The 72,089-nt window shown below is 49.9% G+C and overlaps 1 long non-coding RNA gene across 1 annotated transcript; it reads left to right on the forward strand.

Annotated features, from left to right (window-relative positions):
- Window positions 1-7,707: 7,707 nt before the first annotated feature.
- Window positions 7,708-58,806, forward strand: LOC146855206 (uncharacterized). The gene is made up of 2 exons (XR_014980805.1): window positions 7,708-7,982; window positions 58,014-58,806. It is a non-coding gene; the product is annotated as an uncharacterized LOC146855206 (long non-coding RNA).
- The last annotated feature ends 13,283 nt before the right edge of the window (window positions 58,807-72,089 follow it).

The raw sequence follows: 72,089 nt of genomic DNA on the forward strand, positions 1-72,089 counted from the left end.
AAATGCTGTATTGTTTAGTTATGGCGAGTCAGTGCTTTCACATAAGCTGTAGTGTGGTGTAAACAGCCTGGAGAGTTGAAGGTTTTTTAATTGTACACTCAGCGTAGTTCTGTATGTTGGGCCAGGTGCCTACTGAACAAGCATTGGCATAGCCAATAGGTCTCGCCTTTGGGACCTTATACGTTTTTAGGCATGCAACAGTTGATGTTATTGCACCAAGGATATTGTGCTGCATAACTAAATACTTATAAGGTCCCAAGACCTATTGGCTATGCCAATGCTTGTTTTTTCTGTAGGCTGATTTTAATGTTTCACTCTTAAATTATTAGTGTTACTAGTTTGTTCCATGCCACTAACACTGTCTACTGGGTGACTGCATATGCTTTTGTATCTTAGAAACCCAGTTCCTGGACTCGCGCTGAGGTAGCCTAAACAAGGCAGTGGTCATCCGTGTATGCAAAATTAATGCACCATAGTAAATTTGTCTCCAAGGCGCACTCTGTTTGAATGTCAGCTATTTCCCCTGTGTTTTCTTTGCTACATTCTGCCCAGAAATGACACTTGGCCAGTAGAGGATAAGGGATGGAGAAAAGAATGCATCAGGGAGTTTGGTTACCCACGCAAAAGTGGAAGTAGCCTTAGCCACTATGATTGTAGCCCTCTTGCTTGTCTATCCCTTTCCGCTGTATTTTTGTGCCTCAGTCTGCCAATGAAATGCATCCAGAGTAAACAAGGAGATGGTGGACGGAGCATGAAACTTTTCAGACACTCACCCCTGGTCACACGTCTGGTTTGAATCCATCATCATTCTTTTGCTCACCTCGCCACCACAGTTCAGACCCAGCCATATGCAAATCAGTCTTGGCCCTGTTCCTTATGGGAACAGTCCAGCCCAAACTGCCAAGCCAGGTCTTCCCTGGACCGGAAACAAGCATCCTGGGACCGGTTTTGGGGTTACACCCCTCATCAACCAAGCTAGCTTGAATCCAGTGGCAAAGTGAGCAAGGGAGCCACGTCTGGACATACCCTGCCAACTTAGGGTGAACAAAGCAAACACAAGTTGATGATGGAGGGAGCACTGAAACATTTCAGACACTCACCCCCAGTCACAGATCTGGGTTGAATCCATCATCGTTCTTTAGCTCACTTCGCCACCCCAGTTCTGACCCAGCCATATGCAAATCAGTCTTGACCCCATCTCTTATGGGAACAGTCCAGCCCGAACTGCCAAGCCAGGTCTTCCCTGGACCAGAAACAAGCATACTGGGACCGGTTTCGAGGCAACACCCCTCATCAGCCAGGCTATCTTGAATCCAGTGGCAAAGTGAGCAAGGGGCCCACGTCTGGGCATAGCCTGCCAACCTAGAGCGAAGAAAGCAAACACAAGGGGATGATGGACAGAGCACTGAAGCTTTTCATCTACCTGAACCAGATGTGGGCTGCAAACCTAGCAGAACAGAAAGATATGGTTATCCATTCAAAGAAAGAAGTAGCCACTGACTATTAGCTCCTGATGGAAAGTGGGTATTAGTTGTGGTAAATATGTATCTACCACTGGCAATAAGGCTACTAACACGATCTAGCTCTCAGTATAGGAAGCTGGGCTACAAGGAGGCAGGCTTAACTTAGGAGACAGGTATGCAAAGCATTTAAAAACACCCATCAGTACATAAATACACAACACACTATAAAAAAAACCCACACCAATTTATAAAAATAGGAATTATTTTTATCTTAAAAATGACAATAAAACAACAATATAGGGAACCGTAGATATGAGTTTTTAAAGAATTACCACTTTATAGTGCTTAAAAGCTTATAGTGCCACTCTGGGACATCTGGTCGCACTTGACCGGGACATAAGCTTTTCAGCATTAGGAACCAGCTGTCCAGGCCTGGTCGCGGTTGAAGGAGGCCTGTTTGGCCTTCAAGGTTGAGTCGGTCCCTTCTGGAGCTTTTCCCCAAAAGTTATCCAAACTTCAGGAGGTGTTTCCTGACAGGCTCCTTCTGGAGTCAAAGTGTCCAAAACAGAAATCCAAGGGTCTGGAATCTCCTGGATGGTCTTTGGAAGGTTGAGACCATAATTCCCACAATGCACCTGGCCAATCCTTAAAGTCCACTGGATGCACTCCACGCAGGGACTCTCGGTGGAGATGATGCAGGTGAGCTCTGTTAACATGTGGCTTGCAGGAAGTCCAGTCTTTAATCCTTTTGAAGCAAGGTACATCCACAGGGCTGTAGATCCAGATAGTGCAGCAGTCGCAGTTGGTCAGAATGCAGGACCTGGTGGCACAAATCAAGTTTCCAGCATAGCAATCCTTCTTCTTCTCTTAGATTCAAGTAGCAGATCTGAGAGGTTCTACTCCTCTCACTTATTTATTCTGTGTTCTCTGAGGTCAAGCAGGATAGCACTCCTATCCAGTGAGGTGCAAGGCACCACCCCAGAGCTCTACCTTTAACCGGTCCTCTATATATATATATAGAACCGATCTGATACTGCAAACAGACCAGACTGAAGTTGGTCCGGAGAACACCCATATAAATAAGTATGGTTTTTCTTTTATCACAATGGTAGCAGAGTGACAAGACATTGGTCCTGAAGAATGCCACGAACCTCTAGTCATCTGGCAGAAGCATGTTGACCTAGTCAGATGGGGAACATCCTTACCCCTATCGTTACACTGTTTTTTAACTCCATCCATTGGGGATACTCCTTAAAATAATTTTCCCCATATGAGATGGTTTTAATGCACTTTGATATTATTTTTGCACTCTGACCCTCACTCACATAAAACATTGGAGTGAAAAACACCTCACGCTTCTCTCCTGAGGGAGAGTTGTAGCCCACACAGTGCACCTTGCGGGCACTGTGTGCAAGAGGGAACCCAATGATGAAGCATGTCACCCGAAGGGTGAGTGAGGATTCTCGTCTTATAAAAGCAAATGCTCTTATTTCTTAGTTCTGTTTGTGCACATCTAAATTCACATTCTAGTTAGGAAACCATCTGGTTACCTTCTGTGTGTATTATATGGTGGAGTGGTACTGTGGATGGTAATAATTCCTCCAATAGCGACCTTGTTGTGAAATAATATAAGCAACCCAATTGGAACATTCTACAGGTTCAATTACGCCCAGGTCACAGAGTTTCTGTAATTCTTCTTTCAACTCAGCTCGCAAGGCTAAAGGAACCCTCCTAACCTTGTGAGCCACTGGACACGATTCCTCAGTCAGCTTGATCTTATGGGTGTAACCCTTCAAGGTACCTAACCCTTTTTGGAAAACTTCAGGAAACTGCAACTCCCACATGTTGGTATGTTTTACGGGCATAACCGGTAAATAACTGTCCCTTAACACAACCTGAGCAGGATTATTGGGGTCAAGCAAAATGCCTAAATTCTTCTGATCGTGCCAACCCAATAAACAGGAATCATCCTTGGCTATGTACACAACCCCATCAGAAGTGTTCGATGAAACTTCAAAGTGGTAGAGATTTCACCCACTACATCAATGGTTTTGCCACCATAACCTACAGGACGTAATTTGGAATCAGTTAACTGAGTATCATTGAACTGGTTGTGCCAAACTTTCTCACTCAAAAAGGTATAAGGCCAATCAATCAATCATAGCATTTGTAAAGCGCACTACATACCTGTGAGGGTCTCAAGGCGCTAGGGGGGGATGCTGCTATTGTTCGAAGAGCCAGGTCTTGAGAAGTCTCCTGAAGGATAGACGGCCTTCGGTCTGCCGTAGGCGGATGGGGAGGGTGTTCCACGTCTTGGTGGCGAGGTGGGAGAATGATCTGCCACCGGCGGTCACTCTTCGGATGCTGGGGATGGTGGTGAGGGCATGGTCTGTGGAGCGGAGCTGGCGGGCGGGGGTGTAGAGGCTGCGTCGTCTGTTGAGGTACGCTGGTCCGGTGATGTGGAGTGCCTTGTGTGCGTGGGTGAGGAGCTTGAAGGTTATCCTCTTGTTGATGGGGAACCAGTGCAGGTCTTTCAGGTGGGGTGTGATGTGGCTGCGGCGGGGGATGTCCAGGATCAGGCGAGCGGAGGTTTTCTGTATGCGTTGGAGTTGTTTCAGGAGTTTGGCTGGGGCTCCTGCGTAGTGTGCGTTGCCGTAGTCCAGTCTGCTGCTGACGAGGGCCTGGGTGACCATCCTTCTAGTTTCGGTGGGGATCCACTTGAAGATCCTGCGAAGCATGCGGAGGGTGTTGAAGCAGGAGGAGGAGCTTTGTCATGGAGAGTGTGGAGTCGAGGATGACCCCTAGGTTTCGTGTGTGGTTGGTGGGTGTAGGGGGTGCTCCTAGTGCCGTCGGCCACCAGAAGTCGTCCCAGGCCGAGGGGGTAGAGCCGAAGATGAGGACCTCCATCTTGTCCGAGTTCAGCTTCAGTCGGCTGTTCCTCATCCAGTCGGCGACGGCCTTCATTCCTTCGTGGAGGTTGGTTTTGGCGGTGTGAGCGAGAGGATCAGCTGGGTGTCGTCGCCATAGGAGATGATGTTTAGGTCGTGCAGTTGGGCGACGTCGGCGAGAGGTGCCATGTAGATGAATAACGTCGGGCTGAGAGATGAGCCTTGGGGTACGCCGCAGATGATTTCGGTGGCTTTGGAGCGGAAGGGGGTAGGCGGACGCTCTGGGTTCTTCCGGAGAGGAAGGAGGTGGTCCAGTCCAGGGCCTTCTCTTGGATTCCGGCGTCGTGGAGGCGTGCTCTTAGTGTGCGGTGGCAGACTGTGTCGAAGGCGGCTGACAGGTCCAGGAGGATCAGGGCAGCGGTTTCTCCATTGTCGACCATGATCCTGATGTCGTCGGTGGCGGCGATGAGGGCTGTTTCGGTGCTGTGGTTGCTGCGGAACCCTGACTGGGATGGGTCCAGGATGTTGTTCTCTTCGAGGAAGCTGGTCTGTTGTTTGTTGACGGCCTTTTCGATGACCTTCGCCGGGAACGGGAGCAAGGAGATGGGTCGGAAGTTCTTGAGGTCCTTGGGGTCCGCCTTGAGTTTCTTTAGTAAGGCGTTGATCTCTGCGTGCTTCCAGCTCTCCGGGAAGGTCGCTGTCTCGAAGGAGATGTTGATGGTTTTCCGAAGGTGGGGTGCGATGGTCCTACTGGCTTTGTTGAAATTGTGGTGTGGGCAGGGGTCTTCCGGGGATCCGGAGTGGACGGTGTTCATGATCTTGATGATGTCATCGTCGTTGGTGTTGGTCCAGGCGAGAAGGCAGTTGGTGCGGGTAGTGGTCGTGGGAGCGGGGGTGTCGGCTGTTGTCGGGGTGGTGACGGCGTCAAAGCTGTTGTGGATGTCTGCGATCTTGCGGTGGAAGAAGGTGGCCAGCGAGTCGCACAGTTCTTGTGACAGTGGGATGTCGTTGGTGTTGGAGCTGGGGTTGGAGAGTTCCTTCACAATGCTGAAGAGCTCTTTGCTGTTGTGTGCGTTGTTGTCGAGGCGGTCTCTGAAGGCGGACGTTTTGGCGGATCTGATGAGTTGGTGATGTCGGCGGGTGGCGTTCCTGTGGGCTGTGTAGCTTTCCGGTGTTCTTTCGCGGGTCCATTTTTTTTCTAGTTTTCGGCAGGTTCACTTGGAGGCCTGGAGGTCTTCGGTGAACCAGCTGGCTCTCTTGCTGGTGTGGGTGTTGGGGGGTTTCTTGAGTGGGGCGAGGGTGTTGGTGCAGTCGTTAATCCATTGTTTGAGGTTGTGGGCTGCGGCGTCGGGGTCGGTTGGGTCTGTGGGTGGGCTCTGGGCGAGGGCAGCCGTTAGGTGAAGTGGATGCAGCGGCAGTCGGTCCAGTGGAGTTCGGTGGTGCGATCGAAGAAGACGTGGGTGCTCGCTGAGAAGATGGGGTCAAGCATGTGGCCGGCGGAGTGTGTGGGTGCTGTGATGAGTTGTCTGAGTCCGAGGTTGCCGAGGTTGTCAATCAGGGTGGAGGAGTTGGCATCGTTGTTGTTCTCGAGGTGGAAATTCAGGTCCCCGAGGAGGATGTAGTCCGTGGAGGCAAGGATGCGTGTGCTGACGAGGTCGGTGATGGAGTCGCTGAACTGCGGTCAGGATCCGGGGGTCTGTAGATGAGGGTGCCTTTGAGGGTGGTGTTGGGGTCAGTGTGGATCTAGAAGTGCAGGTGTTCGGCAGTGCTGAGGGTGTCGTCGGCGTGTGTCGAGATTTTGAGAGTGTTCCTGTGGACGATGGCGATGCCTTCTCCTGTTCTGTTGGTGCGGTCCTTGCGGGTGATCTTGTTGCCTTCCGGGATGGCTGTGGCGATGTCGGGTGCTGAGGAGGGGGTCAGCCAGGACTCCGTCAGGAAGGCGACATCTGGGGAGGTGGAGTCGAGTAGGTCCCAGAGTTCGATGGCGTGTTTGCGGGCAGAGCGGGTGTTGAGTAGGATACATCTGAGGAAGTTGGTTTCCATGTTGGGCGGGTTGGCGGGCCGGATGCTGGTGAAGCTTGTCCAAAGTTTTAGCAGTCTCAGAAGTACTTCCGGGAGCATCCTTATTTTTGGATTTGGTATATTTGGATTTAACTGCTAAGACATCAGAAGAGTGAGATTTACTATCTGACACAGTCAATTGACTCATGAAGGACGTAGTACTCTCAATCCTAGAAGCAATTTCTACAGTCTTCTCTAATGTAAGATTAGGTTTAGATAACAAGGCTTCTTGAACATTCTTGTTATTAGTTTCCTTGACTAGCTGATCACGAATCATTTCATCCTCAAAGACCTTATACTCACACGAAACAGCTAGAATTCTTAAGTCTCCCACGTAGGTGGCAGCTGATTCACCAGAAATGTGAACTCTTCTATAAAATTTGTGTCTTTCCATGATGACATTTTTCCTTGCCTTGAATCTCAAATCCAGTGCTCTTAAGGCCGTTTCATATTCATCAATGACGCTGTATCCTTTTTCTTCACCTTCTCTAGCCAAAATGGGGTCAGAAGGAATGTGCTTTTGGATTTTGCGCCCATCAGCACCTAAACAATGATAAAGGATAGCAAATTTTATTTTATGCGTAAAAGAATCACCATCTAGAGCATCCAAGTATTCTTCAAAAGCTTCCTTCCACTGCTCCAAATCAGACTCAGGAGTAGTAGGGCTTCGAGAAAAAGCAGGTGGAGGCACTAGTGAATTTTGCATTATGTGGAAAAAGCCTAATACACACTTCCAACAAATATGTGTAGAAAGAACAATGCAAAATGATATGATGAGCTGTGTGCATCAGAGTAGACAATTTCCAGTGCACGTGGAAGTGAAAGCACAATGTGTGTGATGAGTAACAATGAAATTAACTGTGCGTATCAGTGATAAGGAGCAGAACTACACACACTGTAATTGACAAACACAACAAGAAATGTGAAAATACAGGAACAGCTGTGTGCATCAGCGCAGATGCACAATGTACAAAATTCACGTATGTGAATATTCGTTCCACTTGCTAGATCAAAGGTTCCACGGTTGGGTGTACAAGAGTTGTATATATAATAATATAGCAAGCTATTAATTGAGGCACTAAGCGCACTGTAATGTCGAGCTGTGTGTATCAGCGGTAGAATTTGACTGAGCTGTGCTTATCAGCGGTAGAAATAAACTGACCCCGCACAGGACAGCCGAGTAATTAACAAATAAGAGCTCCGGTTGCCATGGATACCGGAAGCTCAATAGCAGAGATAAGAAGCTGACGCAGCGTAGCTACGTTGAGGATGACGTCAGCGAGGGAGTTGAAGGCATGCGCAGACAGACTCGAGACGGGACACTAGCTCGAGACGCAGTGCCGCACAAATGTACGGTACTCACGGCTTAAAAGTAGAAATCCCATGTAGAAATCCCAAGAGCAGGCTGCAAGGGCCGTGTATCCAAGGGTGGAGACTCCAGTTCAGAAAGGCGATGGCCTCCACGAAGACGGCAACCGCGGCAGGAAAAAGACAAGGTGTTGGAAAATCAGAACACCGCATGTGGGACTCGTTCTGTCCCGGTCAACTCATTGCCACTGAAAGAACACCAGTAAGTGGAGCAAGTATCCTTTTATTCAAGTAGAAGATTAGACAAGATGAGTCGAACCTCCGACTCTAAGGACAACCAACTCCCAACCGACACCCCAACATTTCGCTCCCCATGAAACCCCATAGATTCTACAAGTAGAAACTAACAATGACCCCCGACCCCGGGGACACCTAAGGGAGACCTTTGGGGTCCTGAATATGTGTAAATGGTTAGATCCTCACTCCACAGTGCTCCTAGCACCAAAGTCGATTTTGGGAGGCACTGTACTACAATGGGGGGGAATGAAATGTGGCATATCTTTATCCCCAGGGCATATTAAACATATTTTATAGGACCCTGCTTATAATTGCATAACACCCCCACCCCTGGGCACTTAGAAGGGACCCTGGGGGTACCTAATATGTAAACATAATGTAGATTATCACTTTTTAAGTGCCCCTACCACCAAAGTCAACGTTGTGCACAATTTACACTTAAAAGCAGTGCTGCAACACATAGCTGCTTTAAAATTACCTCAGGCATTCAGAAGTGCACACATGCAAGAGCCACAGAGACTGCTGGCTCTAACCTGCCATTCCCTATTATACACTAGGGACTTAAAGGTAGTGTTTTTTTTTTGGTTAAAATTTTTATTAGAAACCGTTGGTACACAGTAAAATACAGACAAGGGCCTACAACCACCAGGGCCGGCCGCTATAGAGCCCGAGGGCCCGCAGTACAACGCCACACATTCAAATGAACCAGAGGCAAAGCGCCCGGCAGTTCGTGGGCACATGTAACAGGCCGTGGCCATAGGCCAGTAGCAATCGGAATAAACAGTTTCATTTTTTAGTAAATAGAAAACCCACTCAAGGCAATGAGAGTCCGAAATAGCAGCGTGCTCTTCCCAGGACGGGGAACAACGTACAGTGTCCAAAGCAGTTCTTGTCTGGAAGTGGTAGAGGGGGGCAACGGGAGAACAAAGCATGGAGCACACCTCACACCATCCCGCAGAATGCGTGGCTAGGGGGACAAAGCAATATCGACCTCTAAGGGCAGAGGCGGGGTGCAGATACGTCCTCGATATAAATTCCATGGACCCCATACCTTAGTCCATTTCCCTGGCTTGCCTCTCGCCACATACACCGTCTTTTCCCTAAACATACACCAGTCCATATTCTCCTTCCATACCTCGATCGTGGGCGGCCTCGGGGAGCCCCACAGCTGTGCAATGTTACGCTTAGCCACCATGTACCCCAAGGTCACCCACTGCGTCTGTGCCGCATTACAATCATTTGGTTCCCAGACATTCAACAAACACCTCCTAGCCTCTGGCAACAGAGCAACGTGCGTGACCTCCTCCATTACGGTGTGGATACCGTTCCAAAATCGCACAACCTCCGAACATTCCCATAAGATATGGAGAAAGGAACCCGACAGGCCACATCCACGCTTACACCGTCCATCCATCGAGTAACCCATACGCAGCAAACCGGGCCCTGTGACATACACTCTATGAAGGATCTTCAGCTGTACGAATCGTAAGCGGGCCGGGATCACCACCTCTTTCGGGGAGGCCACCGCCGATGCCCAGTCCTCATCGTCCAGTTCCAAGCCATCGCCCGTCCATGCCTCCCGCAGACGGAGCAGCAAGTCCGCGCAATCATTAATGAGTTTCTTATAAATCAGAGAAATAGTGCTGTCGGGCACGTAGCCATCCAACACTCTATCCTCCAGTGGGGAATACTCGGGGATAGCAGCAACGTCTGGAAAAACCGAATACAGCGCATGGTAGACTTGAGCATACCGGAAGTACTCTCTATTGTTTAAGTTATATTCAGTTTTAAGCATTTCAAACGTTTTGAAAGACCCCTTCGCCCAAAGATCACCCACCTTACATATACCAATCATATCCCATTTCTCAAAGCCTTTCGATCTCCACAAACAGCCCAACCGCCCAGAGGCATAAAACGGCGCCGCCCGAGTCAAGCGATCCCTCCACCCCATCGCAGCATTCGCCGCGTGCCACACACGTACCGCAACCTGCGTGGGTCCTGTCAACCGCGTGTCCGGGGTCACCGAGTACAGCGCCCTATTATAGTCCCCACCCGGGAGCAGAAATGTATCCATCTCGAAGGCCGGATTCAAGGCAGGACCGTATATCCCGTGGTTCACCGCCGCCAACTGAGACGCCCAATAGTATCGTTTAATATCGGGGAGGGCGACCCCCCCATCGTACCAAGGGAGCGTCAACTTGGCGAGAGCAATCCGCGGCCGCCCGTCCCAAAACAATTGGCGCTGAAGACCCTCCACCTCCCGGAAATAACGGGCCGGCACGACTAGAGTATTTTGCAAAGCGTACAAGAAGCGAGGTAGCGACATCATTTTAAACAATGCCGCCCGTCCGAGTGGCGAGAGCGGAAGTCGTCGCCACCTCGCGACGTCGGCCTTCAATCGCTGGAGGGGAGGGAGAAGGTTTCGCTCATAGCGGACCGCGGGATCCAGTGAGATAAAGATTCCCAAATATTTGAACCCCAGGGTAGCAATCTGGATAGGGCAATCCCGTGGCAGGAGGGGGGCCTCACCCGAGAGGACGTAAACACACGATTTGGCCCAGTTGATGACCAGGCCGGAGTTGCGACCAAAGGAATTCAGGACGTCCACCAATACAATTAGCGACTGTCGGGGAGAGGTGAGATACAGAAGGATGTCATCCGTGTAAAGGGAGACACGGTCCTCGAACTCCGGCGTCCATCTAATGCCTCGCAACGACGGCTCCCAACGCAACCAGGCGGCGAGAGGCTCCAGAGAAAGTGCAAAGAGAAGGGGTGATAACGGACATCCCTGCCGCGTACCTCTCCCCAGTGCGAAGGGAGCCGATACCCTACCATTCACCACCACCTGAGCCAGAGGGTCAGCATATAGTAATTTTACCCAACCAATAAACTCAGGGCCGAACCCAAATTTCGCCAACACGGCCCAAATATATGGCCACTCCAAAGTGTCGAACGCCATTGTAGCATCTAAAGATGCCAGGATGGCCGGCTCACGTATAAATTCCGCTCTAGCAAGCACGCCGTGCAACCGCCTCAAATTTAGAGCGGTATTCCGATGAGGTATGAAACCGGACTGATCCTGATGAATCAAGTCGCCCACGACCCGAACCAGTCGATTAGCCAATACCTTGGCCAGAATTTTGGGTTCTGCGTTCAACAGCGAAATGGGCCTATAGGAGGCGCAGCGATCTCGCGGCTTCCCCTCTTTGTGTATCACAACTATGTTGGCGAGGCGTTGGTCAGGGGGGAAGAAGCCCACCGCACGTGCCGCGAAAAACATGTCCCGAAGATGCGGTGCTATCTTATCGGGACGCAACTTATATAGTTCGATGGGAAGACCATTAGGACCCACAGCTTTACCCGATGCGATCGAGCGAGTGGCCAGAGCGATCTCATCTGACGACAACTTCGCCTCCATCAATACTGCATCAGCCTCCGATAGAGTTGGCAATGCAATGTCTCTAAGCAACAGATGAGAATCCTCCTCTGAACGCACAGAAACCGGAGAGTAGACCCCGCGGAAATGAGCCGCGAAGCAGTCAACGATCTCCACCGGGTCAGTCACACGCACTCCATCCATTCTCTCCACAACGGGCACCACCCTGCTCGCTCTCTCCTTCTTATCCAACCAAGCAATCAACTTTCCGGCCTTATCCCCCACATCATACAGTCGTCCTTGCTGCTCTCTACTCATCCCTTTAGCGGCTTCCGTGACTAGTGCTCTATAATCTGATTGTTTGAGGCTGAGAACATGCACTTTCTCATCAGTAACTCCCCGCTCCAAGTCCTCCTCCATTTCAGCTATTTCAGTTTCCAGGCGAACCACCTCTGCCCTCTCGCACCTCTTAGCATGGGAGATAAGGGACAAGGCCTGCCCCCTGATCACCACCTTATAAGCCTCCCATAGGGAGACGGCCGACGGCACCGACCCCACATTATCATTAAAGTAGTGATCAGTGGACTTGACCAGCTCCGCGCGGATCTTAGGGTTACGTAGCTACCAGGGGCTAATGGGTGCCACTCTCCCCTCTGCCCCAGGGACAACCTTCAGTTGCAACCATATAGGGGAATGATCAGAAATACCTCGGGCTAAATGACGCACCTCTCCAACCATCCCAGCTTGGGTCGCTGGCATAAGCATGTAATCAAGTCTCGAGAGACTCCCATGGGCCCCCGAGTGAAAGGTATATTGCGTCTGACCCGGGTGCATCAATCTCCAGCAGTCTACAAGTCCCAAGGTGTCCAAAAAGCCACCCAACCAGGCCTGAGCCCTAGGGAGATCCCTGGGGGGGTGACGGTCCTCCAACCCGGAGACAACGGCATTAAAGTCACCTCTCAACACCAGAACCCCCCCCCTGGAGTCCCAGGACCAAACGCCCCAAATCATCAAATGTAGCCGTCTGTAATCCCGGAGGCACATACACAGCGACGAGCGAGATAGTCCTACCCTCCCATCTCTCCACCAGTGCCACATAGCGCCCCCTATCATCATGAAGCACCTCATCAACTTCCAATGGGAGAGAGGCCCTAACCAAAATGCCCACTCCCCTAGAGCCAGAAGTGAAACCAGAGTGAGCGGCAAGGCGATAGCCCCTCCTATTTAGGGCATGGAAGGAGTTCCCAATCACGTGTGTCTCCTGCAGGAAAACAATGTCGGGCGAGATCCGCTTCAAAAACTGCAGCACCACCCCGCGCTTGATCCTGTCCCCAAGTCCATTCACATTCCACGAAAGGATTCTCAATCCCCTACCCCCATCCCACTCCCGTGCATGACACCCACATCCCGGAAAGCACAACCCGGATAAGTCAGCAGAGAACTTCACATTGCCTTGCGAAACAAACAAACAATCCCCAACAACCCCCCTCCCCCACAATCCCCAAACCACAACTCCCCCCTCCCTGCACCCCTGCTTGAGCCCAAACAGCCCCCCCAACTCGCAGTGTGCCTGTCGCCCTAACATATACCACAAAAAGAACCCCAGAAGGAGGAAAGGACCCCAATAAGCTCCCCACAACCCCCGGGCATTTGAAGGGCATATTGTGCCTATCTAGGGTCCAGTTGAGCCAAGGTACAAAACGTCACCAGTTCAGTCCATCACCAGGAACCAAGTTCTAGACCTGCTTCACCAAATCCCGTCCGCTCTCCGCCATCCGACTGTCTCGATCTTGTCCCCGTGGCAGGGCATCCAACCAGTCTCCAGCCGCCTCCGGCCGGTCGAAAAAGTGGGAACGACCCTGGAACTCAACCCGCAGCCTCGCCGGGAACAACATCGCATATTTCAGCTCCATGTCCCTCAAGCGCCGTTTGACACCCAAAAATCCCAGCCGTTGTTTCTGGACCGCTTGCGTGAAGTCCGGGTAAAAGCTGACATTGGAGTTCTCAAACTTCAGCGGTCCGGCAACCCTCGACGCCTGAAGGATAGCATCACTATCCAGAAAGTTAAAGAGTCGGGCGATTATAGGCCACGGGGGAGCACCCACCTTGGGCGCACCACCCGGAACCCTGTGGGCCCGCTCCACCGCAAAGAACTTGCTCAGTCCCTTGGGCGCGAGATGATTGGTCACCAGATCCTCAACAAAAAGATCCGCAGCAGATTCCTCCGATCTTTCCGGCACTCCAATGATACGGACATTGTTCCGTCTAGCCCTGCTTCCAGAGTCCTCAAGTCGACGGTCCGTCAGATCACTGGCTAGCCGCAACCTACGGACCTCTGTCTGCAGGGCGGCCACGTCCACAGTTAGACTCGACGCCGCTTGACTCAAGGAGTCGACCCGCTCGATAGTTTTGGACAGGTCTGCCCTGACCAAATTCACATCGATCAGGACCGCGTCCAGTTTATGAGCCAGGGTATCAAACTGCTGACCCACGGCAGTCTTCATTTCCTCAATGGCGCCCATGACGTCCAGCAGGGTCAATTCCGACGATGGGCTGGAGACCCCCTTAGACCTCTCAGACGATTTATGCGAGCCACCAGGGGATCCCTTTGCCTGCGCATATCGATCCATGTTATTGACCTGGGTATAGGCACCCCTCCGGGTTGACTTGGGTTTCGATTTGTCTCCGTCTAGTCTCGCCGCCATCATCCGGAGGCCACCAAGGCCGGTACCCGTCCGCACCAGAAGGGACCAAGTAGCTAATGCAATTGAGCACAGCCGTCGCCGACAGTTAGCCCATGTATAATCCGAGAGTCAGGCCAGACACTTCGCCCCTCTGAAACACCAGAGTCTCTCGGCCGATAGTAGAGAGCAAGCTTGAAAACGAAAGTGAAAGTGCGGGGTCCGTGGCAGGGCAAGCCCAGCCAGCCGCTGTTGTTCACTTCGTACCCAGGCACTTCACCAGCTCGAGATCGGGACCAAGGCAAGAGCAGGCCGCAAACTTCGGAGTGCAGCCATTCCGGGTCCCGGCGTCCGATTTGAAATTGGAAAACGGGTGGCACCTCAGCGCAAGTTCATCTGCAAAAGCCCGTCAAGTAAACCAGGATTAAGTCAGGATAGACGTGGGAGGTTGCGGAGGCCCTCGAGAGCCGTAAGCCTACGCGGCCATCTTGGTTGCGCGCTAGGCTCCTCCCCCCTAAAGGTAGTGTTAATCCCTCTACCCTATTATCTACTAGGGACTTATAGAGTAGGTCATGCCAATTATAGATGTACCTTACACATAGTGTACCCTCATGCATGTGTGTTCTCACTGTGGTTTCAACATAGCACTGGCCCTGGTTAGACAGAGCCCAGGGACAGTCAGTCAGTTACCACCAGTAAGCAAACAAGCACTGGCATAGCCAAAAGGTCTCACCTTTGGGACCTTAAATGTGTTCAGCCAGAGCTATTGACTTTGCCAATGTCTTTAAACTACGTTGTAGAGCATTGTGGCTGATTTGCAGCAAGTTGAAAAGTTATAATAAAAAAGTGTTATAAGCATTTTGGTTGCCTTATATATAACCAAGAGGACATTATGTACAACTGAACGACCCAATTTAAAAAAGAATGAACATAAAAATGTCTTTTAGTTTTTTTGTCCTTACAATGCTGGCAACTTCTTCCTGACTGTTCTAATGCTGGTTTGTTATAGCTTTTTTTTTGTTATGAGGGGGGACATAAACAACGGGAGGGTGGATGTTGGGAAAGAGTACCTTTATTTCAACACGAGCAGCGGCCAGACACCAGGGGAGAATCAATAGATGCCAGATTCCAAGGGCAGACAGAGGTGGTGCTGAGGTGTTAGTGTGCTGTTGCAGAGGTGATGCACTGGTGGTTCAATTGCATTTACCGGCTACTGTAAACATCAAGGAGCACTGTTACACCGATTTCGGCATAAAAAACAAATGTCTCATTTCTGTGCTAAAGTCTATATCACAGGTGTTCAACCTTTTCTTCAGTAAGAGCTACTTATGTTCAATGAAAATCAACCAGAGCCCCTAATAGTATATAACAGCCACCCTGAGCAAAGTTAGCACCAGTGATCACCTCAGCACATCAGGCTGGATTGGCAAGTTTGGAATGCCTTTACTTGGGTAATACCTAACAGTCATAGCTGAAATACCCCTTGGCACCAAAGCAATCATATTAGTATCACATCTCCCCAACCCTTTACACACAGTTTCATCTCGTATACACACTTTTTTCATTTTTGATATACACATATTAGTTCAGACAAGCAAAAGCTTTTAATTTAGTAGGCTGTACTGCATACAGGAGAGCTACCTGCAGGAAGCTGGAGGGTTACCAGTAGCTGACCAACTACTCATTAGAGAATCCTGATCTATATGGTTTATTACCATAATCAGGTTCACTGACAGAAGATTCTGCAGCTGCTGCTCTTTTCACATAATTATGGATTTGCCGCACTTGCAACATAATCCATCATCTGCTGCATAATCTTCAAATTTTAACAAAAAAAAGTTTCCAGCTCAAATGGATCAAAGGTTACTAAAAACTTTGCAATGTGTTTGGTAGGGTAACGCCATCTGCAAAGGTTAACTGGTCATCTTTCAGTTGCTTATTTCTGTATTTGGTAGTTAAACTGGTACTAATGAGGTGAACCATGTGTTAAAATTATACAATTATGAAATAATATTATCCAAAAATGCACCGCATTATTTGCCCTTTTTTCCGCATAGATTAGTCAATACTGCTGCATAATATGGTGCTCCCCTGCCGCATAATTCCAGTGGCCACAACAATAATCCTTACTCAAAAAATGGTATTGATACACACCTTTGCAGAAATGTTGAGCAAGGTTCGCTTTCCAAAGCTGACTTTTTAAACAATTCCTCAACTGAAATAAGCAGCAGTCTACTGTGACCTTTGTGTACAGAGATGCAATGAGTACAGTGGGCGTAGGTTGTCGAGTGTAGTGTTTAAAGTCGTCCCAAGAAAGTGTGCATAGTGTTTGCAGTGTGCACTGTATTTAAAGTGTGTATGCGGTGTCTAAAAGTACATTGTAAACAGTGAGCAAAAGTGTGCAGGATGTCGACAGCTGTGACTGCACACTGTTTTTAGTGTATGGATGGGTAACAGTGTGTACAATGGATACAGAATGTGTAGTGTGTGCACTGCATGGGAATATTAGGTATGTAATGATTTAATATGGGGGGTAATCTTTTATAGGTATTGATATTATGCGGGTTGGACTCGTAAATCGTTGCCCGACTACAGCTCGTACATGCCTGCAGCTGCAACGAGCCATTGCTTCCATACAAGTGAGATTATGAGCATCTGGCAGGTGTTTTTTAACCACTTCATTTTGATTTGCTAATACAGGAATAGTGTTTTGGCATGAGCTGGAATCTATCATATCACACGCCTTCAAGGGAAGAAAAAAACCAGAAGTATGATTATACATTCAAAGAGAAATGGCAAAAGAATTTCCATTAATTTTGAAATCTAGAAATGGGCCATGCAGTCTATTTTGTGAAATGTGTGTCTCAGATTTCAGCCTTACCCATGGTGGTGGGAATGATATATTAAAGCATGGTAATACACGAAAACACGAAAATAGTGAACTGTAACAGACTCTGACTAGAAAAATTACCTATTGGGTTGGAGGCCGGGCAGCACAGGATATTGATGACAATGTGATAAAAGGTGAAGTTTTGTTTGTTGGATTGCTAATAGAACATAACATACCCCTAGCAGTCTCTTTTCACGCTGGTTCACTTTTCAGAATAATGTTTCTTGATTCAAAAACCAAAGCCAGTCACTTTATTAATGGAGCCTGTACTGTATTGACGAGGAAAAACGGCTCTGGAGAAGAACGCATGGCTTGGCCTAGCAACTGATAGAAGTGATGATGAAAATGTTAAATATCTTCCTATAGTAGTGCACCATGAAGATCCAAATACAGGGCACATAGTTACATCATTGCTTGATATGCCTTCTATTGTTGCAGGAGACACCCATACCGTGTTTGACACATGTAAACACGTTATCTGAGAACAAAAATCTTAGTTGGAACAACTGTGCAACATACTCCTCTGATAACACTAGTTGCATAAATGGGAAGCACACCAGTCTGCTCCATAAAATCAGGAGTAAACAAAAGGATGTTCTTGTCATTTATGCAATGTGAGTGCACAAAAAGCTTCAAAAGCATTGTCCCTCAAAGATGAGAACATGCTTCTAGGCATACATTACCACTTCCAAAAAAAGAATAAAGCGCAAAGGTGTGTTCAGAGAGTATATGAATTTTACTGAGACAGAAGTCAAGTCAAGGAAGTGATTAAACATGTCAGTATTAGGTGGCTAAGGTTGGGAAAGTCTAGAGAGAGAAGGCTAACGCAATGGGACTCACTAAAACCCTACTGTCTCTCAAATTTTGATGAGGATGCTGAAGGAAATAAGAAAAAGGGACAATCTGGTGATCAAGCACAGTGACTTGTAAAGCTTCAAAAAACCACTGACAAAACTTTGTTTCATATTTGTCCAGGCTGTGCTTCCAACTTTTGATTATTGCAATACATTACTTTAAAATGAGGCCCCAATGATACATGCTCTCCACTCTTCAGCAAAGCATCTCCCCAACAATTTTATGGTCACCTTTATAAAACCTCTAGTTATGGCTACAGTTGTAGATGTGCTACAAATTGATGTTTAAAATCCAGACAATCATTTGCCCTAAATGAAATGAAATGAAATATTATATTGGCCTAATGACCAAACAGGTGGCCAGGAATGAGGATCTTCTTGGTACAGTGGAGAACAACAGATTTCAGAATGGAGGTAAGTATTTTCACGTAAATGCTGTGAAACACATGATTAAGTCAATACCTGCATAAAAGGATGACATCCTCACGTCTCTCACATCCTTGAACCCTGACAGCAGACTACAAGCTACGGAAGGAGCACATTAAAATTCTAGTATCTCAATGTCCAGATGTTATTAAAGCGGAAGAGTTAGAAAGTCTTCATCAACAATTTAATCAATATCAGTGCATGGCAGACAATGATGTACCAAAAGGTAAAAGAATTGAGGTTTGGGAGAGTCTTATCTGTAGGAAGCTGGCTCTGTATATGCTGTGCCAAAGTAAGGTGTAATAGTCTGCTCAAAGTCCAGGTGATCCCCAGAGGTATAGAAGAAGCTAAATTAGATAATCAGTGACAGATCTCTTAGTGGTAGTGTGGCCGAGCAGTTGGGCTTATCAGGAGGGTGTGTTAAGCATTTATTGTATTCACTCAATCAATGACTGATTACACACACTCAGACAGAATCCAGACCAATTAGGTAAGCATAAAAAGGGGATACTTATTTTTTATTTCCAGACCCAAGCAGGACTTGGTACAGGTAGGTAAAATAGACTTTCAATTGTAAATCCTTACAGGGTAATGCAATTGGGAATGCATTTGTAATCGTTGCAGGTTTGTAAATGCTTACTCTTGCGTTACTTTTGGATTACATTGACTACTCTGGGTGATATGCCTAGATATCACACTGTGGATCCTACAATACAAAGGTAAGTAAGACTTTTTAATGTTTACGGTACAGTTACTTTTCTTTCATACAAAACACGGGTCAACAGACATTTTTAGGAAAAGAAAACTTGCATCATTGGTTCCTCTGGGAAAAACAGTGTTAATGGTACGTAAACAACTTCCAAGTATGACTTTTGGGGGTTAGGACCAAGGGGCCCCCAGGTCCAGTTAGGCACTCAAATGGCACCACCAGCAGCACCAGGGCGGCCAGGTGCAGAGTGCAGGGGCTCAATGCTAGCCAATGGGGCTAGAGGGCACTTCAGTTGGGTTCTGCTCATGGGCAGACCACTCGGTCTTGGGAGCTAAGCTCCTAGGGTTAAGGTCAGGGCAAAGGGGGTCCCAGGTTGGCACCAAGTCCACACCACCAGCGGCGCAGGGGCGGCCGGGTGTACGTTGCTTGGGAGTTCTCAGGCACCCAATGCAATCCTAGGGAGGTTGCTGGCTTTGGACTTTGGCTGCAGGCTTGGTCCAGAAGTGTTCCGGGAGGAACCAACAGCTGGGCAGGTAAGTTGGAGGGCTTGGAGACATTGGTGCAACTCAGGTTCTCTTCTCCAGGGTGCAGGGCGGCCGGATGCAGGGGTGCCTTTTGAGGTCGGATTTCACCTTACCCGGCCACTCTCAGATGGTGCTGTCTCCGTGCAGAGGCAGCAGGCGACGTTGGGGAGTCCTGGAGGGGCCAACCCATGGTGGATTCAGACCTCACTGCATCTGGTGGGCCACTTGGACTCGGGCCGTGGGCAACGGGTGCAGTGGTGGTTCCAGGTGTCGAGTTTCTATGTCCACAGCAGGCTCAGAGTCTGTCTTTGGAGTTTTCTTCTGAACAGAGCTGCTGTTCGCAGGAGATCCGGTTGTTGTGGAAGGCAGTCAGTCCTCCCAGGGTTGCTGGAGGTCACTGGCTGCAGGACAAGTCGACTTTTGGTGCAGGCTTTCTGGAAACCACAGACGGGCCAGTAGGGTTGGGGCCAAGTCAGTTCTTCTCTACAGTCTTCTCTGCTGTGCGACGTCTTCCATCCTTCTTCGTAGGTTGCAGCTATCTAGAGAGGCAAGGTTCAGGGTCCCCCAAATACTAAATTTAGTGGTGTTACAGGGGTGTGTGGGTCGGTACCAATAGGTCCCTTCCTTGGGGTGAGGACACCCACTATTATGCCACCCTCCAGTGGGAGGGGGGCATGAACCTCTCTCTAATTGTGTGCTTCACATCTTCTTCCCCACCTGAGGGGTGGGATTGGCAATGGGGCACACCTCTCCTCCTAGCTTGGTTTTCCCACCAATTCTCCCACCCAAAGTGGGAGTCAGAACTGGTGGGAGCCAGTTGCTGGGGGCAGCAAAAGGCAGGGACAACTTACAAAGGAGGCAGGCCTTTGAAGCTTCCCCCTTCATGGACCCAGCTCATCCTGGGGAAGGAGGCATGACACCTCTGCCCAGGATGGGCTTTGTTTAAGGACCTAGAGAGCGGAGGCCCTCTACCCAGGGGTCCAGAAACCTGTGTGGTGGAGGCAAATGGTAGGTAGCCATTCAGGAACCACGCCAGGGCTTGTCGTTTTTCAGGGGGCATCTCTAAGATGCCCTTTGAGTACATTTTATATTAAATCCCACACTAGCATCAGTGTGGATTTACTGTGCTGAGAAGTTTGCTACCAAACCTCCCAGGTTTCAGTAAAGCCAAGCTGTGGAGTTCATAATGACCAACTCCCAGACCATATACTCCCTATGGCTTCACTGCACTTACAATGTCTAAATATGGACTTAGACACTGTAGGAGTACAGTGCTCATGCAACTGTACCCTCACCTGGTGGCTAGTGCACCCTGCTAGAGGGGTGACTTGCCTAAGCCCCAGGCAGTGGGTTACAGGCATGGCACACATCTACTCTTCACTTTTCTCTGCACCAAAACACGCAGCTTGCAATGGCAGTGTGTGGGTGTTAAGCTGCAGGGTCCCTAAGTGTTGCACAATAGGTGCTGCAGCCCTTGGAGGCCTTCTCTGGTCACAGTGCCCTAAGTACACATGGTACCTTTTACAAGGGGCTTACCTGTGGCCAGAGATGTGCCAATTGTGGGTACAAAGGTAACGTTTTGGTAAAGAACATAGGCCCTGGGAACCTGATTGCCAGGGACCCAGGGCACATCAAGTCAAAAAGCTTCAGAAACCTGGATAAAATTGGGGGGTGGTTACTGCAACAGAAACCTACTTTTCTACACTATCCAAATAAAAACATTGTGTTACTAAACTGCCTTTATTTCCAAGGCTTACAAAACTGGCAACATTAATTTTACTATTACTGCTTAGCTATGCCTATTGTAACGGTCTTTTTAGTACAGTTAGAAAAATCTCTTCAGATTCAAGGCACAACCTAGGCAAGGACATTGAATGGAGTCATGCATTGACCTTTGTTTACACTGAATGACAGGAACAAGAAACACCTTAGATGGAATCTTAGCCTTAGAAATAAATGTTTTCAAGTCACAAAAAGCTGCCTGTTATCAGCGGCAGCCAACAAAACCTTTCTTCCAGCCAGCAAAAAAAGCCACTTACACAGCCATCGCTAGCAGGTCTTAGAACTCTTTCAAAGTAGTTTCTGTCAATAGAAGTGTATGTTAGGTAAGATGTTGTCCGGGCGATATGATACACACATAAATATTGCTCTGCGCAGTTCTTTAAGAGTTTGAAGCAAATTGTTGCTTAAATATATGCATTTCTGAAACCTTAGTAACATTTTATTACAGTAAAAAATATTTTCTGTCCTTCATCTTGACAGAAGACACAGTCATACGTGTAGTACACCTACTCTTTATTATATACATTCTTCTCCATTAAATTTGTACTCTACATATGGTAGAGCTTGGCTCTGCCCATGCTGTCCTGTGTCTATCCTGCAGTGGAATTCCCTTTGTTACCTTTGCTACCTGTCTTTCCCCATCCCCATACAGGTACTGGTGTCCTCTGTCCTGGCTGTGGACCTAAGAGGACTCTGTCCTGCAGGGTCTTAATGTCCCTGGACTATGACACTTGCTATCTGTTCATATTCCTTAATGTAACTCACATTGAAACCGGTGACATAAATAACACATCTGCTTTGTAAGAACCACATTGTTTCAGCTGCAATTTGTAATCCCTTTCTCATCTTAACCACCCTCTCATCTTTGTTACTAGCCCACCTCCCAGGAGTACACATAGACTAGTATCTGCTCTAATGTACTTTCCCAGCCTCATAGTAATCACCAGCTCATCTTCCAGGTGTACAGATTTGTACTTTTGTGGTACACACCCAATATGCTGACTTGCTATACATTTATGCCATTAATACTATGACTAACTTCCTGGAAGGGAGCATGCTACATTCTACTTACGTGTGTGTGACCTATTCCTATGAAGCAGAAGTTATTTTTAGAAGATGGTAAAAACATATCTCTCCCAGTTACTCCTACGACCTGTTACAGGTTATTCAGGCCATTGCAACCACGCATGTTTCTCCTTGTTATCGAAGTTGAAATGTTGGCATGTATTAGTCAGACATGGGCTTAACAAATGCCCCTGCGCTACGGGGGACCCGAGCACCAGGGGCCTTTTTAGCACACGGTACACTCACAGAGACAGGGTCCGGCTCTGGGACCTACTTTTAAAGTAATGCTCGTCGCTGTTTGCTTATAAGTTACATGGTGCATTCTGCACGGCACGCACTGCACAGCTGCGTGGTCTTCACGATGGGGCATAGGGTGGTGCAGAGCTGCACTAGTGGGACTGAATTGTCATGTCGAGTCAGGCGGGGTTGCTTGCGGACCGCTTAGAAGCTCAAGCCACTGTCATAAAATAATAAGTCTTACAGTCTTCACGCGATATATTGGCGAATGCGAGCCTGAGTCCCTGCGAGGGCATTGCTGGATTTATTGATGGTTCTTTATTAGAGGTACTGGTCACTCTCCGGTTGCTGCAAAGTAGAGGGGGGGTGGGGGGGGGGGGGGGGGGCGACGCATACCTAAATAAAAACATGTCAAATGACGACTTCGACAGCAGCCATTATTAAAGATTATAGTCAGCAATACCATTACACCCCGGTGGGAACTATGAAAGCGAACAAACGCCAAGTCCAACTTGTTTCCAATTATCGCATGCTTCCTCTGGAGGTGCAGTGCGGTGTTCTGTTAATATGGCGATGTTCATTTTTCATTGTGCTGAAAATGCCCAATTTTGCTGTGCATTCAGTAAATTACGCATGCCCCATTTCTTTATCCTCTGGGGGTGCAGTGCGGTGTTCTGTTAATATGGCGATGTTCATTTTTCATTGTGCTGAAAATGCCCAATTTTGCTTTGCATTCAGTAAATTACGCAGGCCCCCATTTCTTTTTCCTGTAACGTCCGTGTAAATATTAGGCAATATTTCAAGTGATTATGTTCTGCAGAGATGATGTTCGTCAACCACTCGCTTGTTTTATTTTCAATGTGGGTGATATGTGAGAGTCTTTTTCAGACACTTTGTAAGGAAATGTTGTATTTGTTACATGCAACAGCCATAAAAACGTTTCTTAAAGATCAAATCAGGACCTCACATATGAGAAATTTGAGAGTGTCACAGAGGTTATTTGCAGTTAATATTAGTGAGTTGCTGCTGTGTTACAATATTGAAAACACACATTCCTATCCCTGAATATTACATGTAAACATAATTAGAGTTTGGAACAGCGTGCCTGTGCACTGTCTCTGACATGGCCAAATTGGGCATGAAAGTGCTGAAACTGAGTCATAAATTTGAAAATGTTCCTAACAGGCCCCCCCCCCCCCCACCCCTCAAAAAAATATGCTTGGCCCAGGGCCCCCGAAATCCTTAAGATGTCCCTGGGGCAATCTGTGAATATGATGATAGTCCTAGTTACCATGTGTGCTGGCACGTCCAGGCCCATCATGGAAAATACTTTTCCATTTCTCTTTGTATTACTAGCGTGCTCACATCCCATTCCCTAAATGTGAAATATACCTTAGTGAAAGAGTATCATGCTGCAGAAATAAACACTACATCTACAGATATATTTCATGATGGACACATTCTAATTGCCCGAAATTCACAGAATTCGGAGCTGGTTAACCATCAAAGCGTTTTTCAAATGCGTGCGATGGGGAGTGGGCAGTCTGGCATTTAGTTTAATGTGAACTGCACTACTTTAATATGTAAAAGAAATTAGTAGTAGTCAGAAGTACTACACATGATTGCACCAACTTCCTCTTTCGTAGACTGCCTAATGTCAAAATAGCGAATATTCGCACGTCATATCATCAAGAATGGTACAAGATGAGCAGCGTAAAAAAGCCTACATTTTAATCAAATGCATGTATTTTTTTCAGCATAGTTGTCATTTCATGGGAGGTAATAATTCCTGTCTCCTAGGTTATTTACCACAAAACCTGTGAAAAATACGTTGTATAAACTTGGGCACTCCTGCAGGGGGTAACAAAATGAAACACAACACCGCCTGCCTACCTTAAATTTGAAATACACTCTGCATTTTTTTCAACAGTTGGCATTAATGATGACAATCACTTGAGTGGAGCTGCTGGGAGCTGCCAGTGATTTGGGGTTTTCAGAGCTACCTCACTTATGGTACACTCCTAATAGCTACTACTTCTCGAGATAGCGAGGGTCAGCCTGAATCACGCTATGCGCTTCTGTCTGCCACTCGCAAATATTGTAACTTTTGTTTCAAATCTGTTTATTGAAATTATGACAAACAGAGAATCAACCAGGTTGAAAATATGCAGTCTTGGAAAGGCACATAGAGTTGCATTCAAGCTCAAGTATCAACAGTACAGTATATCAATAATAGCATGTAGCACGTATCCAAAACCATGCCTCGTAAATCCAATAGTGCTAATGGAGGATTTGCCGAGCGAGAGGCAGGAGCAAAGTGAAGTGCTCAATCGCACTGGGGTTGTGTAAAGAGCCGTTCTCATCGTCTAGCTTATGAAGCGAGTGTCTGTGTGTGTATAAGCCCATGTATCTGCACCATGTCAGAGCCATGTGCCGTAGCCAAGCCTGGTATCAACAGGAGTCTACTACCAACTTTAGTGTAACAAGAGGGGACAATCAAAATCTCTGTGTAAAGGGGAAGGAGGAAAGGGAAAGAGCGATGCATATGCCTAAGTGTGTGGGGGAGTGCGAGATCTTGTAAGGGTGAGGAGGGAGCCCACCTCTTCCGCTAGGGCAATGACCCTGGGGTTGTCAGCCCCTAATGTCGGGTTCAACAGAATCATCAAATAGCTGTACAGCTCGCAGTCTGGAGTGTTCAATCTTAGAAAAATATTGTATGAGTGCCTGCCAATTAGGGATGAACCTAGCATCTGTGTGGTTGATACGGGCTGAAAGTAGTTCAAGGGCTAAAGTGTGCCATAGGCGAAGAAACCATAGAGCTGTCGGGGGAGGTTGCGACTTCTTCCAAAATTAGGCTATTGTCTGTCGAGCAGCCCCCACCATGTGTAAAATCAGACACCAGTTTACATGTGTTATAGCAGCTAATGTCAGGGGCCTAATGCCTAAGAGTGTCACTGCCGGAGAGGCGGGGATGGGGAACCCCACAACGCTCTTAATGTGGCTAAGGATCTCCTTCCAGAAGATCGTGAGACCTGGGCAGGACCACCAGATATGTAGGAAATCACCTGTAGCGCCCTGACATCTCCAGCACGTCGGGGGAAATTTTGGTAGCAATCGGTGTAAGCAGGCTAGGGTATAGTACCACCGCGTCATGAGTTTATATGCTGACTTGCGTTGTGGAATACTATGATACACCTTCAGGATGTCTCACCATAGTCGATCCCAGTCCTCCGGAAGTATTTCCTCCCCTAAGTCCAAGTTCCATCAAGTTTGGTATGTGTGGGTTGTGGGTTGTTGTGCGTGTTGTAAAACGGCAACAGAATGGGATATCAGGCCCTTTGATCCCTCGTAGCTGCGAACAAAGGTTTCAAAGGCAGAAAGCTTTCTGGTTGCACCTTAGGTATATTCCTGTGATAGCAGCCAGTGTCGGATTTGGTAGCATTGCATCCGTGCCCCTTCTGTGTGATGAAAAGCAGTTTTGCATTGATCGAAAGTAAGGAGTTTGTCGCCATGGAACAGGTCTTGTATAATTCGACATTCGTCCTCCGACCATTAAATAAATGCCCGCGGTTGGAGCGTGGGAGGGAATATGGAATTACGGATTATAGGTGTATTCGGTGAAGGAAACGTAGTCAAGCCTCGAGGGACTGCTCGCTTATCCCATATATCTAGGACCGTCTTAGTGGGGGTGGCTATGTATGCTCTACGGGGACGTGACCCCGAAGAAGCCAAGCCAGGTCCCACGAAGGTCTGCAAGAGAACGCATGATCCATGTGGAACCAATGCTTCTCGCTCTCTCGAACACCCTTTCCCATATATATCAAAGGTGACAGGCCCAGTAAATCTCTAGGAGGTTAGGGCATGACAGTCCTCCCCGATCTCGCGGAAGCATCAGAATCTTATTAGAAAAGCATGGACGTGATTTCCCCCATATAAAATCAGTAAAGTCTTGTTGTAGAGACAGAATGTCAGTTTGCGGTATAGGGGTGGGGAGGTATTGGAATAGATAAAGTATCTTTGGGAGGAGCGTCATTTTTATTATGTTGATACGACCTATCCATGCAAGAGGAATGTCTCTCCATCTGAGCAATTCCTCCCGAATTGCTCTATTATAACGGGGCCAGTTGGCTGAAGTCCAGGTTAGGAATGAAGGAGTCAAGTCTAGCCCTAAGTATCTTATTGACTTATCAGACCAGTTCAGCGGTATGAAATTCTCCACTTACAAAACCTCTGCAGCCGGAAGAGTAAGATTAAGGGCATGTGACTTAGCAAGGTTAATACGGAAACCTGATGCACTCTCAAATGCGCGGCTAATGCTGGGAGCGAAGTAGAAGGGGAGGAGAGCGAGAGGAGAAGATCATCCGCAAAGAGAGAAATTTTATGAATGGATCCCCCCATAGGAACGCCCTGGATGGCAGGATTGTGTCAAACAGCGATGGCCAGAGGTTCCACCACCAGGGCAAATAGCAACAGGGATAATGGGCATCCCTGCCGAGTGCCTCGATAGATCGGAATGGGGGCAGAGAGCTGCCCATTAAGGCAGATGCGTATGGTGGGGTGAGCATAAGAGGACATCAGCCTAGAAATCATCGCTGGACCCAATCCTATTTTCCGTAGGACCGCCCGTAGAAAGCCCCAATCTGACTGCCTCAGGAGAACAGGAAATGTCAGCATAGAGATCCCTATAAAAATTCGACAGAGTCAGGCATTTATCAGGCTCCGAGATAGCCCATGAACCATCTGGGCGCTGAAGTTTGGCGATATGTGCCCTTGCTGTCTTAGCCTGTAGACGTCATGCTAGGCATGCCTCAACCTTATTACCCCGTGTAAAATTTCTGCTTAAGAGTAAGCAGGTGTCTCTCTGCTTTGTTAGTGCGATGTACTCGCCGCTGACCCTGTAAGTCTGCGAGCAAACGTTTATTACGAATGGACGGTTGTAGGTGATCTTTTCTCTCGAGAGTTTTGATGTCCGCGGAAGGGAATGTCTCTAGTAGACGGGATTCCCGCAGCCTGGCTTTCGAGATAGAGGAGATGACTCCCCGTATAGTAGCCTTAAAGGTGTCCCACCTCACCACTTCAGAGGTTTCGATAAGGTCATTTATTACAAAAAAGTCTTCTATCTCTTTCCGGATATCCGCTACATCAACCGGATCCCGGAGGGCCTGGGGTCGTAATCTCCATCTAGGGTGGGCGTCAGTGTGGGGTTTGGTGGAATGTAGAGATACAGAGATATGTGCATGGTCTGAGAGAGAGATATCTGATATCTCAGCCTCAGTTAAAGTGTGCATTAACGGTAAGGAAAGGAATAAATAATTAATGCGAGAATATAAGCGATGTGCATGAGAGAAGAAGGAGTAATCCATAGAGTCAGAGTGTAAATACCGCCATGCATCTACTAATCCGAAGTCTGTAACAATGTTTTTAAGAGTAGCGGACATGGCCCCAGTGTTTTGATATGCTTGTGCTGTGCGGTCCCATTCCAGATTCCAAACCAGATTAAAGTCCCTCCCCCGAGAATGATTGGTGTTGTAAGTGAGTGTAAGAGTTTGTTAAGGTGTAAACATAAAAAGGCATCCTGATTTTGGTTAGGGGCGTACATGTTTACCAAATTCAGAAGCGTTCTACCCCAAGGAATTTGGATTTTCAAAAACCTCCCGTCCTTGTCTGTTGTAGCTTTAGGGGGCATCGCCGTCCGCTTGGCTTTCAGGAAGATGCCCCCCCCCCAGTTTTGGATGGAGAGCAAGCCCAGAATTGAGTGGGCTATTTGGGGTGAAACATTAAGCGAGTGTCGGAAGAGAGTAAGTGAGTCTCCTGAAGGAAAATAACATCAGGGTCCTGACGCAGTAAGTAGCGCCACACTTGGTGTCTTTTATTGGGAGAATTGAAACCCTTAACGTTTAGTGAGAGAAATTTAATGACGTTAGCCATGTGGGGTCTAATAGGTAACATTGCCCACATTAAGCATGTGGCCAGTATAGAGGTGATGTCCCTTCCCCTCCGTGGGATTCAGTATAGATCAATACAGTCGTAGGTCCCACCAGTACTAGTGCGCAGACAAGGGCGGTGACAGCTTTCCTCCCAAACCTGAGATCACATCGCCCGAGCCCTATCCCTCAACAGCAGAGCATCTAGGAAAAGGGAAGGGAGGGACAAAAAGAAAAGAAAGACAACAAATATAACAATAGGCGGCCAACAGGGCCGGACGATGTCAGGGTCTACTAAGAACAGCCCAATGTCCTCAAGACAGGCAATTCGGAAGTAGTTACTCTCCATAAGGATCCTGATGCAAGGGGGGCGGCAGGCACAGAAGAAGTTTGTGGGTCTCCGCTTCCAGCAGCCAGTGGCGATAATAAGGAAGCATTGTGTTGATCCCTTCTCGGGTCAGCACTGCATCAGCCCAGGGCCGGTTCAGCAACAGCCATAGTCAGAGGGGGCTGCCCTTGATGCATAAGTTCTTAGCATTGGGCTTATGTTCCCACAGAGATTCTGCCCATGTCAGACAGTGAAGCGGTCTCATCCGCTGCTTCGATAAATTGAGTTGGGTTGGCTCGGTGTCTTATTACAAAGTTATATAGGAAAAGGCAAGCAGCAGTGGGCTTCACGATCTAATTACTCTTCTTTTTCGGGTGATCGAGCCTGTGGAGAGGGGACAGTGAAGGAGTGAATCTGGCTTATAATCTCCTGCTTGGCCTGCGATGAGTCTCGTTCCGGGAGACGACATTGGGAGTTAGGCGGCCTAACCGTAGACCACTCTAATTGCAACAGACCTCCCGGACGCCCTCGGTGTGAGGGCCGATCTTCTTCCTCCGATTCCAGCGGGAGGTGCAGGAGCGGTTTAGCTTCTCTCAGGAAACGAAGGGTACGTCGCTTACCCTCCCAGGCAAACATCAGAGCGAAGGGATGACCCCACTGGTATTGCTGAAGATCTGGATTGAGTGGGTATTGTGAAATAGATCCTTGACCCCCTGAACCTTTTTTAGAAAGGCTTCTTTTTGGACAAAGAAGTGAACCCTTGTGAGTATATCTGGAATAAAGTCAGGTCTATTGCAGGGACCCTGGACTCTCTAGGCCTGATCAAGCATAGGGGGAGAGGCTTCTTCACCATCTCTAATGGCTTGTGGGAGATCCGCTGTGTAGGCCATAATATCCTTGCCCTCTGCTCCCAAAGGTCCTCCAGCTCCCCCAAGTTCCTCCATAGGTTCTCCTGGTCCTCTGACCTAGTGTCCATGGTGCGTTCGAGGTCCTCCTCCCTGCCGCCGATCTCTGTGACTTCCCGTCTAATATCTTGCAAGCCAGTTTTAAAGTCCTGTCTAAGGGATCCAATTTCTTCTTTAACCTGTTGGAGGAAGGATGTCATAAATGCTATCTAGCCGGGTGGCTCCATATAACCCACTCCATTCTGGAATCTCCTCACTATATCATCTACACAACAGAGATGGCATTAGATCCACCACTGATCAGTGAGGGAATCTCACCTTGAAGAACCTTTCTCAGTGTCTGATAGTATCCATATCTTTTTTCTATTATCATTTTCTCACCACTTGTTTTTTGAAAACTGGGTTCTATTCTTTCCTCTTCATATATTCTCCTTGACTCTTTCCCATTATTCCAATTGAAAGGTTTTTAAATGTGGAGAGTTTTTTGTTCTTTTAATAATGTTGTTGAGGCTAATTGCCCACATTTAGAGAAGAGACACTCATTTATGTTCATAACATTTAATCCACAGAGAAGTTATTTGGAGGTGGCATACCTGACGAAGGCAGGTTCTGCCGAAACGCGCGTAGATTTGCCACATCTTTTATTTGTGTGTTTTGCCCATCTTTTGTGTAACTAAATAACCATACCATCATGTTGTCATAACTGGAAATTAGTTTCTCCCCCGTATGAATTTATCGTATACCAGAAATATTTAAATCATTGGGCGTTATGAACAATTCAATCATGTTTATGATATGGATGTATGGATAGGTGGATGAATGTAGTGTGTACGTAGCTTTACATTTTGACTTCTCTCTCCTGGAATTATATATATAGTGAACAACATTTAGAGACATTATTTAATCAAATATATATTTGTATTTTTCTAATTAAGCGTGTTAGTTTTCTTCTCTCACAGTTACTTTTATCATATGTACTTAAATAGTTTTTGAAGTTGCCCTAGGAATGTTCACAAAAGCTTTGATCAAAACACTTCAAATAGAGGGACTAGGTCGGGGCCTGCTTTATTGTGCCTGATGTTTTTTAGCGCAACGGCCAATTGGGTCCCCCTGCCTCTGATAGCCGCTTTTTGTTTGTAGAACGTAACCTTCCTGTCAAAGATTATTCCCAAGTACTAGTATTCTGCGACCGTCTCCAGCTGCCTGCCACCCAGCAGCAATTTTGGTTGGTTTTTGGTGCGACGCTGGTTGAATACCATAACTTTACATTTTCTCAAGATTCATACTTAGCCCGTTCTTGTCTGCAAACTTGCTCGTGGAGTTTATCAAATGCTGCAGGCCGACTGGAGTTCGACTGATCAATATCAGATCATCTGCATACATTAAGTTTGAAAGTGTCAAACAGCCCAAGTTCGGAGCAGGGTGATGGCAGTTGTCAAGCTCAGTGGAGAGGTCTGACATGAAGAGGTTGAACAGGGTGGGGGCAAGGACACAGCCTTGTTTTAGACCTTTGGTGGTTGACATTCTCCTTTGCAGACTGTCGCCGGCCCTAAACTTGATTTGGACCCATGTCTTAGAGTGGAGTAAGATTAGCTGATTCAGAAGGTATGGGGCTATTTTCCACCTGGTTAGTTTTGCCCACAGTTTCCCTCTATCGATGCTATCAAAGGTAGCTTTGTAGTCAATAAAGCAGCCAAATAATGGCTTATTGATTGTTTTTGTAGCATCTATTAAAAGCGAAAGAGCGAGAATGTTTGTGGTTGTCCCCATGTTTTTTTGGAAGCCTGTTTGGTTAATTGGAATTAAGGCTTTTTCCTGCTCCCACTCGGTAAGTTCGGCCAATAGTAGCCCTGCATAATATTTGGCCTCAATGTCAGTGAGTGCAATGAGTCTGTAGATTTTTCGGGTCTTACTGCCTTTCTTATAGATAGGTGAGATAATCGATCCATTCCAAGAGTCTGGTAATCGTTCATTTTTCAAGATGCCCAATAGTTTGGGTCTTGCTGGTAAATAATTGGTGGTATAATTGGTGGTAAGCCATTAGGCCCAGGTGCTCCCTAGTTTTGACTTTTGGAGATTCTGTTCACAAACAATTTTGTTGATGGGGGGGGAGGAAGCTCTGAGCCTGGAGGTTTTAGGGGCTGCCTGCCGCGCTGGCATACCGCCAAGACTTGTTTATTTTCAGCTGTTGCCATGTTGAAATGATTTTCTAGATATTTTACCCAAGCTTCCTCCGTTATATATGAGTTAATTCCTGGAGCTGTAGGGTTCACTATCCTCTTGACTGTGTGCCAAAACCTGGCGCTGTTATTAGTTTTTGCGTCGTATAACAGTTTTACCCATATTATTTCGTCGTTTTCCCTTTTCGCTTGCCAAATAATTTTCTTTTTGCAGGCCTTTTACCCTTCTTAGTTTCAGTTGTATGTTGCCTGCAGGGCAGTTTTGACAGAGACTGCGCATTGCTCTGTTTATTTCGCCCCTTATTTGTCTTAATTCGGCATGTTGGTTTGCCGAAAGATGGATTTTTTGATTGCTTGTTGGCCCGCTAAGTACTTCCCGTTTAATTTTTTGCCCAGTTTTTATTGGGTCTATTTTCGGGCTAGATAGTTCGAAGCTGTTGATGAGATTTTCCCAAGCTGTTAAGATGTTACCGCACCGCAGTTTGTTTTCCTCCCACTGTATTTTTGATAGATAATAACAGTTGTTCTACAACTCTTTGTTCCCCTAAGTCTCCCAATACAAATGGTACCTCACTTATATGGATAGGCCTAATGCTCGCAACAGAAAACGGCACAAAACGCAATGTAGATACATCACATTTTTCCAGTGAAAACTGACTCTTTTTTTGCAGTGTGCCTAGCTGTGGATTTTGAACCCTAGCTCAGCCGGCACCTAGGGAAACCTAGCCAACATATACATTTTTGAAAACTAGACACCCAGGGGGATACAGGATGGGGTGACCTGTGTGGCTCTCACCAGGTTTAGATACCTAGAATCCCTTGCAAACCCCAAGCCTTCCGAAAAAAAAAAAATCCGAACATTTCTGTGATGGAAAGTCCTGGAATCTGTGTGGATCCACAAACTTCAACCCAACCCGCATTCCACAAAGTCTCCTGATAAAAATGGTACCTCACGTGTGGGTGATCCAAGTGCCCGCAGCAGGGAAGGGCCCAATCATATTGTGGAGACATCAAATTTACCAATCACAAAATAACGTAGTTTTGCAAGGGGGGGTCACCTGGGTTTATGGCCCCGGGCTCGGCGGCCATCTATGGAAACCTACCAAACCCAGACACTTCTGAAAACTAAACACTCAGGGGAGTACAGGGATGTGCAGCTTGTGGGGATCTCCCAACATTTCCCTACCGAATCCCATGCATACCTCAAATTTAGCTAAACAAATAATTTTTTTCTCACAGTTCTGCGTGGGATTACCGCCCTGGCACAACTTTCCTACCACCCCACGTTCCCCTTCATGTCCTGAGTAAAATGTTACCCCACTTGTGTGGGTAGGCCAAGAACATGCCACTGTGAAGGGCCAAAATCATAGAGATCGAGGGGATAGCACAGCGAGCTCTAAGCGCTATTTTTTTTATAGACGTTTTAGGCTGGCTCTACACCCACACAAGTGAGGTATCATTTTTATAGGGGAAACCGAGGGGAACGCTGGGTGGTAAGAAATTTGTGCCGGTGTTGTGTTCTTACACAGAAATGTGAGAAAAATTTGATTTATTAGCTGAATTTTAGGTTTGCAGGGGATTCTAGCCAGGAAAACATTGGAGAATCCACGCAAACCACACCTCCCTGGACTTCCCCGGGTGTCTAGTTTTTAGAACTGTCTGGTTTTCGTAGATTTCCCTAGATGGCCGCCGAACCCGGGACCAAAAACGCAGGGGACCCCCTTGCAAAACCAGGTAATTTTGTGATAGATAATTTTGATGTCTCCACAATAAATTTTGGGCCCTTCCCTGTTGCGGGTACTTGGCCCACCCACACAAGTGAGGTACAGTTTATATCGGCAGACCTAGGGGAACACTGGGTAGAAGGAAATTTGGGTCAGCCTGGTTATCCCACAAATTTCCCTCACAGAAATGTGAGGGAAATGTTTTTTTTTAGCTAATTTTTTGGTTTGCAGGGGATTCAGGTTAGGAAAATGTTGGGAGATTCATGTAACCCACACTTACCTGTACTCCCCTGGATGTCTAGTTTTCAGAAATGTCTGGGTTTGGTAGGTTTACCTAGATGGCTGCCAAGCCAGGGACCAAAAGCACAGGTGACACCCTCGCAAAGATAATTTTGAAGTCTCTACAGTACGTGTTGGGCTATTTCCAGTTGCAGGCACTAGACCTACCCACACAAGTGAGGTGCTATTTTTATCGGAAGACCTGGGGCAACACTAGGTGGTAGGAAATTTGTGGCAGCCTGGTGATCCTACAACTTTTCCACACAGAAAAGTGAGGAAAACTTGATTTCTTTAGCTAAATTCAAGGCTTACTCTGGATTCTGCGTAGGAAAATGTTGGGAGATCCATGCAAGCCGCACCTCCCTGGACTCCCCTGGGCGTCTAGTTTTCAGAAATGTTTGGGTTTGGTAGGTTTCCTTAGATGGCCGCTAAGCCCAGTACCAAAAACGCAGGTGACTCCCTCACAAAACCAGGTAGTTTTGCAACTGAGAATTTTGAAGTCTCCACAGTACGTTTTGAGGTGTTTCCTATCCCGGGCACTAGGCCTACCCATACAAGTGAGGTACCATTTTTATAAGGAGACTTGGGGGAGACTTGGGGGAGTGCTGGGTGGGTGGAAGTTTGTGGCTCCCCGCAAAAAAATTCCAGAACTTTCCATCACAGAAAAGCGAGGAAAATGGGCTGCATCCTGGATTCCCCGGGTATCTAGTTTTCAAAAATGGTCAGGCTTTCTAGGTTTCCCTAGGTGCCAACTGAGCGAGGGTCCAAACTCCACAGCTAGGAACATTGAAAAAAAAGAGTCAGTTTTCACTGGAAAAATTTGATGTGCCTACGTTGCGTTTTGGGCCGTTTCCTGTCATGGGCACTAGGCCTAACCACACAAGTGAGATGCCATTTTTATCCATAGATTTGGGGAAATGCTGGGTGGGTGGAAGTTTGTGGCTCCCTGCCGATTTCACAGAAAAGTGAGGAAAATTATTTTTAAATTTTTTTACAAAGTTTGAGGTTTGCAGGGATTCTGGGTAACATAACCTGGTGAGAGGCACAGAAGTCATCCCTTCCTGGATTTCCCTGGGTATCTAGTTAAAAAAATGTACAGGTTTGCTACGTTTCCCTAGGTGCGGCTGAGCAAGGGTCCAAAATCCACAGCTAGGCACATTGTGAAAAAAGGGATGGTTTTCACTGGAAAAGTGTGATATGCCCAAGTTACGTTTTGGGCGGTTTCCTGTCACGGGCACTAGGCCTACCCACACAAGTGATGTACCATTTTTATTGGGACACTTAGGGGAATGCCGGGTGGGTGGAAGTTTGTGGCTCTCCACTGATTCCAGAACTTTCCATCACTGAAATTTGAGTAAAATGTGCTTTTTTATAAAGCTTGAGGTTTGCAAGGGATTCTAGGTAACAGAACTTGGTGAGAGACACACAAGTCACCTCATCCTGTATTCCCCAGGGTGTCTAGTTTTAAAAAATATACAGGTTTGTTAGATTTTCCTAGGTGCCGGCTGAGCTTTGGAGGCACGCCAATCTGTGTGTGTGGTGGGATTTGCGAATAGAGCAGTAAAAGGTGGAACATAAATCCGTGCGGGGTGGCAATGAGTGCCAGCATCGGTAGCAGGATTCGTGGGTCCGACTATTTTGTATGCGAGCGAAGTGCTGAAGACTTTGGGTTGGAGGTCTACTAGATCAGTGCAGATCCTCCGGGAGCCACAGGACAACCAGCGTGCCTCCAAAGCTCATTCCAAGTCTACCGCGTCTGTTGGTGCTACACAAGCCCTTATGCCCTCCTCAATTGACTCTACCTATCTTCGGAATCTCCTGTGGAGGCCCTCATATCAATGCGTAACCTGGTCCCGAAGATGACCTGAATTCTATACAGTTCGAAACGCCGTCAACCGTTCAGCGCAACTTCTGGCGCTACATTCGTGGTTCAACTAAATTAATTGTATTCCTAACTATGTATTCATGTTTTGAAACCACCAAAAGTCCCCTGAATATTTTGAACAACTGTTTTTTCTTGCGCCATTTTATCGCTGAATTTATCACTTGTCACTTGCGCTGTTCCCCTTGTTTCTCACGAGCACTAATTTGCACAAGACTGCACCGGTTATATGTACATTTTATGTAACTGAGTGTTGACATTATTTCTCTCTTCATTGTCATTTCTGTCTAAATGCAGATCAATTTCTGCATTTATTTGCCACAGCGAATAATGTCGCCCTGTCTCCTCCTTTTGCAACTTTTTTGTGCATGCTTTCTTTAATTTGTCCTCTAACAATACCTGTTGAGACATTGTTGCTTGTTGAACAGGTGGTAAAGCTGGCACTAAAAAGGTGTGATTAATCTATTTTAATACGGTGCTGTGGATCACCACGTTAAAATGCATTAGACTAATGCCTGATGCGTAGTACTTGGCAGAGCTGGCTTTGGACATCCTCTCCCCAAATACCACTAATGGTGACAATTACAAAAAGGTGTGAAATGGTGCTGATTTTAGTTTGTGGAACGTAAGGGGACAGTGGTGAAGAATGCCCTTGAGGGGTTCCGCACCAATGTAGCATTTTATCATGACTTTACAATGCTTGGGTATTCCATTCAAAACACAAGTTTTTTTTATGTAAGAGTGCGAACAAGAGCACAGACACAACCACCTTTTAAACAAGTGTAAATCCCGAAAACAAACCTGTAGTGATCGTTCAAAAAAAATGTTGATGAGTACTATTTAAACACATGAAAACGTCCAAGTCTGCAAAATATGGTGGTTTCAGATTCAGCTGTTGCCTTACGCAATTGCATGGAGGAAAAGTTGTGCCAACGAGGTAAAAACAATATATTTCAGGTTAAAGTATTCAGGAGGTTTGTGAGTTTATCACAGTGCACTAGAACCAAATATTTTTAAGCCTACTGCATACAGTAAGTGCTTTTACTGGTGAAGCTGAACTTATGTACGCTGCAACAGCAGAGAGATGCTGATACACTAAGACGCTACAGGAAACCACTTTAAGACTTAAGCAAGACGTGCATTTGAAAAAGACAAGCCATTTTTGGAGAAGAGGGATGCATTATGGAATTAAGGTATGTGATGCATTTTAGTGTATACTGTTCTCTGAGAAGGTCAAATTCATACTGTTAGACTTGGGGGTCTCCAGTTGGCACAGGTATGCACTTGTGACAAATAGGGACCCTCACCTCTAGTCAGGGTAAGGGAGTACACTCCTAAAATAACCCCTGCTCACCCACTTGGTAGCTTGGCACGAGCAGACAGGCTTATCTCAGGCAGTCTGTAAAGCATTTGTGAACACATACAGTAATCAAGTGACAACACTACAGATGGACACCACACAGGTTTTCTATCAAAAATAAGTATTCTTTATATATATATTTACCACAAGACCATTAAACAACAAAAATACACAATACTGTTACTTTAGATGGTAGAATTTTGCTTAGTTCTCTTTAGTTCTTAAATGGGACACTTTAAGTCAATGTACCTTTTAGATGCGACACGCAGGGCAACTAAAGTGTTGCAACGATGTTGATGCGTTGAAGAAGTTGGTGCAGAGAAATAAAGACGCTTCTCCGATGTGGCGGTGACACATTTTACGCGATGCGATGACAGCGGCCTTGAAGCGGCACTCTTCTCGGACGTTGCGAGACGCTTCCGCTCGATGCGATGCTGCAGCGGCGACACCCCTTTACGCGATGCGACAACAACAGCTCCGACAGCGGCACGCTTCTCCGTGGATGCGAGGCGCTTTTCTTGATGCGGTGCAATGCGACAACTATGATGGCTGCGATGGCGACACGCTTCTTCCTCGATGCAAGACTCTTCTCTTGATGCGGTGCAATGCGTCAGCTACGATGCTTGCAATGACGACACGCTTCTTTGGCGTTGCGAGACACTTCCTGGATGATGCGAGACGCTTCCGCTCGATGCGACAGCTGCAGCGGCGACACACTTTACGCGATGCGACGACAACAGCTCCGACGGCGGCACGCTTCTCCTTCTTGAGTCGTGCTTCCAGCTCCTTGCGACACGCAGTCCCTCAGAAGGCCCAACACAGCAGCAGGCACTTCCAAAGAACTCTGGGGAGCTGGGGGGTGAAGTCTGTTGTTCCTGAAACGTCAGCAGGAGGCAAGCTCTTTTCCAAGTCCTTGGAGATCCTTCACAAGTTGAGCAAAAGTACACACAAAGTTCCTTTCTCCTCTCTTTGGCAGTAGGCAACCCCTGCAGGCCAATCCCCCAGTTTCAGGTATAGTCTCTCCTCAGTTTCTTCTTGGTTCCTCTCCTCAGCAGAGTTTCTACTTGTTTCCCAAAGTGATCTAAATTCTTGGGATCAGGGTCACACGAGAAGGGCATTCTTTCTGCTCCTTGCAGAATTCCTCCCTGGAGGGGCCTCCTCCTTGCTGCCAATGGGTCAGCTCAGGCAGGTCCCCCAGTTCGGCTACCTGCTCCCCTGTAGGCTCCAGGGCATCCCCCTCAGGGTCTGCTCCCTCCTGGACCATGGGAACTTCGGGGGCCGGTTTCCCGCACCCCCTGCCTCTACTCTTTACGGCTGATACCTGGGCCTCCCTCTCAGGCTCCAGGTCCTTTTGAGCACCTTTACTTGCTGCCATTGACCGGGTGGTCACACAAGCCCAGTCAGGCAAACCCAACATTTCTAAATGAGCACTCCGCTCCACCTTCGCCCAAGGTGAACTCTCCAAGGCATTCCCTAACAAACAGTCAGCAGGCATGGCGGGCCTCACAGCTACCTGAAGAGTACCAGTGACCCCCCCACTCAAAGGGAACCTGAGCCACCTTGCAGTGACTCTCTGTGTTGTCAGCGGCAACAACTGGGTAGAATGCTCCAGCGACAACCTGCTTTCGAGACACCAGGTGACACTTGACCGCTGTCACACTGGCTCCTGTATCTCTAAGAGCCTCCACTCCATGGCCTTTGATAGTCACCCACTGCCTGTATTTTTTAGTGTTATCAGGCAGCTGGGTCCTGGAGACCACCTCACAATCTCCTAATGAGACAAGGGACATCTCTGCGGGACCCCACCCACCTTGGGCACCCATCTCTTCACCCAGGGCTACACTAGCCATCTTCCAGGGGCTGCCCCAGTGGGTGCTAATTTTCCAAACAGGCGACACTTGGGATCATTGGCACAATGACCCAGTTCTCCACATTTGTAACATTTGGGGGGCCCTCTTTGAACAGGTGGACCTGTCGGGCCCCTGACGGTTTCTGGGGGGAGGCTGAGAACCTTTCCCTTGGGGATTACTTTGGGGCCTCCTATGGAACTCCCTCTGTTTACCCTTGTCCCCCCCACTCTTCTGCTGGGGACCCTGCCCACTCTTGGCTGAGTCTCCCACGTGACCCTTGTGGACCCTGGTACTGACCCAGTGGTCCGCCTCCTCAGCAAGTTTCCTAGAATTAGTCAGCCTACTATCAATCAGGTGCTGGAGTAGCTCAGGAAAACAGTTACTTGACAAGTGCTCCCATGCAATTAAATCAAGAAGTCCCTGAAAATCATCAACTTTGCTACCCTTCACCCAACCATCCAATGCTCTGCAGAAAAAAGTGACATATTCAACATAAGTACTGTTTGCTATCTTTGTGCAACCCCTGAACCTCTGTCTGTACATCTCAGGGGTCAAACCATATCTAGACATCAATGCATTTTCATGTGGGGATAGGAATTATAGACATCAGAAGGCAAGTCTAGCAGTGTGTCCCGCCCCTCACTAAGGAACCGCCCCCACAGCCCCGCTCCCCAATCCTTCTCAGGGACCCGGTGGGAAGACATGGCTACCTCATAGGCCTTGAACCACTGCCCAATATCATTATTTTTAAAAAAATTCCTTCATCACATCCTTAGGGATGTACACTCTAGATTCCACAGGCATTGACGGTGTGCTGCCACCAGAGGGAGCAATATCTAATCTCTTGGCTTTCAACTCCAACTCCCTCAAAACCTTTTCATGTTCAAACCGTAGCTTCTTCTCTTCTAGGGCTAACTTTCTACTTTGCATTTCGAATTCTAACTGCCCACTTAACTTGAGCTTGGTCAGCTCCATTTCGTGCATCCTACACTCTTTTCTATCTGCCAACTCCTCTGGAGATAGACTTTTACCAGAAACACTGCTACCGGCAGGGGAAGGGGTTCTCCTTCCTCCTGGACCCACTGGCCCTTCCAGATGCTCCTTTGCATTATCATCATCAGTGGCATTCCTTGCTTCTACCCAGGCCCTCAGTGCCTTGTAGAACTCTGCCTTATTTTTGCATCCAGTAGTGCAAACATTAAATGTTTCTGCAAAAGAATTTCAGCTGTTGTACTTGGTAGCTTTCCAGTTTCTCTTCTTCCCATTCCCACTCATTATCTACAGAGACTATGGATGCTGCTTTCTCCACCATGGTTAAGCTTGGCAGTACTCAAAAATAGAAAGTCCCAAAAAGAAATCTACCAACAAGTATTGGTTGCGTTATGGTCTGCACTCACTAAGTAGTGTTCACCAATCACTGTACGTGAGTCACAAATGCAAGTCCAGAATCCTCACCGCTGACCACCAATGTTAGACGTGGGGGTCTCCAGTTGGCACAGGTATGCACTTGTGACAAATGGGGACCCTCGCCTCTAGTCAGGGTAAGGGGGTACACTCCTAAAATAACCCCTGCTCACCCCCTTGGTAGCTTGGCATGAGCAGACAGGCTTATCTCAGAAGCAGTGTGTAAAGCATTTGTGAACACATACAGTAATCAAGTGACAACACTACAGATGGACACCACACAGGTTTTATATCAAAAATAAGTATTCTTTATATAGATTTACCACAAAACAATTAAACGACAAAAATACACAATAGTGTTACTTTAGAGGGTAGAATTTAGCTTAGTTCTCTTTAGTTCTTAAATGCGACACTTTAAGTCAATGTACCTTTTAGATGCGACACGCAGGGCAACGAAAGCGTTGCAACGATGTTGATGCGTTGAAGAATTTGGTGCAAAGAAATAAAGACGTGATGATCTTCCAGATGCAGTACGCTTCTCTGATGTTGCGAGAAGACTCGAGTCGATGCTTCAGCTGCAGCGGCGACACACTTTACGTGATGCGAAAACAGCGGCCTTGGCAGCAGCACTCTTCTCCGACGTTGCAAGACGCTTCCGCTCGATGCGATGCTGCAGCGGCGACACCCCTTTACGCGATGCGACGACAACAGCTCCGACGGCGGCACGCTTCTCTGTGGAAGCGAGGCGCTTTTCTTGATGCGGCGCAATGCGACAACTATGATGGCTGCGATGCCGACATGTTTCTTCCTCGATGCAAGACTCTTCTCATGATGCGGTGCAATGCGTCGGCTACGATGGCTGCGATGGCGACACGCGTCTTCGGCGTTGCGAGACACTTGGATGATGCGAGACGCTTCCGCTCGATGCGACAGCTGCAGCGGCGACACACTTTACGTGATGCGACGACAACAGCTCCGACGGCGGCACGCTTCTCCTTCTTGAGTCGTGCTTCCAGCTCCTTGCGACACGCAGTCCCTCAGAAGGCCCAACACAGCAGCAGGCACTTCCAAAGAACTCTGGGGAGCTGGGGGGTGAAGTCTGTTGTTCCTGAAACGTCAGCAGGAGGCAAGCTCTTTTCCAAGCCCTTGGAGATCCTTCACAAGTTGAGCAAAAGTACACACAAAGTTTCTTTCTCCTCTCTTTGGCAGTAGGCAACCCCTGCAGGCCAATCCCTCAGTTTCAGGGATAGTCTCTCCTCAGTTTCTTCTTGGTTCCTCTCCTCAGCAGAGTTTCTTCTTGTTTCCCAAAGTGATCTAAATTCTTGGGATTAGGGTCCCAGTACATATACCCCAAAATCCTTTGGGCCCGATTCACAGAACAAACTTAAGACAAAATCCTAAACTTAGTACCATTTTGGTATTCACAGAATGCACTTACTACTTCTGGTATTCACAGAATAAACTTACTACTTTTGCTATTCACAGAATGGATTTACGACTACTAAACTTACGTCCGCACTCGGGCCGGAATTTCCGGCCCGGAGGCGGAGCTTCTGGCTCGGAGGCGGAGCTTCCGGGCCGGAGGCGGGGCTTCCGGGCCGGAGGCGGAGCTTCCGGCCCAAAGGTGGGGATTCCGGCCAGTGGCGGAGATTTAGCCATGGCCAAAATCTCCACCTGTGGTCCGGAAGCTCTGAGGACAGCGAAGGGCGCTCTCGCAGGAATAACCTCCGTATCGTGGGAGTTCGAGAGCGGGCGGAAGGAGATGATGCAGTCCAGTACCTGGAGGGCTGGCTTCGATTGGAGGTTGCCCCGGAGGGGTTGTCCCCGTTTTTTGCCCTTGAAAGGGCCCACAGGGTCCCGGCTAGGCCTCCTAAGCCGGGAGCACCCCCGAGACCGATTATGGCGAGATTTCTGCACTAGGGACCACCTCCTGCAACAAGCTCGAGAGAGGCAACATCTACAAATCGATAACTCCAGGGCGATGCTTTTTCCGGATTACACACGGGAGGTTCAGAAAAAGCATGCCTCCTTTGTTGCTCTCAAGCGGAAATTGCGTCAATTTCACATTCCCTATGCGATGCTCTTCCCAGCGCAGCTGCAGGTGGTGGACGGGCGCAGTACCCTCTTTTTCACCACCCCGCAGGATGCGTGGCGCTGGCTGGAGACACAGCAGGCAGGGCCGGAGCGGAGTTCGCCAGCGTGCGCTGCGGAGAGACGATCCCCTGACACTGTGAGTCCGTCGAGGGCTCTACCGCTGCCGGACCGTCGACTTGAACGAGACAGAGCTGTGCGGGCAGTGGTGGCGATCAGTCAGGGTGGTACCAGCCCGGCTTCTGCTTCTCCTGGCCAAGCCCTGGAGGGCTCTGGGTTCTCTCCGGATGGCAGCACGAATGGGGATTCCGAACCTGAACTTCCAGTGGTAACCCCGCAGACGGTGGACTTGTTTGGCTGAGCTGGGTTCGGATGGCGGGGAGAGTTGCCCTCGTACTGCAGCCCAGGTTTGACTGTTGGAGGGGATTTTCCCCAATGTACACAGGGTAGTTGATCCTATTTGAACGTTATTATTGGGGCCCCCAAAGGGCTGTTGCTGGCTGGCTCTTTCACACGTGGCGGGGGGGTGCTGGAGGGGGGCTCTGGGTCCCTTTGGGTCGGTGCACGTCTCACTCTCCATGTTGGCAAGGTTGATGGTTCTTTTAGTTTGGATGGGGGCTAGTTTTAGGGAACCTATCCTGGGGTGTGGGAGTTGGGGGAGTTGGGGTGCTGGGGTAGGGGGAGGAGAGGGTGGGACCAAGCATGTCGTAGGGGGAGGTAGGACACGCAGCATTTTCATTACCATGTCATGGCTACCGCAGTAGGTATTAAATGTTTATCTTGGAACATTAGGGGGATGCACAGTATGACTCGCCGCCTCAAGATTCATGCTTATCTTTGTCAGCGTGGGGGGGCAAATAGCACTGTTACAGGAAACACACTTCAATAAACAGGAAGGGTTGGCACTACAATGGAGGTGGCGGGGACAGGTGTTCTTTACCACGTACTCAGCATATGCACGGGCACGTTGGTTTGGGTTCGGGCGGGGGTACCGTTTCAGAGTACTGGGCAGGTGATTGACGCTGAAGGTAGACATGTTATGGTGACGGGGCGACTGGATGGCAGGGACATTGTTCTAGGGAGTATCTATGCCCCAAACACGGATCAGGCTTCCTTTTTTGCGCACCTTTCTGGGAAATTGGCTCCCTTGTTGACTGGCTCGGTACTCCTGGGTGGCGACTTTAATTGCATCCCAGATGTCTCCCTGGATCGCTCTCATCCCCCTCTTGCGGATTCCCCGATACATCGACTGGCTATGGTGCGGCGAGACTGGCAGCGACAATGGGGGCTTGCTGATACCTGGAGGGCGCACCACCCGGGTGAGAGGGACTATTCTTATTTCTCATCGTTACACGACCTCCATGTTCGGTTGGACTCGATCCTTAGCTCCACGGATGTTCACGGAGCGATGGTACATAGTGAGTACTTAGCTAGGACATCATCTGATCATAATCCTTTGCTGACAGTCTTACACTGGCTGCGGGATCGCCCTGCCATTCCCACGTGGCGACTCCGACCTGACAAGTTAGAGGATCCAGTGTTTCGTGCTAACATTGAGTGGGCCATTGAGGAATATTTTTGACTTAACGCCAATTCGGCATCGTCCCTGGTGGTCGAATGGGACGCCTTTAAGTCCGTAGTTCGGGGGCGCTGTATAGGCGAGGTAGTGGGAGCACGCAGAGTGTTGCTGCAAGACATCCAGAAGGCAGAACGGCAGGTGCGCGATTCGGAGAAGGAGCGCCCGGAGCGTTCCGGACAGGCAGGCAGGGTTGCTTGAGGCTCGAGAGGCGTTAGCAGTCCAAATCGAGAGATTGCGCTGCTTTGACTACAAGGCCTACATAGATAAGGCGCATGTGGAATGTGATAAGGCGGGGACATTGCTAGCTTGGCTGGCCAATCCGGCGTGTAGGGGGACACCGATAATGGAACTGCGGGGGCAGGGTGCTGAGGTATTCTGCACCCAAGAGCACATTAATGATTACTTCTTACAGTATTATACCGAGTTGTCCCGGAGCAGGGTGGGTCCTGGGTACCCAGGGAATGAGGAATTTTTGCCAAGGGCGGAGCTACCAAGGCTTGCGGCAGAGGACGCTGAGGCTCTGGGTCGGGACATTGAAGCGGGTGAGGTACGCAGTGCCATAAAGCACATGGCCAGGAACAAAACCCCGGGCACTGATGGGCTCCCCGTTGAGTTTTATGCAGCTTACACGGATGTTCTGGCTCCCTGTTGGGTGGCGCTTTATAACACGGCACGCCAGGAGGGTGCCCTTCCTACCTCCACCCGTGAAGCCCTCATAGTTCCCCTTCTTAAGTCAGGTAAACCTGCTTGGGATCGTTCCTCGTATAGACCACTGGCGATGCTCAATCTTGACTACAAGATCTTAAGCCGCATCTTGGCTAGTCGGTTGATGCCCCATATGATGAAACTGATCCATGAGGACCAAGCTGGATTAATTCCCTCCCGCACCACTGCGATGAATGTACGCAGACTTCTGCGGATCTTGGGGTCCGACTCCTATGACAAGGAGGAGGCCTGCATTTTTGCGGTTGACATCGAAAAGGCCTTTGATAGTCTGGAGTGGCCCTACCTTTTTAATGTATTGCGAGCATTCGGACTGGGGGATTGTTTTGTACAGTGGACTGCGCTGCTATACAGTGATTCCACTGCTAGGGTGAGGACAGGGGGCTTGATTTCTGCTGCCTGTGTGGTTGCTCGGGGGACGAGGCAGGGGTGCCCGTTGTCCCCCTTATTATTTGCTCTGGCGATGGAGCCCATGGCTGCTCACGCTAGGCCAGGATGGTATTTTCCAGGGCTATTAGTGGAGGGACGAGTGCAACACATAGCATTATATGCAGACGATCTCCTCATGTTCTTGCCGGATGCTGGAGAAGCCCTACGAGGAGCGAGGGACTTGCTGGAGACCTTGGGGAGGGTGGCGGGCCTCCGGGTGAATTGGACCAAGTCATGTCTATTTCCTGCCAGGCCGGACGGGATAGTTCGTCCAGGGGATGTCCCGTGGGAATCCCGGTGCTAGCCATACTTGGGGACTCAGATCTATCATGCTCCCGCTGATCTATTGGAGGGCAACGTGGGGCGGGCAGTGCGCGGAGCGAAAACCTGTTTTGATTTCTGGGGGACTCTCCCATTATCGGTGGCCGGCAGGGTCGCCTTGGTGAAGATGGTCATCTTGCCCAGGTTTCTCTATTATTTTGGGACCCTCCCAGTTTGGATCCCGGGTAAGCTCTTCTCACAACTGAACACTTTGATTACAGGGTTCATCTGGGGAGCTGGGAGACGGAGGGAGGCGTTAATTACTCTGCAGAGACCCAGGGGGAGGGGGGCCTTGCATTGCCAGACCTGGAGGCCTACTACCATGCCACGCAGCTTCAGTGGTTTACGAAGTGGGTGGCGGGTCACATTAGGCGCCCGGAGGACCAGGGTGGGTCGGATCCGAGTTGGCACCATTTGTCTTGTGTGTTGCTACGAGTCCCGATGAGAGGCACTTCAGTGCCACCGGATTTGGGGATGATACGACAATGCTGGGCGCGCTTAGCCAGGAGGACGCATGTCGCGACCCCTTATGCGCCCGAGATCCCTTTGCGGATGTGTGAGGTGTTGCCTCATGGGGGAGATTGGAGCCGGTTGTTGGCTTGGGAAGAGGCGGGAGTTATGGCAATAGGTGATCTTTATGAGGATGGTTATCTTCTCCCTTTTAACGACCTTAGAGAGCGCCATGATCTCCCGCAGGCAGACTTACTCTTGCATGCAGCTCTGACTGCGGCTGTCAGGAAACACTGGCGAAAGGGACTGGTGGAGCCAGATACGTCTCTCGCTTGTCAATATGTAGTGATGGCGGCGGGTACTTTTAAGGCGGTGACCTGCCTCTACCGGCGGATTACTTGCGATATGCGCCAACCCTTGACGGCATTGCGACTCAAGTGGGAGGCGGACCTGGGGGAACCCATTGCAGAAAAACCTCGGGAGGAGATCGTGGAGCGGCCATGGAAATGTTCCTGAAATGCGCTCTTCCAGCTCATCCAATTCTATGTTTTCCATAGGGCATACCTCACACCTAGTAAAATTGCTGAGTATTTTGGGGGGTCGGACCCTTGCCCCCGCTGTGACCACGATGGGGCGAATTTTCTCCACATGTTCTGGGACTGCCCACGGGTGGGAGACTTTTGGCGGGAGGTGACGACTGCTCTGCTAACTGTGACGGAGAGAGAGCTAGAGGTGGTACCGGGGGTCTGCTTGTTGCATTGGTTCCCGCACACTGCCAAAACTAAGGTCACCAGCCGGTTCATTGATCTGGGGCTGGTCCTGGCTAAACGGGAAATTACTTCCCACTGGAAGGCGAGGCAGGGGCCTAGTCTCTTGTGCTGGAATAGGGAGATGGTGAAATGGGCAGGAAGTGAAGGGAACTATAGACTACGGTTGGCTCAGCATAATGGAAGTGAGAAATCACAAGAAATGGCCTGGGCATGGGTGGCACTCCTGGAGCTGTTCAAACATCCGGCTGTAGACGACGAAGAGGCTCTTGAGGAGGGGGATATGGCACGGGCCCTTGAGAAACCCTTCACGTTCGTGGGAGTATAGGACAAGGGGAGGGCACTGGATCCATGATAGGCAGCTTCCTCCTGTGCTTTTGATACTCACTGCTGTGCCCTGCGGGATGGGAAGTCTGACAGGTGGTACGGGAGGTATCATTGCCCTCTTGCATAACTTAGAAGCTGGCCACATGCTTGGGAGGGTGGTTGGGGTGGGGGGTTCTGTTGGGGGAGTTTGAAAGGGAGAGGGGTGGGGAGTCTTTTTATTGCATCACACCATTGTCCTGGATCAACCCTGCGGACGGACCGCATTGCATCACAGACGCCTTATGGGACGAGGGGTGTGACTTTGTACTCAGACTGGCGGGCTGGCCGTTATTCTTCATCCTGGCTTCCTCTGGTGGCCAGTTAGTGGGCGGGGGGATTGAATGTGTTAATTTATGAAACTCAATAAAAGTCTGTTTAAAAAAATAATGACAGTACCAGACTGCACGCAGGCTCTGCAATGGCAGACCTTAGACATATTTTTACAGGCTGCTTCTGTGGGTGGCACAACTGTGGAAATTTAGCTTGCAAACTGAACATTATCTGCGCCATCTTGCCTCTCCCCAGCGCCACGCACAGCGAATGCACGGCCGCCATTTTAGGCACCCCACTCTCTCCCCGCTCATTCTCGATCGCCAGCGCTTTCCCCTGGCGCTGCGAACATCCCCCGCGCGCCGGCCACCCCCGCTCTCTCATACACAGGCCATAAACCCTCTCCTTCTGCGCGACCCTGCTACGGAACCACATCCGACCGACATCCCATACATGGTCATGCCTCTCCTTTGATAACCCCCTTCCTCTGCGCCCCATTGTCCGAACTGGTCCCAGGCCATCACCTAGCCCTGCGGATGCAGTTTATTGCCCCTACTGTAAGGGAAACACCCCACATCAAAGGGATTACAGTGGATCAAAGCCCCTACCCCCTGAGACCCGGCTGGTTGCACACACCCCCGGGAATTGGCGGAATTCCCTGCTGCGCGATAGCCATCTCCTACTGCGGGTAATGTGGGAACTTCTACTGGAGCTATGTGTGGGATCGGATCTGAGCCGGGGGCTTCAGGGGATGTTCTCTCATGCATCAAGGGAATCTCAAGAATGTACTATGTGTAATAAAGCAATAAACCGGTGTATAAGAGACCAGGTCTCAGAGATGCAGTTAGAGCACCTCGTGACGATACCTTGCTGTCTGATCTGATGTGTTCTGCTCCGACGGAATAAAACTTTGTTTCCTGCCTTCCAGTCTCCGGCGCCTGCCTCTTTCATTGGTAAATTATCGAGTGGTATGAGAGGCGATTACCGCCGGGCAAATACTTGAAAGGTTATCGACTGAAACTGCTGCTACCATTTAACAATTGGCGTCCCAAACGTGGGGCCCATCAGCGACACGTGGATCCAGTGGGAGAGGTCCCGACGACAGAGTGAACGACTGCAACGATCGGGAGAGCTCCTGCCCAATAGACCCTCGTCTGGCAGCCGATCATCCGAACTTCACTGGTTCCGAGCAGACCTCTCTCGAGTGATCTACGGTCCTGACTGGGAACCATCAGGAGTGCCGCGGCAAATACGGAGAGTAGAGGACGATCGGGCGCTGGAGGCGGAAGATGAGAAACTGTCCACGTGGTCCGGGTAAGGTCGTGAAACACGACAAATTGCGAAATAATTGATTGATTGTTTGAAGCTTTTGGAATACTAGTATTGCTCATTGATTGTGCTCATTGATTGTTCTCTTTGAGATATTCGCTGTCTACAAACGGGGAGGAGTAGAAATACTCTCTCTCCCTTTGCAGATAGTGAAGGGTAGGTAACGCAGACTTTTGTCCCCGTTGAAACCCGTCATGCCTATCTTTATCTCCCCATTGATTGATTGATTGATTGTCCGAACACTAGTTGTTCGATATTGGTTCTTTGGAGGTATTCTCTGCTTACAAATAACGAGGAATAGAGATATTCTGTCTAGTCTTTGCAAGCAGTGAAAAGATAGGTAGTGCTGACTTTTGTCCCCGTTGAAACCCGTCATGCCTATCTTCTCCCCACTGATTGGTAGTTGGTTCTGCCCGGACCGCTTATTAGAGGTGAACCATCCGGCTCCACTGGAAGGCACCCCTAATAAGGACATGTTCACTAAATATGGACTAGTCGCCGTAGCTTATACCAAACTATGGCATAAATATACAAAGAAGGACCCCGAGAGTCAGTGGCCACTGATGGGATCCTTCGACGACCATAAGATAGAAGTGCTAGAAATAGCTCTGCGTAGCAATAAGACGACGCCTACTATGCTTGACAGTATCGGCATGTGGCGCAAAGAAGCAACGCAACGGAAAAAGAGGGAAGAAGTAAAAGCAGAAAAGGAATTACGAAAGGCAGCCCACCTTGCCGCTAGAAACTTAGAAGAAGAAATAAAGGAGAGAAGGGAAACTAAACTAAGACAGGAGCCCGAAACATCAGGCCAGTATGCTGTTAGGACCCCTTCTTTGCTCTACCCTGAGTTGTCCTCCAAGCAGCGAACGAATGACGAATTACTGTTAGGACCCCCGATCATTTACATGCCCCCTCCATATGCACCATCCCAGTCAGTAGTGCAACACCCACAACCCCCGAACACGAGCGAAAGCAGTACAGGGGCCTCGGTCCTCACGGCCTCCGCGCCAGCCGAGCCTCCTGTACTGAACACAACGTCGGCAATAACGCTAAATGACCATGAGATGGGAAAGAAAGATTCCACCAGAATGAATCGATTAACGAAGGATGAACGAGCAGGAATTGATAAGATAGTAGGGACACTGGTGGAGCGAAAAGAAAGTGAGGAGTATATAACAGACGTGTATAACTCGTATGCCGACAGCCGCAGACGACACTTTGTCGTACGGCTCTGTTATCACGCCCTGAATGCATATGAGGATAGATACCACGATAAAGGTCCCGAAGGCTTAGCGGCCCTATATAGGAAGGTAGACATCGGAGAAGAAAGAGAGGGCGATGTGACGAACCTCTTCGCTCGTACACTCGAGGTCTACCGACACCTTAAAGAACATAGGCAGACCACCAAAGCAGAAACCCCCATAGCGACTAAGCCCCAGGAAGGAAGGGCTGATGCCATGATGCCCATCAAAGAAGCTGCCCCCTACTGGGTCCCCCCACGAGGTCAGGGAACACATGACGACATCAACCACCAAGATGCGAAGGGAAGGGTTGTATATAACTGGGTCTACCAGCCGTGGGACCGGCAAGATATTTTGACCTTTAGAAAAACTCTACCCGACTTGAGAAAGAACCCGACTGCCTTCTACACTGAACTGGGTACAGCCTTAGGTTCTACGATAATGACCTTAGCAGATATCGACTTGTTCTTTGGGCTATGTCTGCCGGCTGATGTGTGGAAACAAATCCGGAAAGTTGACCACGCTGAGCCGTTCGGATATACCTGGGTACAGCTCGATACCATAGATAAGCAGCGAGAACCAGGACAGAAACCCCCGAAAGCCATATTAGAGCTCCCAGACAAGATTGTACTAAAGCTGAAGACTCTAATCCCAGAAAGAAAGGTAGACTGGTCGATAGTGACGGCTTGCCGCCAGAAACCCCAGGAGGATGTGTCTGAATACTTCTCCCGATTCGAGACTGTGTTTTCCGATTACAGTGGCCAAGACATGACCACCGCAACCGGACATCACCTCTTTGTCCAGAATTACGTGAAGGGTCTGTCACAAGAAGTTTCCCAGAAACTACAGACCAGCGAGAGTAGTTGGGCAGCCTCCAAACCCGCAGCAATTCTCCAGATGGCCCAATACTACGAAAACCAGAAAAACGAGAACGATAGGGCGTCAGAGAAGAAGAAAAAGGAACTAAAGGAGAGGGTAATGATAGCACAGTTGCAAGGGGTGACCATAGGAAGGGAACCCCCGAAAGAGAATTACCAACCAACCGCCCCTAGAAAGCTACCCCCTAGAGACCATACACCTGCACCCTACAACGGACGGAGAGCCTTAGATGGGAACCAATGTGCGTTCTGTAGAGGGTTCGGACACTGGAAATCCCAGTGCCCGGTCCTTCTGGAACTGAACAAAAATAGGGATCCCAGAGACACAGCACATGACCCCAGAAATAGAGGACAGGGACGAGGGCACACGAACGACGCAATCAACGCCAGGCCAGGCAGACCAAACACCTTTGATCGCCCCCGACAAAACCAGTGTCAGCAGTCCGACTACGAAAGCACCCATGACTTCGCATAGGACCGCCAGGGGCAAGGGAGGAATCCAGTCGAACTCCGTGTTGACCAGCAAGGTCCTTACGTCACCGCTAAGGTCTTGGGCACAAAATCTCCATTCCTGGTAGACACTGGGGCGACACGTAGTGCGTTATCCAAACGACTGATCCCTAGGGCACCCTTGTCTGGCTCACATGTAACCTCAATAGGCTTCGATGGAACGCCCTCTACTAACCCCTTATCAGCACCAATCTCCTTTGACTTAGAAGATAACACCACTGACACGACCTTTCTGCTCTCCTCCAACACCCCCGATGCTATTATGGGACTTGATTTGCTAAAACATTTTCGAGCTACCATCAGATGCTCCCCAAACGGAGTTCGAGTCATCCTACACGATAACCCAGATCTGTCCAGACCCTGTCACACACGGCGTATGCTCTCTATAACCGATGCTGACATGTCCCTACTCGACACATTACCTTCACATCTATGGGCTAAAACCGACTCAGATGTAGGGCGCATGGTGATTGACCCAGTACACATAACCGTCCGACCGGACGCAGTGCTCCCAAAGCTTCCACAGTATCGGATATCACCCGAAGGCGAGAAGGCATTGGTGGAAATCATCGAGTCCCTAGTCGAGGCAGGAGTGGTAGAAGAAGTAGTCAGTAATGTTTGCAACAGCCCTATCCTACCCATTGTAAAGAAGCAAGGCGAGGGAGATGAGAAAGCCTACCGTTTCATTGTTGATTTGCGAGAGGTTAACAAAGTAGTCATACCCCAGTGCCCCGTGGTCTCAGACATCACCACCATCCTCACCCTGATTCCATCCACTGCCACCACCTTTACTGTTATTGATCTCAAAAACGCATTCTTCTCGATCCCCATCCACCCAGACAGCCGTTACCTCTTCGGCTTCACCCTAAAAACCCGTTCATACAGATTCTGTAGGGCACCCCAAGGCTACACTGAGAGTCCCAGCATTTATAGCCAAGCCCTCAAGAGACAGCTAGATGCAGTCCAACTACCCGATGGAGTGGTGTTGATACAGTACGTCGATGACATTCTTTTGGCGGCCGACACCACTCCACTTGCCGTCACAGCCACCATTCACCTCCTCCGCTTCCTTGCGGAGAACGGTCACAAGGTCTCCAGAAAGAAATTGCAATTCTGCCAGCCCCAAGTAACGTATCTAGGCCACCTACTATCCAAAGACGGGAGGAAACTTACCCCTGACCGAATTCAGACCATCCTAGAAACCCCTGTTCCCAAAACTCAGAAGCAAGTGCGGTCCCTAGTAGGCCTCACCTCCTTTTGTCGACAATGGTTGCCAAACTTCAGTCTTATCGTAAAACCTCTGCTTTCCCTGCTGGCTAAAGATGTCCCCTTCCCCCTCCCCTGGACACCCGAATGTCAATCCTCCTTCAAAGAATTACGAGACGCCCTCTGTTCGGCCCCAGTCCTAGGAACCCCGGACTACACTAAACCTTTCTCCCTCTTCACCCACGAAAGGGAGGGATGTGCGTTGTCTGTCCTAACCCAGTCCATAGGCCCTAAACAACGCCCTTGTGCCTACTTCTCTGCCACTCTTGACCCTTTAGCCAGAGCTTTGCCCGCATGCCTTCGAGCAGTAGCCGCCGCGGCTATCTCTATCCGGCAAAGCGAGGGGATCGTACTCTCAAACCCCCTCACAGTATTGGTACCCCATGCGGTTGACACCCTCCTGAACCAGACCAAGACTCAACACCTGACTAGCGCACGACTGACCGGTTACGAACTGACTCTGCTTGCACCCCACATCACATTGAAACAATGCACCACTCTGAATCCAGCTACCCTACTACCTCTCCCTGACACTGATCCCAATGCGTCCCCTATACACGACTGTGTGACCCTCACCGACGAACAGACCAAGAGTAGGGTCGACCTCCGAGATACTGCCTTCCCGGACCCTGACGGAGAACTGTGGGTGGATGGCTCATGCATCAAGCTCCCCGATGGCACCACCTCAGCTGCCTATGCAGTCACCACAGCCCGAACAGTTGTTGAGACAGCCCGCATCACACAGCGATCCACACAGGCGGCGGAACTAATTGCTCTCACACGAGCCTGCATCCTGGCAGCAGGGACAACCGCAAACATCTACACAGACAGTCAGTACGCCTTCGGGGTAGTTCACCACTTTGGGCTCTTATGGAAAGAGAGGGGATTCTTGACTTCTCATGGCACACCCATCCTGCATGGAGATCTAGTCTCTGCCCTGACCGAAGCGGTCCTCCTCCCCACACGGCTGGCTGTGATCAAATGCCAAGCACACAAGAAAGTGACAGACATTATAGGACAGGGAAATGCACTAGCTGACATTACTGCCCGAACCACAGCCGAGAATAGGTCCACGACCCGTATGTACGTGACCAGGTCACAAGCTGAGAAATGGAAGGATGCTGGGGAAACGATTAGGGACATCCAATTAGCCAGTACACCACACGAGTTGACTGAATGGGCACGGGTGGGATTGAAGGACGATGATGGTTGCTGGCGGACTAAAGACTCGAACAAATGGTTGCTACCAGACTCATACTTGATCCCCATGCTGACCATGGCACACTCCCCCGCACACATAGGGTCTGCCCCCATGATCGAACTCGTCTCCAAAGTCTGGCACAACGACAAGATCCCAGACTCAGCCAAACGTCTGGTCCAACAATGCCTAGTATGCCTCCAACACAACCCTGGGAAAGGAACTGCTGTACCCCGGGGAGGGTTCGGGGTCCCCAATCACCCTTTTGAAGTCCTACAAATGGACTATGTCCAGTTAGAAAGGTGCCAAGGTTTGAAGTACGTACTTGTCGTTGTGTGTACCTTCAGCAAGTGGGTGGAAGCCTATCCAACCCACGACAACACCGCTATGACTACTGCAAAAGTACTACTGAAGGAATTCTTCCCCCGATACGGCCTTTGTCGAATTTTGTGGAGCGACAACGGCCCTCACTTCGTAGCCGAAGTTATCCAACTCATCTTAAAGGGGTTGGGTGTAAAACAGAAATTCCATGCGGTCTTCCATCCCCAATCTGCAGGCCTGGTTGAGCGACACAATGCCACATTGAAGCTTAAGATAGCAAAAATAGTCGCCACCACAGGACTTAGATGGCCAGACGCTCTCCCACTAGCATTGCTATCAATGCGTTCCACCCCCACCAAACACCACTTAACCCCCTACGAGGTCGTCTTCGGGCGGCCCATGAACCTTTGGACTGCACCAAAACCAACATCCATCCACGACGTCCCGGACGTCCTCATGTCTGACTATTTGTATAACCTAACTAAAACGTTGTCTGTTATCCATCAGCAGGTGCTGCACGCCATTCCCGATGTTTCCAGGGGCCCCGGACACGACATCCAACCCGGTGACTTCGTCTTAGTGCGTAACTTCCAGCGCACCAAGAGTCTGGAGCCCCGGTGGACGGGCCCCCTGCAAGTCCTGATCACCACCCGAACAGCTCTTCGAGTGGAGGGGAAACGCAATTGGCTGCATGCACACCACTGCAAGAAGGTATCACCGACCCTGACAACCACGGACAACATCACCGCCCAAGAAGAACTTCTGGACAAAGACCGACCATCCCTGAGCCGCTGCCCAGATACAGAGACACTCGAGTTAGTAAGATATCCTGATCCCACCGTGCCATCCAAGGAAGGGTATAACTTGCGACGAAAGGAGAGAACTTCGGCTAAGCAGACCACAGGCTAAGTGGAAATCTCAGAGCGGTAGCCTAGTCACCTCAAAGGCCACCAGGAGAGAAACTAAGCGAAGTCTGTGGTTCTGCCCGCTACCGAGTCTCTTGAAGGTGATGGAAGCGCCCGACATGAAGATGATGGAAGCAACCGGACGTCCGAAGATCCACTACAAAAACCCAAAGACTGACCGAATGCACAGCTTAAAGACTATCGCACTTTTCATTACCCTTCTCTTTTGCCTTCTCCTCGTTGTCACCTTCTGGATCATGGAGGAGGGCACACCCGCTCATAAGATATTGCTGACCACCGTTCAACCTACCACCACGAAAGAACACCATCTGATCTCACTTTCACCCCAACTCCGAGAAAGGCGTAAGGAGTTCTGGAATAACTCTTTTGTGCAGTTGCTCCACCAACACAATCTTGCTGCCAACGCCACTAATTGCTGGATCTGTGGATTGCTACCACATGCCACTGGACACTCTATCCCTTTCATCCCTTCACCTTTTTCTGTCCATGGTTCCTGCCTCGCCTGGCTAATCCTCCTGCAAGAAAGCTACAAGGACAATGCCACTTCCGGCAGAACCATGTCACACTTCTACCATGGGTTCTGGCTGAACAAAACTGGAAGAACTTCTGCCCTCTTCTGCCCTCTGAGATCGAACACTTCCTTTCACATGGACATCCCTGCCAAAGAACGAGTTGAAATGCAAGTGTTCAACAACCCAGCCAGACCCACCTTCTCTTACCTCCGGAAACGGACGGCCGCCACCCTAACAGTGGCCCTGTCCGTCATCAACATCACCGGATTTGTGTGCCTCGAAGGCCTGGGGGCGCAGCTGGTGGGCCACAGCTCCTGCCTCATCACCCGAACATTGGACTCAGTTGACCCACCCTCCTTTGTTGCCTCCCCGAATATGTACTTCGTCTGTGGTACTAAGGCCTACACCTGGCTTCCGAAAGGTTGGGGAGGCACCTGCTACATCGCCTTTGTCCTTCCTCCGACATATGTGGCTCCAGCAAACCATCACCGACAGAAGCGGGCCAAAGACATTGTGCAAGCCGACTCCGCCGGAGCACAGTTCATGGACGCAGTGAAAGGCCTTGTTCCACTCTGGGGTCCAATGGCAAACAGCCGTGCCATCCGCCACTTAACCCAGGCAGTCGAGACGGCGATGAACATTACAGCTGGCGCCCTCGCCAACAACACCGCTGAGCTTCAGGCCGTCCGCCTGGTGGCTCTTCAGAACCGCCTCGTTCTAGATGTGGTTCTGGCTGATCGTGGAGGAGCATGCCGCATCATTGGGTCCAGCTGTTGTACCTACGTACCGGATAACTCACCCTCAGTCTACAAAGCAATTGAACACCTCCACAGACTGTCCACAGAGGTCCATCAAGAGCAAGAAGAATGGTCACTGGGGAGTTGGTTTTGGGACACTATTAAAAGTTGGGGATGGAGGCTGTTTTCATTTATCCTCATACCAATTGTGATACTATGTGGATGTTGCTTGGGGATTCAGTGTCTGCCACCTTTATGTTCGCTTTTTATGAACTGCATCTGCCCTAAGACTTTGGACTTTGAAACAGAGCGAATGAAAGCTCTGTATGAGGTGGAAATTCGGAGTATTATGGGGATAGATCCGAACTAGGCAAGCTGGCGAGATATGTTAAAAGGGAGGACTGTGGAAATTTAGCTTGCAAACTGAACATTATCTGCGCCATCTTGCCTCTCCCCAGCGCCACGCACAGCGAATGCACGGCCGCCATTTTAGGCACCCCACTCTCTCCCCGCTCATTCTCGATCGCCAGCGCTTTCCCCTGGCGCTGCGAACATCCCCCGCGCGCCGGCCACCCCCGCTCTCTCATACACAGGCCATAAACCCTCTCCTTCTGCGCGACCCTGCTACGGAACCACATCCGACCGACATCCCATACATGGTCATGCCTCTCCTTTGATAACCCCCTTCCTCTGCGCCCCATTGTCCGAACTGGTCCCAGGCCATCACCTAGCCCTGCGGATGCAGTTTATTGCCCCTACTGTAAGGGAAGCACCCCACATCAAAGGGATTACAGTGGATCAAAGCCCCTACCCCCTGAGACCCGGCCGGTTGCACACACCCCCGGGAATTGGCGGAATTCCCTGCTGCGCGATAGCCATCTCCTACTGCGGGTAATGTGGGAACTTCTACTGTAGCTATGTGTGGGATCGGATCTGAGCCGGGGGCTTCAGGGGATGTTCTCTCATGCATCAAGGGAATCTCAAGAATGTACTATGTGTAATAAAGCAATAAACCGGTGTATAAGAGACCAGGTCTCAGAGATGCAGTTAGAGCACCTCGTGACGATACCTTGCTGTCTGATCTGATGTGTTCTGCTCCGACGGAATAAAACTTTGTTTTCTGCCTTCCAGTCTCCGGCGCCTGCCTCTTTCATTGGTAAATTATCGAGTGGTATGAGAGGCGATTACCGCCGGGCAAATACTTGAAAGGTTATCGACTGAAACTGCCGCTACCATTTAACACAACCAGTGCTGCAAGCCCACCAGCAGTATTTGGATTTACAAGCCCTGGGCACTCCTGGTGCACTGTACTAGGGTCTGACAGGTAAACCAAACCAACCAATCATGGAATCACAAATCATACATCAGTTTACAATTTGCACTGTGGCACTGCTTGCACTGTGGCACTGAACAGCAGTGGCACAGTGCCCTGAGCAACTAACACCAGCAAAAACATATGAGGCAACAGCGAAAAATGGAAGGGAGACCCACGCCAATGTGCCAGGTCTAACACATACTTTGTAGTAACCTGGTCAAAGTATGGCCTATAGGAATCTCACAAGCAGTAGTACTAGTTACAAAATATGAACTTTCAAATAAACAATGCAATTGTCACGGTTCCTGCCCTGCCCGTTAGGGAAACGAACTTATGGAAGATTAGTGGACTGTGCCCACTTCAAACGGTCTTCTTCTCTCCTCTCAGCAGGTTGATTGGACTGCATCCCCAAGCACCACTCATGTGGAGGACACCTTTTTGTTGAAGCATGGTCCCTTTAATTGGGATGCAGCCTCCAACGCCGCCGCCCACAAAATAAACATCATCCTACCCGGGCTAATAATGGAAGGCGGGACCCAGAACAAGGTGTGGGTAACCTCCGGAAGAAGTGGAACATCACAGCGCTGACCTTGTGAATCGACCTTAACTGTGACAAAGTGTCACACATCGATAAGAAAACCGAAACACCAACTAAAAAACTCAAAATGAATGTGGAGTAATAAGGCTATTGCCTCGGTAACCAAAAACTCATCACTGTCAGAAACTCATCAAGAACAGCAGAAGAAGCGGAAGTGAGGAGCAGGAGGACGCCACGAGAGAAATGCCGGAGACGCCAGCGGAGGGACAACCGCTCCTGAGAAAGACTCCCGTCACAGCAATTAATAAGGCAAACTTCAATAATGAGACATATGAATCATGACTATCACTAGGAACACCCTGTGCATTTGATCGATGAAATGAAATACTAGTGTGCCATGAAGAAGCTAGACAGTTTGTGGTCATTCACCTGCCATATAAGAGTCCAAATATAATTGTTGTACACAAAAATGTGGGATGCAGCTGATTAAAATTAAGAGTGTATGGTGCAAAAAAGCTCAATCAATTTTTAAACTCCAGGGAATCCTATGCATGTTAAAGGTCTGTAACACTCAACTCTCTGACTGCACGTTTCTCCGCTCAGAGAGTAAATCTTCTTTTACAAAATTAAATGTGGCGGAATTAATCGTTTTTATCAACAGAGAATTTGTTTTGTATATTTTGTCTATTGATTTCTCTAATGTGTTCAATTGCTTCTTTCTATGAGGATCGTCTAGCTTTAAAAGTGTAATGGTAACCTGCTCATATTTCTTTTCCTTGTTAAAATGAATCTGTAAAAAACTGTAGTGACACTATGTACTTTAGAGTTCTGGCGGTTTACTCTGTCTCAAACTTGATGGATGTCCCACCCGCCATATTACAAGTGCCTTGTAGCCTATGTCACTTGTAAAATGGTGGATGTCCTATTACTTACCGGTAAACTTCATTACCCCGAACCGGAGTCCTCCTTGTCCCAGTCCTGACTTGTGAGGCGTTTCCGCCGCCGACAGAGATTTTCAACGCAAGAATCGTGGATTCCTTTAGCCTAAAGCTGTGTTCTATCTCTATGATAGAAGCATAAAGCCCCACCCCTCCCGCTGTATAATACCAAGTCCTAGAAAAACATGACGAGGTGAGCAAAAAGGGTGGGAGGGAGGGATGTGGACTGTGATGAGGCGGACTCCAGTTTGGGGTAATGAAGATTACCTGTAAGTAATAGGACATTACCCCCTCACCTCCAACCTCCTTGTCCCAGTCCTGACAACTGAGGACATACCAAACCGGATACTGCAAATCTTTTATTAGAGAACGACAATTACACCATTGCCGTTTGCAAAACAGATGACCCAAAGGAACGTTCAGCCTCAGACAAATCCAGACGATAATGACGAGCAAATGTCAGCTGCAAAGACCAAGTAGCAGCACAACAGATCTTCTGAATGGAAGAGCCCCCAGCCTCAGCCCAGGAAGCAGCCACTGCACGAGTAGAATGTCCCTGAACCTCAGAAGGAGGAGACACATCAGCAGAAGCAGAAGCCTGAAGGATAGCCTGCTTCACCCATTTGCCAATAGATTGGGAAGAAACCATGTTACCAGAGTACTGGAACCAAAGGAGACAGACAAACTCAAGGACTTCCGAAACTTATCGGTCCTAGACAAATAAATAGAGAGTACTCTGACCTGCTTGCAGATCGGATCACTCCCCACGCCGCACGGCTCCTCCTGTGTGCGTGTCTCCTCTCCTCCCGCTGCCGCCGCCGTAGTGAGTTCGCCCCTGGTGTGCCTCCTGTGCTGCCTGCACTGTGTTTGCCGAATTAATTGTATTTTTCACTGTTTGTTCCTTTTGCCCTAACTTGTGCTTGTTTTCAGTCCCTGTTGCGCTCCAGCCTTCTCGCTCCTTGCCTCCCCTTATCCCCGCTTCCCGCCGCTGCCCCCCTGCGGACCGCCCACCTTTCCCTTCTGTACCCACCCATTGGCCTCCCCGCTCCCGCCTCCCAGCTGCTCCTCCCTCCCACTTGTCCTTTTATGGAGGACGCCGCGCGGAAGTGGGTGTGACTCTGACCTGCTCGCAGATCGGATCACTCCCCATGCCGCACGGCTCCTCCTGAGTGCGTGTCTCCTCTCCTCCCGCTGCCGCCGCCGTAGTGAGTACGCCCCTGGTGTGCCCCCTGTGCTGCCTGCACTGTGTTTGCCGAATCAATAGTATTTTTCACTGTTTGTTCCTTTTGCCCTAACTTGTGCTTGTTTTCAGTCCCTGTTGCGCTCCTTGCGCTCCAGCCTTCTCGCTCCTTGCCTCCCCTGATCCCTGCTTCCCGCCGCTGCCCCCCTGCGGCCCCGCCCACTTTTACTTTCTGTTTCCCGCTTCCCTGCCGCTGCCCCCCTGCGGCCCCACCCACCTTTGCCTTCTGTACCCACCCATTGGCCTCCCCGCTCCTGCCTCCCAGCTGCTTCTCCCTCCCACTTGTCCTTTTATGGAGGACGCCGCGCGGAAGTGGGTGTGACTCTTACCTGCTCGCAGATCGGATCACTCCCCACGGCTCCTCCTGAGTGCGTGTCTCCTCTCCTCCTGCTGCCGCCGCCGTAGTGTGTACGCCCCTGGTGTGCCCCCTGTGCTGCCTGCACTGTGTTTGCCGAATCAATAGTATTTTTCACTGTTTGTTCCTTTTGCCCTAACTTGTGCTTGTTTTCAGTCCCTGTTGCGCTCCTTGCGCTCCAGCCTTCTCGCTCCTTGCCTCCCCTGATCCCCGCTTCCCGCCGCTTCGCGGAAGCGCAGCAGACGCACGCTGCGGGCGTGCCAAAGGCAAGCCCGTCTGCGCCCGTCCGTGCCTGGACCGCGCCCAGAGCCAGGACCCCTGGATCCCGCACCCCCCGCAACGCCAGACTGCGATACGACGCCAACACCCTCCTCGCTCTCAACACCGGTCGAGACCGCTGCTGCTTCCAGGCCGCCCCGAAACGGACCCATGGACCCTTCTCCTGCCACACCTGCAACTTCTCCTGCGACAGAACCACCAAGCATCCAAGGACCGGACCCAACCACCTCCGCTGCATACTCCTGAACACGCGCTCCGCACTCAAACATGCCATCAAGCTTTGGGACCTCCTCGACACTATGGCTCCGAACGTAGCCTTCCTGACCGAGACCTGGTGGAACGACTCCTCGGCACCGGACATCGCCATAGCCATCCCATACGGATACAAGATATCCCGCAAAGACCGCACCCATGGAATCGGAGGAGGAATAGCCATCGTCCACAAATCCACACTTCAGGTCCACAACTTCGCTGAACACCTCCACTTCCGGATCCACACCGACCCCAACACCACCCTCAGAGGAACACTCGTTTACAGACCTCCAGGATCCAGGGCCCCGTTCAACGACGCCGTCGCCGACCTTGCCAGCACCCACGCACTCCCCTCCACGGACTACATCCTCCTCGGGGACCTAAACTACCATCTCGAGAACAACAACGACACCAACACCGCCACCTTGATCGACAACCTCGCCAACCTCGGATTTCGACAACTCGTCACCGTACCCACCCACACTGCCGGCCACATGCTCGACCCCATCTTCTCCACAAGCACCCACGTCGCCTTCAACCACACCACCGAACTCCACTGGACCGACCATCGCTGCATCCACTTCACATTCAAGAAGGCAACCACGCACCACCGCACCCAACAGCTGTCCCGTCGCTGCTGGGGCAAAGTCACAGAGGATCAGCTAACCTCAGCCCTCACCCTGAACCCACCCAGCAACCCCACCGACCCAGACGCCGCCGCCCGGAACCTCAGACAATGGATGGAAGACTGCCCCAAGACTCTTGCCCCGCTTAAGAAACCTCCCATCAACCACCCCATCAAGAAAGCCGCCTGGTACACCGAGGAACTCCGGGTCTCCAAACGCGCATGCCGGAAGCTAGAAAAAGCATGGCTCCACGACTGCACATCTGACAACCACACTGCCCTCAAAGTCGCCACTCGCAGACATCACCAACTCATCAGAACAGCCAAAAGGTCCTCCTTCAAAACCCGCCTCGACAACAACGCACATGACTGCAAAGAACTCTTTACCATCGTGAAAGAACTCTCCAACCCCAGCGCCAACACCAATGACATCCCGCCCTCACAAGAACTGTGCGACTCCCTGGCCACCTTCTTTCACCGCAAAATCATCGACATCCACGACAGTTTCAACGTGTCGCCCGGCCGGGCCATGGCAGACCCTATCCCGAACAACACCAACCTGCTAACCTCCTGGGCCCACGTTAGCGACACTGACACACGCAGGACTATGAACTCCATCCATCGCAGGACTATGAACTCCATCCATTCAGGATCGCCAGCAGACCTCTGCCCTCACCACGTGTTCAACAAAGCAGACGCTACCATTGCACCCCAACTATGGAAGGTCATCAGCATCTCCTTCGACCCAGCGACATTCCCGGAAAGCTGGAAACACGCCGAAATCAACGCCCTCCTCAAGAAGCCCAAGGCGGACCCCAAAGATCTCAAGAACTACAGGCCCATCTCCCTGTTCCCCTTCCCAGCGAAAGTCATCGAGAAGATCGCCAACATACAGCTGACACGCCACCTCGAAGACAACAATCTTCTAGATCTGTCGCAATCTGGATTCACACGGAACCACAGCACCGAGACAGCCCTCATCGCCGCCACAGACGACATCCGACGCCAACTAGACAACGGCGAAACCTCTGCCCTCATCCACCTGGTCCTATCAGCCGCCTTCGACGCAGTCTGCCACCGCACACTAAGAACACGCCTCCAAGAAGCCGGAATTCGGGACAAAGCACTGGACTGGACCTCCTCCTTCCTCACTGGCAGAACCCAGAGAGTCCGCCTCCCAACCTACAGAGCCGAAGCAACCAACCTCAACTGCGGCGTTCCCCAGGGCTCATCCCTCAGCCCGACACTATTCAACATCTACATGGCCCCCCTCGCACAAGTGGCCCGCCAACACGACCTGAACATCATCTCCTACGCCGACGATACCCAGCTCATCCTCTCCCTCACCAAGGACCCGCACACCGCCAGAACCAACCTACACGAGGGTATGAAGGCCGTCGCCGAGTGGATGAGGAATTGCCGCCTGAAGCTGAATTCAGATAAGACGGAAGTCCTCATCCTCGGTCCTACCCCCTCCGCCTGGGACGACTCCTGGTGGCCAACTACGCTAGGAACAGCACCGACACCCACAGACCACGCACGCAACTTGGGATTCATCCTCGACTCCTCCCTCTCCATGTCCAAGCAGGTCAACGCCGTCTCCTCCTCCTGCTTCAACACCCTCCGCATGCTTTGCAGGATCTACAAGTGGATCCCGATCAAAACCAGAATAACGGTGACCCAAGCCCTTGTCAGCAGCCGACTGGACTACGGCAACGCACTCTACGCTGGAATCCCAACCAAACACCTACAGCGACTACAACGCATCCAGAACGCCTCAGGCCGCCTGATCCTCAACCTCCCACGTCACAGCCACATCACCCCCCACCTAAGAGACCTGCACTGGCTCCCCGTCAACAAGAGGATCACCTTCAAACTCCTCACCCACGCACACAAAGCACTCCATAACTCCGGACCAACATACTTGAACAGCAGACTCAACTTCTACACCCCCACCCGCCAGCTCCGCTCCGCAAGCTTCGCCCTCGCCGCCGTCCCCCGAATCCAACGCACCACCGCCGGAGGCAGATCCTTCACCTACATCGCGGCCAAGACCTGGAACTCCCTCCCCACCCACCTGCGACAGACTCAAGACCTGCTCACCTTCAGGAGGCTCCTCAAGACCTGCTCTCCGAGCAGTAGCAGCGGACCCCACCCCTCCCTCCAGCCCCTTGAGACCCTCACAGGTGTGTAGCGCGCTTTATAAATACTGTGATTGATTGATTGAGTACGTGACCCACTTCCAAGGAAGACGGAACCCCCTCCACATCCGAGGGAATAATCAACAAAATAAGCTGCTGGTTCAGATGGAAAGCAGAGGAGACTTTAGGAAGAAAAGTAGGATCCAGGGAAATCCCCACCCTGTCCGGAAAGAAGCATAAGAAGGGAAAAGAGGACAGAAGAGCCCCGAGCTCACCCAAACGCCAAGCAGACGTGATGGCAACCAGAAAAGCAGTCTTAGCAGACAACCAAGACAGAGGATAAGAATACATAGGCTCAAACAGGGCTAGCTGGAGACCCTGAAGGGTCATGGACAAATCCCAAGAAGGAACAGATTTCAGAACGACCGGCTGCTTAAACCTGAAACTCTTCAGGAGACGAGACACCAAGGGAGAAACCTTGGAGAAATCCCCTTGCAAATGAAACGCCCGGACAGCGGCCCACTGGGCACAAAGAGTAGGAGCCAAGCCCTTCAGAAACCCACCCCGCAAGAAGTCTAGAATAGGAAAACTATCCACAGTCTGTGGATCCAAATCCTTAGAAACACACCATTTCTGAAAAGAACCCCAGTGTTTCTTGTACAACTTCAAGGTCGAGGGTTTACATGATGCCCAAATCTTAAGAGCTACAGCACTGGAACACCCCAGACCCAATCAAACCGGCCCTTTCACAAACCAGGCCATCAGCCGAAGATGCTGAAGGTGTGACACAGGCAGGGAGGGAAACTGGAGTGGAGACAGTCGGAGGGACAGAGGAAGAAACACGGCCTGAGAAAGAGACAACAGCAGAGGGAACCAAGGCCTCTGAGACTAAAAAGGAGCAATCAGAATAACCAATGTCATCTCCTCACCGAATCTTCCGCAGCACCATAGGGAGAAGGGGAATGTGAGGGAGAGAATGGATCCGTTGGGCCACGGGACTGAGTGGGCATCGACCGCCCAAACCCTGGGAGACGCAAACAGATCCAGCCAGGGATCCCCAAATGCTGCACACACACGACTGAACTCCTGATCTGAGATGTGACATCACAGAAGATGGCATGTTCCTGCTTAGACAGTCGGCCTGAACGTTGAGCGACCCCTGAACATCCACAGCAGAAAGAGCAAAAAGATGGGCCTCCGCCCAAGCAAAGATCCGATCTGTAATGACATTTAGACTCCGACATGTGACATTGGGTCCCCCCTTGCCTGTTCAGATGAGACCTGATTGTCCGTACGAACCACCACATGATGACCCACCTGCCAGACCACTGACAACTCCCTCCAATTGGAGGACTGATGTGCGTCCCAAACCGACCAGGCCCCTGCCTCTCCCGATCCCCCAACACAGCCCCCCAGACCCAACTGCTAGCATCTGTTGTGAGATATGAAGGTGGGGATAGCAGAATGGCATGCCTTGTGACAGGTTTGCCTCCACCAGCCACCAAGTCAGAGTGTTTCTGACAGCAGGCATCACTGAGATCAAATGGTCTATAGTTGCTGAGTCGGGACTCCAAAAGCAGAAGACATGATTCACCAGGGGCTTGAGATGAAATCGAGCCCAGTGGACCACCGCATGGAGGCCCGGAACCCTCAGCCATGTCTTGGCTGACATTGAGGACTGTCCCAGAAGATGATCCACCGAGGCACAAATTGTCAATATCCTCTGTACAGGAATTTGAGCCAACCCCTGCACAGTGTCGAACAGGACCCCAAGGAACAGCTTGGACTGAGTTGGTTCCAAATGAAATTTCAGAAAGCTGACAAGAAAACCCAAGACCCCAGAGTCCGAAGCACCAGTTGAAGCCTTAAAAAAAGAAGTATTTCAGAACCAAAAGTAACAGTAAATAAAAACCCTTTCCCTGTTGTAAGGGAGGCACAGGGATGAGTGCCCCTTTCTTTTTTTAAAAATATATCTATTGGCATTTTCTTAATTGCAGTACAAAAACAGTATTCAGCATTAGAGCACATGAGCTTTCCCATTATTGCATCAACATTATAGTCAATCAGCAGTGGCAGACGGGCGAATAGCAGAATTATGGTCCTAAATATCACCGTGGGCCCCTTCCACCATCCGATACCAAAGGGGATGATGGACGGAGCGTTTTAGCAAATCAAACACTCACCCCCAGTCAACTGATCTGGGCTTAATTCATCAACATTCTTTAGCTCACTCCACCACTTCAGTTCAGACATGGCCATATGCAAATAAGTCTGACCCTGTGCCTCATGGGAACAGTCCAGCCCGAACTGCCAAGCCATGTCTTCCCTGGACCGAAAACAAGCATCCTGGGACCGGTTTCGGGTCCATAACCCTCATCAGCCAGGCTATCTTGAATCTAGTGGCAAAGTGAGCAAGGGACCCACATCTGGGTATACCCTACCAACTTAGGGCAAACAAAGCGATACCAAAGGGGATGATGGACGGAGGGTTTGAGCAAATCAAACACCCCCAGTCAACTGATCTGGGTTTAATCCATCATCATTCTTTAGCTCACTCTACCACCCCAGTTCAGACATGGCTATATGCAAATCAGTCTGACCCTGTGCCTCATGGGAACAGTCCAGCCCGAACTGCCAAGCCATGTCTTCCCTGGACCGGAAACAAGCATCCTGGGACCGGTTTCGGGTTCATAACCCTCCTCAGCCAGGCTATCTTGAATCCAGTGGCAAAGTGAGCAAGGGACCCACGTCTGGGCATACCCTGCCAACTTAGGGCAAACAAAGCGATACCAAAGGGGATGATGGACGGAGCGTTTGAGCAAATCAAACACTCACCCCCAGTCAACTGATCTGGGTTTAATCCATCATCACCCTTTAGCTCACTCCACCATCCCAGTTCAGACATGGCCATATGCAAATCAGTCTGACCCTGTGCCTCATTGGAACAGTACAGCCCGAACTGCCAAGCCATGTCTTCCCTGGACCGGATCTTGAATCCAGTGGCAAAGTGAGCAAGGGACTCACGTAACGGGAGTTACATGGGTCTGACCGTCCTCTGTCCGTATCTGAGCCACCCACTACTGTCGAGCTCTTTGTTGCTAAGCCATGCAAGCAATCTACCTGTCTTGTCACCTGCGTCGTGCATGTCCTGTAGTGCATGTTCCGCATATTTTTTGGCCAGCGCAAAATATTCCCGTTGAAGGAGTTGCAAGCTGCGCAGCAAGGAGGGATCATTACTCAAAGTGGCTTGTGTTTCTATCTGCAACAGTCGAGATTCAAGCCCTGCAATTTCCTCACTTTCTTTCAGTTTTTTATGGGCTATAATGTTCTGGGCCCTATCTCGCAGTATGGTTTTATATGCCTCCCATAATGTGATGGCAGACTGTACTGACCCCACGTTCTCCTTAAAGTATAATTCCATGTCCACCCGAATTTCCTTCGCAGCCCGTGGGTTCCTTAGGTCCCACGGGTTGAGCTTCTATTCCCCGGCCTGACGTTTTGTACATGTACCCGCTGTGAGCCACAAGAGCGAGTGATCAAAAAGGCCTCTCACCAAGTATTCTACCTTTTGTACCTCCCCTAGTTCCCCCAGTGGGACAAGTATATAATCTATCCGTGAAAAAGCTTTGTGAGCGCCTGAGTAAAAGGAATAAGCTCTAGTTTGGGAACGTTGCCTGCGCCAAATGTTCATGAGTGCCAGTGTGTCTGCAAAATGTTTTGTCTGTCCCACATTCCATTAACCGCGAGATATGTGCCATTGGGACCTATCCATGTGCGCTCTAGTGTGAAAGGTGGACTTTTTCTGATTAGTATTGCCACACCCCTCGCCCCAGTGGAGACCCCGGCGTGAGCTAGTGTCTTGTATGCTCCTCTGCCTAAAAACCCTGCAGTGTGTGCCCTTTAAGTGTGTCTCCTGCAGAAGGATGACATCTGGCTTCAGTCGTTTGAAATATGCAGCCACCAGTCCTCTCTTAACCTTGTTTCCCATCCCATTCACACTCCAGGAGAGGACCGAGTACGTCCCTTGATTAGGTGTAGCCATCCAGGTGGTGTGATGTGCCCGTCCCGTTATCAGGACCACCATCCCAGCCCCACTGCTGCTGTTTCTGTAGTCTCATGATGCCTGTTTTCTTACTATTATGCCACATAACTGCATAAGAAGCCCGACCCCCCATCCCACCCCCCACACTCCCCTAATATCCAACCCACTGCCCCTTTGGTCAACAGGACCAACTGTGTTGTAATCAGATTGAAGAGGTCTGTCGCCCAACCCCTGAACCTGCCTCTTCAAGCTGCTCCCTGTCCCTCCAGCTCCCCCCCTTCTCGGATCTACTAGCCCTAACTAGGCTATCCGTGGGTTGGGCCTTCGAGCTGCAGTTATTACAAATTAAGCTAATAGGCAGGAAGTCCCCACTTAGAATTAAAACAATTCGAACAATCCCAACCTGAAAGAAAAAGAGGGTGCGAAAACAGAAGGGTCAGGGGGGAGATGGAAAAGGAAAGGGAAATATATGAGAAAGGGACATAAAAAAAAATCAAAGACAACAGGGGAAACAGAACACGCGGGGTGACGCGCGAGGTGCTCTGTCTGTCCGTTGTCCCTGCGGCTCTCCAGGTCGATTACCGCTCATCATTCTTCTGCGTGATGGATCCGGGTGTCCGTGCCACCCTCAATGCCTGCCTCTCCAGGATTTTCCAGGAGATTGATGTTTTGTAGCAATGGGTGGTCATCCTCTGAGTCCGTTGTAATGTCCTGGTCAGTGCAAACTGCCGAACGCTGTGCAGCAAGTTCATCCGTCCGCTCCGTGGCTCTAGGCCTTTCAGAGTCCGAGGCTCGTGGCGCAGACCCTGCCACTCTCCTGCTCCGATATGGCGTCGGCCTAAGTGTATTGTTCGGGACAGTCTCAGTGTTTCTCCATTTAAGGCATTGCGATCTGGGTCTATTATTGCGTGTTGACGGGGCTTTCCCAGAGAGTGGTGCTGAGCCCCCGCCGCTCTTAAGAGAGGGCGCTCCTCCAGCCAATGCCAGGCCTCCTCCGGGGTATTAAAGAACAGTGTCTTAGCTTGATAAATCACTTTAAGATTGGCGGGAAAGAGGAGCATGTACGTGATTTGCAACTGCCGTAGTTTGTCTTTCACTGAGTCAAACGTTTTGCGTTGCTTCTGTACCTCTCGGGAGTAGTCCGGAAATTCCATGATCTTTGTATTGTCCATCCTAATTTCCCCTTCGGCCGGAATACCCTGAGGATGAGGTCTCTGTCCTGGTAGTTAAGAAACCGCGCAATCAGCGGGAGTGCCGGGGCTCCTGTCAGGGGTCGGGTCCCCGGTATTCTGTGTGTTCTCTCCATAACGAAGCATGGCGAAAAGTGGGCGTCTGGGAATGAATCTAGCGGGCATTTGCGCAGGTAGGCACCCGCGTTTGCTCCTTCAATGGCCTCCGGAAAGCCGAGAAAGCGAAGATTGTTTCGTCGGGCTTGATTTTCCACATCATCAACTCTCCAAAGCACATCTTTCATGGCTGCCGTGTCGTGACCACACCCGAAGTGTATGAGTGGTGTCCTCAACTCCCGATATACGGTGCTCCGACTGCATGACTTTCTCAGAGACATTTCGCAGGTCCTGGCGGAGCAGGTTGACGTCAATTTTGATTTCATCAATTTTGCCCTCCAGCACCTCTCTGGAGGACTGAATTGCTTGATGGAGGACATTATTATCTGGTGCATCCGCCACGGCAGAAGCGGGGGATCCGTCACGGGCAGTAGCTTGGCAAATTTGTCCATCTTCCCCTGTTTCTGTGGTTTGGGGTCCTTATCCCACGCCATCTGTAGCTGCCACCCATGTGAGCAGCAAGAAGACCGCACAAGGAGAGGGACGTGAGATGCAAGGCCTGTGAAGGGGGTGGCCCCGCGGTTATTTGGATACGGTCTTCTTGCTGCTCACTGAGGAAAGTGCTTGCGGAACACCATCAGCGATGGTGTTCCGCAAGCTCTTTCCTCCTGCATGGAAGTCCTGAGCCTCCCCTAGATATTCAGTGGTGGGGGATAGTCTGATCGCCACAGGGCAATCGTATTGCTGATGCACCACTTCAATGGACACAACCACTCTATGCTTGCCTTCCTTAAGGTAAATCCTCAATGCTGTCGTCCGGGGCACTCACAACTCCTTCCCAATCCCACCAGGACCTGCGCTTCGGGCACAGTCGGCCTGCTTTCAACGGGACCCCGTGCATCTCCCACAGTGTCACGAACCTCAATGTATAGCCCCCGTGATCAGACGAAGTCCTCCTGCTGTGCTTTTATCCACATTAACCACCTCCTGAGCACGAGGGGGGACTCCAGCTGGCCTCAGTCACTATTGCATCATGCCCCCGACCCCTCACCGGCTCCCCTTACCGCTCCCGCCGGCTTCGGTCTGCAATCCCAAGGCGATCTCCGACTCGTCCCGGTCGGGAGGTCTGCGTGATCTCTCTTGCCCTCCCTCGATCAGTCTTTAGCCCCAGCACAAATCTGCACCTGATTCGACGCAGCCGGGCTCCATTCCTTGTCCTCAAGCCAAGCCACCGCCTTGTGGGCAGCCAGGCAGTGCCGGAGTCCCTCGATGTCTCCGGGTGTCCGCCGTCAGTTCTCTTGCTGGTGCCGGAGGCTCCCCCAGGCCACAGCCGGGTCCTTGGGCACACAGGGACACATCAATCACAGCTCCGCCAGTCCTTCCACCGATTATTCTCTCCGGTGGGCGGAAAACACATTCACTGGCGCCGATATCGCCCCGCTTTCACTCTCAGCTCACGGGCAGGCTGCAACCTCCCAGCGACGCCTTCCTCACAGTTCGGAGCTCAGACCGCCGCCATTTTGATCGCGGCTGGGTCTCCGCTTCTCACTGCGTTTCTTGCTGTTACTGGCCATTAATCGACTAAACAAACCGATCTGGGCACAGAGAATGTCTTCCGGCACTCAGCCCGCAGTTTGGGCACAGGATCATACGGGTGAGCAGAGGATCAAATCAGGCAGGATCAGTTCCCGGCCCTCGGAGCTTCGGTCAGACACGTCTAGTCCGCCATGCTGCTGGCCACGGCCCCGAGTGCCCCTTTCTTTAACAGAAACTCAATCCCTTGGAGCATGGCCATTTTTTTTACTTCATCCCTTGGCTATGGGGTAGCAAGGAACCAAGCCCGGAGAGGGACACCCCGGAAGAGAATCTGATAGCCTTGACACCTGTAGGACCCATACGTCGGAAATCGGGGCACACCACTGATGATAAAAGAGATGGAAATACCCCCTTATAGTCATTTGGGTGGCTGGTTACCACCAGCCTTCCTGCTGTTCTGTCTGGATTTTCTGGCAAACGCACGGGCTCGCATGGGCCTGGCCACAGAAAGGATGTTTTGTCCGGAATCGCAGGAGCAGGCTTCTTCTGCACAAAATAGCATCTGCCTTCATGCAATTCGAAAGGTTTCAAAACGTTCTTCTTCTCATCAGCTTTCTGCACAAAATCATCCAGCTCAGGCCCACAAAGCTTTTGACTAGTGTAAGGAAGGTTCATAACCAAGGCACGCTGGCTACCCTGCAGTTTCCATGACTTCAGTCATAACAACCTCCGACCTGTAATAGAAGCCCCAGAGGATGAGGAAGCTGCCTAAAGGCTATGAAAAGTTTTATCCGGCAAGAACTGGGAGAGCAAATCCATATTAGGCAGGACAGGAGTGCAATCCTCGTCAGACAGCATCATATCATGTAAAGTCTGAAAATCCTTGAGCAAGGCTTGGATGCATAAGCTGCACACGTACTGGCCCATAGGGAGGAATTAGCAGCCGCGTATGACCGATTTTAGGAAGCCTCAACCTTTTTGTCAACCATTTCAGACAAGCAGGAATCCCCCGAAGCCAAACTAGAAGATGATGCCATGGTAGTCAACATAGTGTTCACCTTAGGAGTCTGTGGAAACAACTCATCAAAGTCCTGCAACACATAACGTTTTCCTAAAAACGTGGAATAGACTGTTTGTCAGGGTCTTTCCACTCCTTAGACAGCTGAGCCTTAAGCACATCATGAAACTGCAAATCATCACAATCAGCCGCACTATACTGAGCATAAAACCC

This window comes from Triturus cristatus, chromosome 4_1 (assembly GCF_964204655.1).
Source record: "Triturus cristatus chromosome 4_1, aTriCri1.1, whole genome shotgun sequence".
Classification (NCBI taxonomy): Eukaryota; Metazoa; Chordata; class Amphibia; order Caudata; family Salamandridae; genus Triturus; species Triturus cristatus.